The sequence below is a fragment of the Sphaerodactylus townsendi genome, linkage group LG15 (genome assembly GCF_021028975.2).
Source record: "Sphaerodactylus townsendi isolate TG3544 linkage group LG15, MPM_Stown_v2.3, whole genome shotgun sequence".
NCBI classification, from domain to species: domain Eukaryota; kingdom Metazoa; phylum Chordata; class Lepidosauria; order Squamata; family Sphaerodactylidae; genus Sphaerodactylus; species Sphaerodactylus townsendi.
In genome coordinates, this window is record NC_059439.1 from 17,884,322 (window position 1) to 17,945,269 (window position 60,948).

Here is a 60,948-nt window from a genome sequence, read left to right on the forward strand (position 1 = left end):
ATGACAAATGCGAAGTCTTTTACTTTTCACTTTTTAACTGGAATTGTATTTTATATGCCAATAAAAGCTTATTGAAATATTTGTACTGTGTCTCTCAGTTTTCACTCTATTTAACCACTAAAATGACTTTTATTTAGGATGGGGAAAATAAGGTCCTACTCATTAAAGCAGTGTTAAACCATTCACTAATAAAAGCCATATAAGGGTGCCTGAGAAATATTTCACCACATTTGTCACTAACTGTACAGTGCTGTACTAACAAACAAGGGAGCCACCTAGCAAGTTTTCATTCAACCCCAAGCTTCCTGGACTCCAGCCCATTCCAAAGCTTACTAAGAATTCTGGCAAAACCCGCAATCCTCTTTTATTAGCTGTAGTCTAGCAACCCAGTAAATACATTTGGAATGTGTAATGCAGGGGACCCCAACCTTTTCGAGCCTGTGACACCTGTGGTACTCCGACAAAACAGGGTGGGTGCAGCCAGAAAATAGGTGCCCCAAAATACCTGCTACAGAAGGGGGAGCCAGCCAGCCCACAAAATGGCTGCTGTAGTTCACCCTGAGCCACACAGTGAAGATCTTAATGCTGTGGTGACAATTGCTGCCGAAGCAACATTTTAGAAAATCCGCTTAGCCACTCCAGGGGCCATCAGAAGACTTGCTGGGCAAAAGACCCAATTGGTCATACCCACTTTCTGGTGTGTCCCAGGATAGGTGTATAATGGTATTGTGGTGCCCACGGGCTCTGTGCTGGAGATCCCAGTGCAGTGGCGTACCGCCCAAGGGATCGTATGAGGTCAAATGTCCCCAGGCTGTAGCCATTTAGTCACATGGGGGGGAAATCACAAGACCTGGTGCAAAAAAAGTTGTTTGGTTGTGGTGGGGGAGGGCAGCTGCCCTTGTGGGGGATGGGACAGAAATCTCAAATTTTGCACCAGGCTACATTTTCCCTAGATATGCCTCTGCCCCAGTGTAATATATAAGCAGAGGTGGGATCCAGCAGGTTCTCACCAGTTCCCAAGAGTGGGTTACTAATTATTTGTGTGTGCCAAGAGGGGGTTACTCATTGGGTCCGCTTTTCCACCTCCACGTGCTCGCCTCCCCGAGAGGCAAACTGCCTTTGAATGTGAAGGTTCCATATAGCAATTGCATTAATCCCTTTCAGGTACTGCAATTCATTGATTCTCAGCCTTTCGTGCCTTTTATCTCACCAGTCTCTATCAAAGAACCTGTGTGTTTCACCATTGCTGTGTTCAGATTTGTGAATTGGGGCATTTTCTGTAATGTGATGATGATTTAGAAATGACCTGGTGCAAAAAAATTTGGGGGGGTCGTGGTGGGGTGGCTGCCCATGGGGGGGGGGGGGCATCCAACTCAGGTTTTGCCCAGGGCTCAGGTTTGCCTAGGTATGCCTCTGCCCCCTTTGCTGAAGGGGAGCTGGCAAGGGAACCTGTTACTAAAATTTTTGGATCTCACCACTGTATATAAGGACAAATTAGGCGTATCACAATGCAACTCCTCCATATCAGGTATAGCTTTCCTAACCTACCACTACTGCGCCTGGAGCCAATGTATGAAAAGAACTGGACTCTCAGCTATTGTCTTTCTGGCATCAGCTGTAATGCAAAACTTAAACCAGCTAAATTTGCAACCTTAAGAACAGCATCCTGGGAATGCATCCCGTAGAGTAGACCATCATGAGTCAGGATCTCAGCTTCCTAGAAACGGGTACACTCAGAAGTAGATTGTCTAGCTATAACCTAGAAGAGGGTTTTGTTGGTATTTGCGTCTGTCACAACTCAGTTATAAAAGGGTTAACTGTTAGTATGTAAACAAGTTGCTGAAGTTGCTTTATGACCGGTCTGTTGATTAGCTATTGGTCAGTTAAATGGCTATTACTTGCATGTTGGTGAGTGTGTACACAGGTATAAACAGGTATAAAGTTAACCTGTGTGTAAACAGGTATAAAGTTAACCTGTTTTCTTTGTTTCAAGGGAGACCACACGGATAGAGAGAAGTATGAAGGAAGAGCAGTCTTAAGTGTATAGTTAATACTGTAAATATGTAACAGGGCAGTACAGCAGTTATTTGTTTTATTCCATGTAACCTGACCCCTTTTAAATTAGTAAACTTTTATCTAAAGCAACTCAAGTTCTCTCTGGCTCGCTTCTGGATGCTGCTTCCTCATCTCTGCTAATAAGTACAGTGGAACCTCGGTTTTCATTGCCTTCAGTTTTTATTGGTTTTGGTTTTCATCGACTTTTTCAGTGAAAAATTTGTCTCAGTTTTCATCGATTTGCCTCGGTTTTCATCGATTTGCAGTAAGGTGTAGGGGTTTGTGGAGAAAAATCACCCGGACAAAGCTGTTGCAGGCCATGTCTGCAACTTGTTTAATGACAATGTCTTGCCCCATTTCAGACAAATCTTAAAGAGGCGTCAGAAACAGACCTCTTTGGACAGCTTTCTGGTGCGACATTGGTCCACTGGCTCTGAAGCTGGTCCTAGTGTTATTGTTGCTGTTTTCAGCATTAAACACTATGTTTATTCACCAAAAAATGTGTTTTTGGTATGTTTTTTGGAGTACCTCAAACGGATTAATTGGATTTACATTGATTCCTATGGAAAAGTTTGCCTCAGTTTCATCGGTTTCGGTTTTCATTGGCCCTTTCTCCACTTACCCTTTTCCGAGGGTTGCTGCGCACAATCCCCAGCGCGCAGCATCCCTGGTGTGCGCCCGGGCATCCCCACGACCTCGCGCTCTGCGCGGGGTCATCAAAAGGCGCCCTTTGAAAGAGCACCAGGAATGCCTCGCGCTGAGGGGCGCGACAGCAGCAGCGTCGGGGCGGCTGCGCTGTCGCCACCCCTCTCAGTGGGGAGTGCCGAGGGACCCCGCGCTACTCTACTCGAGTAGCGCAGGGCTTAAGGGAAGTGGGGAAAGGGCCATTGATTCTTTTCGGACGGATTACTAACGAAAACCGAGGTTCCACTGTACTGCTCTTTTAATAGGATACCCTTCAGTTTTCTAATTGACCGGACAGCTTGCTCTTTCTCCCTGTAACCTTTCTGTCAAGATCAGTAACAGCAGGACCTCATCCCCTTTTTCCAATTAAGCCATTTGGGATCCTCCAATGAGAAAACACAGACCAGAAATGCAGTTCTTCTGTTTTTAACAGGACAGATGTTGGATGTTAAGGAATGAATATTTATTCTGGAATAAACAATGAAGAACAGTGGGGAAGGGGTGATAAACACAGAGTTCCGCTGGACATCATTTTATATACTCGTGGCAAGACCACAATTTTTGCCTAGTGAAGTATCCATTCTGGCAGCTCACCCACAATGCAGTAAGAGTCCTTAAGAGAATTCTTGCTGCAAGTTGGCTGACAGAGCTAGGGAAGATAGGAAGGAAATCATTTTTCCTCTTTCCACTAGGTGGCAAAGTCAAAGAGAAATCATACATCCTCTCCCCACATCCTTATCAGTTGATTTATGCATGAAGGGGAGACAAAGTGGGGAAAGAGGCCATGCGTGGAGGGTCATGCAGTGGGTAGAAAGTCACACTGTGGCCCAGTGGTGGGATCCAAAAATTTTAGTAACAGGTTCCCTCACCAGCCCCCCCTCAGCAAAGGGGGCAGAGGCGTACTTAGGCAAACCTGAGCCCTGGGCAAACCCTGAGTTGGATGCCCCCCCCCCCATGGGCAGCCACCCCACCACATTTTTTTGCACCAGGTCATTTCTAAATCATCATCACATTACAGAAAAGGCCCCAACTCACAAATCTGAACACAGCAATGGTGAAAAACACAGGTTCTTTGATAGAGACTGGTGAGATAAAAGGTACGAAAGGCTGAGAATCAATGAATTGCAGTACCTGAAAGGGATTAACCCAGTTCAGGGAGTTACATTATTAGTAGCAATTGCTATATGGAACCTTCACGTTCAAAGGCAGTCTGCCTCTCGGGGAGGTGAGGGCGTGGAGATGGAGATGGAAAAGCGGACCCAATTAGTAACCCCCTCTCGGCACACACAAATAATTAGTAACCCACTCTTGGGAACTGGTGAGAACCTGCTGGATCCCACCTCTGCTTTGGCCCCTTCTAGACATGCAGAATAATGTACTTTCAATGCACTTTGCAGCTGGATTTTACTGTGGATTTTACAAAATCCACTTTCAAACAATTGTGAAAATGGATTGAAAGTGCATTATTCTGCATGTGCGGCAGGGGCCTGAATTTTGAGAGCCGAGTTCAAGTTGCCACTCTGCCACAGATGTTTACTCGGTGACTGCAGGCCAGCCACTCTCAGCTAATCTACCTCGTAGAGCACAGATGTCAAACTCGCGGCCCTCCAGATGTTCATGAACTACAATTCCCATCAGCCCTTGCCAGTATAGCCAATGCTCATGTTGGGAGGGACTGATGGGAATTGTAGCTCATTCACATCTGGAGGGCCATGAATTTGACACCCCTGTCGTAGAGTTATTGGGAGGATAAAACAGAGGTCAGGAGAAAGCTACTATAAGGCACTTTGAGGGGGGGGAAAGCAGGTTCTAAATAAATTTAAGTCTCAAGAACCTTGACAGGCTTCGTATTTGGGCAGGGCAATCATTACTGTGGTTACCTGAACAGGAGAGAAGAGCTTTCTTGCAGCCCAGACAACTTTGGGATTAGAATCCCCAGCTCACCCGGAACAGTTTTAGGGAGAGCAAAATTCTCCTGGAATCAAATGCTGAAGAGCCATTGAACACACAAAGCAAAATATGGCCCCCAATTTGTTTGCTCAGGGCAGCATAGCCAAGAACAACAGCTCTGACATCAAATCCTCTGCCATTCAGTGTAAATGGCAAAAGATTTTGGCAGAGCACTCCAGCCTTCATATGCCAGCACGTCCTTACTTTGAACTCACTGCTCTGTCCACCATTGTCATATTCCTGTCCTTCTAACAGTGCAGATGGATGTTGAGGGGTTGCTCAAGATGGACACAGAAAGATCTTTGCACATAGTCACTAGAAGTGCTTGCTGGGGACAGAAGCGGATCTTGCGCACAGAGCCACAAACACTTTCCCACTGTAGATAACACGATAGCAACTTTTCAAGAAAACATGCCACTGATAGAAGAGTTTGGATTTATACCCCACCTTTCTCTCCTGTAAGGAGACTCAAAGTGGCTTACAAGCTCCTTCCCCTTCCTCTCCCCACAACAGACACCTTGTGAGGCAGGTGGGGCTGAGAGAGTTCAGAGAGAACTGTGACTAGCCCAAGGTCACCCAGCAGGGATGCAGGAGTGCGGAAACAAATCTGGTTCACCAGATAAGCCTCTGCCGCTCACGTGGAGGAGTGGAAAATCAAACCCGGTTCTCCAGATTAGAATCCACCTGCTCTTAACCACTACACCATGCTGGCTGATACATTTGCCATTGGCGACAAGGGCTTATGAACTGTATGCCAGTCATGTGGATCGGACAGAAATATTTCTGTATCGGAGTGTAATGACGCCTGCCGCCTGTCGCAATGCCCCCTTCAAAGCTAAGAATGAAATATTTCCACATTTTTCGACCAGTCTCTGAGACATCGCTTGACCTCAGCTTGGGAGCATGTGATCAGTAACATGGGCTACAGATACTGTAAAATTAAGAAGGGGACTTCCCGTGCCAGGTCCAGAGCACGTTTTTTCCTTATTTCTTAGTACCCGTGGTTTTCTGCACACACCTGAGATGGGAAGATGCGAATTCCAAGACAAAAGAATGTCTTTGAGCACATCACGATCGAAAAGAGAGGTTCAAAGGAGATGTTGTCACATGATTTCCATGGCGACCATCCCCAATTTTTATTTTAGAAATCAAGCACTTTATTAAATGATAGCCCAAGTTCCTGACAAGCTTATTGTATAATAAATCCAAAACCGACAGAGCCTGACATACTAAATACAGGTACGCTTGGTTAAACATCATAAACAATCGGCGTACTACATCGTTGTGAGCATACCAAACAAGTGAGCCATTTCTGTGGCACAGTCAAAGATTTAAAATGCCACAAGTTTTACTTGCAATTTATTTCCCTACACCTAAAAAACTCAAAACCACTAGAAGAAGGAGGAGGGTTTGGATTTGTACCCCACCTTTCTCTCCTGTTAAGGAGACTCAAGATGGCTTACGAGCTCCTTTCCCTTTCTCTCCCCATAACAGACACCTTGTAAGGTAGGTGGGGCTGAGAGAGTTCGGAGAGAACTATGACTAGCCCAAGGTCACCCACCAGGAATTTAGGAGTGCCGAAACAAATCTGGTTCACCAGATAAGCCTCCGCCAGTCAGGTGGAGGAGTGGGGAATCAAACCCGGTTCTCCAGATTAGAACCCACCTGCTCTTAACTACTACACCATGCTGGAATCAACCATGCTATCGGGAGTCAGGCCAAACCAGTTCTGCTGTCCAAACTAGAATCACTAGGACCAGGCTGACCACATGCCTTCAAGCCCTTGAGGACACAGACGTACCGTATTCCCGTAAACAAATAGCTGCCATTCACTCCCGCAGGGTAAAGGATTCTGCTTTGGGACACAGGCGGCCAACCTTTCTCTTTTCTCCCCAGCCCAACTTTAACTCTGGCTCTGGGCAGTCCCCTCATCATGGACAAGCATGAAGTTATCTGTGCCTGTAAAATGCTTCTTCCTGCACACAGCAGCTCACGGCTTCTCTTTCCTCACCTCACGGCACAGTACTTCCTGCCTCCATCATGACTGCAGAATTTTGCTAGTCTATTATAAGCGGTCCCTTAGGTGTTCTCTAAAAGCAACACTCCCTGTTTAGAAGAAGAAGAAGAGATGGATTTATATCCCGCCCCCTTTCTCTCCTGTAAGGAGACTCCAAGGGGCTGATAATCTCCTTTCCCTCCCCCCCTCACAACAAGCACCCTGTGAGGTGGGTGGGGCTGAGAGAGCTCAGAAGAACTGTGACTAGCCCAAGGTCGCCCAGCTGGCGTGTGTTCGGAGTGCACAGGCGAATCTGAATTCCCCAGATAAGCCTCCACAGCTCAAGCGGCAGAGCGGGGAATCATACCTGGTTCCTCCAGATAAGAGTGCATCTGCTCTTAACCACTGCTGCTCTCTGCTGTTTAACCATTTGTAGCACTTAACTGGTTCTCCTTCCTTCATCCACTCCTTTTATAGCATCTAAGCTATGCGAATGTGCCAGGCTGGCTGATGCAGCAGCAACCCATATAGCCTTCCCCCCTACAGCAAAAGTGGTACCATCCTGCTCTTTCTGTTTGCTCTACAAAAAGAGAGAAGTGACCAGAAATAGCCTCCGCCAATCTTCCTAAATTCCTTGCCTAGTGAAGCATAATTCCTTTTGGCAAGTTTGACGCGAGGAGTCCTTCATCTAAACCAGGGGGGCCTAACTCTGGCCCTCCAGATGTTCATGGACTATGATTCCTACCAGCTTCTGCCAGCTGGCAGGGGCTGGTGGGAATCGTAGTCCACGAACATTTGGAGGGCCAGAGTTGAACACCCCTGAACGCAGCTTTTACTACCCGCCTGATCCCCCCCCCCTTCCAAATATGCACGCCATATGGTGCTGGAAGGCTGAGAGCCCTATATGTTTTCTTTTCCAGATGTAGAGCTATAGGGGTGATGAACAGTATCCAGACCTCCGGAATGACTCCGCCCTACCCTAGGTTTGGTAACTTCAGTTCTTCTCTCAAACACACTCCCCTTTTCCACAGCGCTGGACTCATCTTCACAAAACAAAGAACTCGTAAACTGACTCTGGAATGAAACCAAACTGCAAGCCCTACAATAAAGAGGGGGGGGGGGGAATCAAGCATGTCGAATTTTAGTTCTTCCTTAGTTCTTAAAAGCAGTTAGTGCAAAGTTCCTTTCCATTACTCCGAGTTTCAGTGAATTTCAATTGGACCATTTATCCTTATTGTTCAAAAAGACAACAGAACAAACCACACCTGTTTCCTTCAAAAAGAGAAATATCTGTGAAATAATGCTTTATTCAATTTTACTTTCTACATCTAGTGACAAAGTAGTTGGATCCCACACAGGGTTGTGAACTGGTTTTTTTTTTTGCTGCAAAGTACCATAAATTACTGTTATATAAAAGTTTCTAAATTGGACTGTTATCCCAGTTTTACGATTTTTTAAAAGCAACTGTGCATTTTCATGCTCTGACACAAAGATTTTAGTACATGCTGATTTAGAAGAGCCGCTTGACGTTATTGCGTCAAAGATGTTTGCAGATAAAAGCACTGTCGAGAAAATACATTTAAGATTAAAAAAAATTTTAACCCTCCCCGTTTCTTCTTGTAAAACTCACTGCCGATGAAGAGCCATCACACACCATGTTCAAAACACCCTCTAGATAAGCATTTATAAAATGCAAAGATTCCACAATACTGCAAAACGATAAAGAGCTCAGCTGCCCTTTTTTCCCCCAGGGTATACAAGCACCTCTGTAAAGAGTCATTCACAGGTACAAAAGATACACTTCTCTAAAAATTCTTCCACCTTGCCAAGGGAATAATTGCAGTGTTAAGTTGACAAGAAGCAAGGGTCTCAAAGTTACACAGCCTACCACCACAGCTACGCAGAGTAGTTAAAATAGCAGAGAAGATGACACTTTTAGAAAAAAAATCACATTACAACCTGGAGAAAGTTGCTGGACGCCCAAGACATTTAAAAGGGAAAGAAACCACACGTGTACGCACTCACCCAGAGTCTGTAGATGCTGTCTGTATGGGGAAAGAAGTACAGCAGAGCTGTGTGTAGAAACCAGATGTACAAAGCCTTCTGGGACAATAGATTACATTCTATAGGAGGAGGAATGCTTGAGGAACCACATACCTGACCCCACACAGATCTTTGTCCTGCATCCTCCACGAAAGCCAAAAGCAGTGCACACGCTGATATTTAACATTTGGGAATCACGTTCTTTTAAACTTCCTTATCAAATAACCACACTTACCAGCGGGCAAATGTCTTTGCCCCAATCATTCCCTATTGCTTATGTACCACTCCATAGATTTATAGGTCCAGATCCCGTTGAGACTTAATGGGAACATCCATCTGCGTGCAGTCACCCCAAAGTATTTAGGATTAGTACTCCACCAACAGATTTCTAATCCGGGTTGCCTCGAGATACTCTGGGCCGAATAGTGTGTGGGAACAATTCTGGTTCATATGTAAGATGGAGGAAGCGCTATGCACACAGCCCGGAGTTCCATTGAGAAAAGGGAAGAGAAGGACCCACTTATTAAACAATGTGGTGCAAAAACTGCAAGTCTCTGAATGCTACTCATGTTACAGTTATCTGTGGCAGGAATAAGGAAAAGCAATAAAATCTAGCTAGTACATTTTTAGGAACCTCTGATGAACCGCAGTGGGTTTTTCTACAACCTGAACCATCCCACATAGTGTGTTTTGAGTTTAATATAAGTCGGTGGTGGAAAGTGCCATCAGGTTGCAGCTGACTGACGCCGACCTTGCAGAGTGTTCCCAGAAAGTGACATTCAGAGGTAGTTTGCCATTGTCTGCCTCTGAGCAGGAACACTGGACTTTGCTGGTAGTCTCTCATCCAAGCATCAGGGCTTAGGTTCCGAGATCTGATGAGATCAGGCTAGCCCAGGCCATAGAATCATGGAGTTGGAGGAGACCCCAAAGGCCATCCAGTCCAACCCCCTGCCGTGCAGGAACTCACAGTCAAAGCACTCCCGACATATGATCATCCAGCCTCTGTTTTAAAACCTCCAAAGGAGGAGACTCCACCACTCTCCGAGGCAGTGAATTCCACTGTAAACATACCCTGTTTCCCCTAAAATAAGACCTACCCCGAAAATAAGCCCTAGCATGATTTTTCGAGGATGCTTGAAATATAAGCCCTACTCCAAAAATAAGCCCAAGTTACAGATTCCCTTGCGCAGCCGATCTGGTCACGTGGGGGGTGCAAAATCATGGGAAAAAAATAAGACATCCCCTGAAAATAATCCCTAACCCATCTTTTGGAACAAAAATTAATATAAGACCCTGTCTTATTTTTGGGGAAACATGGTATATAATACACACACACATTATATATAAATGCACACACACACGCTATTGTAATTCTTTTTTATGCATTGCTGGCACATACTTTTTTAAAAAAAGAAGACTGAAATAGACTGAATCCGAAGTCTACCATAGATTTCTGTAGTCATCCAAGGCGGGGGGCGGGGGGAACGGGACGGGACCCACAGACCAACCCAGCAGCAGCAATTGCAAAGCTTTCTCAACACACACAAACATCTGCATGTTACATAAAACCAGAACGCTGGCTGCAATCCTGAAAACTTTTATTGGAAGTCCCCCTAACACAAAACGGGACTAAAGCAGTTGCCAGGACGGTTGGCAGAGCTGCCGCGAAGGATCTCTCCTGTGCTGCCAACTGCAGGGTAGCTTTGGTGCTGCGGAGATCGCTTTTCGAAGCAGTCCGGTGCATCGGATGAAAATGTTCCCTCGGAACCGGTTACCCATTTCCAGGCGTAACCCTGTGACCGATCCAGGAAAAGCTCCACGGCAACAAGTTCAATAACCTTTCCGTGCAGACATGTCCACAGGAGACTCTTCCAAATATAATTCCGTGGGCAGCTCAATGTTAGGTCAAATGAAGTTCTGAAAGGGCAGCCGTGAAGATCAGGAAATATCATCAGCTCATTTGTAGGCAGCAAACTGGAATTCTACAATTGGCACTAAGAGAGGGGTTTCCCTGCAGCTTTTGGTCTTTCCCTACATGGCTTTCACTTTGATTTGCTTCATCTTCATCTGCTTCTTCTCGAGTTTCTTCTGCTCCCGCCGCAAAGCGGCCTCCTGTTGCAAAGACAACAAACTGCACGTTACCGGTGGATTCTGCGCTTTGTTTGTGGTGCAAAATTAAGACCCCCCCCCCCCCCCCCGGAAATTAGGCCCACCAATGAGCAGATGCAGCTCCCATCCAGACAAGAGCAACATCCTACAGCAGAAAATGCGATAGAGATTTTGTAGGACCATCCGTCCAAAATGGCATTCCCTCCTCCAGCTAGGGCCCTTGTTTTAGGGATGAGCGGAACTGCCGCAAAAGGAATTAGATTTCTTCTGTTCATAAGCAGGAATGGCATTCAGAATCAGCTGAAGCCCTGCATCTGGAGACCAAGAAGGCAGGACTAAGAACACAACTGCTGTGACCGGTAGGACCCCCACTGTATCCCCAGACTGGCCAAAACGCCATGACAAAAATAAACGTTGCCAACGGGAAAAAACGTTAACAGCAGATCAATACAAAAAGGAAAATATACCGATATCCTGCAAAAGAGCTGGCTGCCCGTGGAGAACTGAGCTGCATGAAGTGCTTGTTATTATTTGGAAGTTGTTGGTGTCTTGGGAGAACATTTTGGCTAGCCTTCTCGACAACAGCAACAGAGACATTCCATGGCAGAATTTCCTTCCTTCTACTCATTGAAAGGAAGGCGTTCAATGTGGGGATGCTGAAGAGTTTGAAGGCGGTCCTGCCCCAGAGCCAAATACCTCGGTAATGAGGCAGCAGAGGACTTTGCCAAACGGTATGCCAAAGGCCACCTTTACATCAGCGTTCACCTTAAAACATCTCATGATTGGCCAGAACAAGGCTCCTCTTTCTCTCCGAAGATAGTGGACGCTTAAAGAAGAGTTGGATTTATATCCCCCCTTTCTCTCCTGTAAGGAGACTCAAAGGGGCTCACAAACTCCTTTCCCTTCCCCCCTCACAACAAACACCCTGTGAGTTAGGTGGGGCTGAGAGAGCTCCAAAGAACTGTGACTAGCCCAAGGTCAACCAGCTGGCATGTGTTGGGAGTGCCCAAGCTAATCTGGTTCACCAGATAAGCCTCCACAGCTCAAGTGGCAGAGCAGGGAATCAGACCTGGTTCTCCAGATTAGAGTGCACCTGCTCTTAAGAAAATTAGCTTGTTAGGCAAGGAATAAGCCCCCCCCACCATGCACCCCAATTGTTCTCATGTAGAAGAGCAATAACAGAAGACATATTGGAAGATGTGAAATTTGCAGAGTTTCTACCAGAACTGACCCAAAAGGATTGGCTTTTCATATACCTGTATTGTTGGGTTATACAGACTGGGGATACACCCCAAGTAAGCTGGAAACACCCCAAGTAAGTCCCTTTCAGTTCTGTATTCTCAGTCCCTTGAAACGGTGTGGTTGCACAAGTGCCGTGTGACGTACTAGCTAGTTCCTCTGACATCAAGGAGAATAAGAAACACATTTCCCCCTTATGTCTCTGCCAATTTCAAAACTTTAAAGGGCTATTTTTTAAAAAAGAATCCTTTTGTCATTATTTTAACAGAATGCACGCTCCCTAACACACTCATTATAGTAAGAGCATTCATGTTGCCTTTTTAAATCTGGAAACCAGATTCTGTTCAGTCCTGGTTCTATTACAAAGATATTCAATGGTACTCAAGCTGAATTGGCATTGTTTCAGAGTGAGGAATATATTCTTCCTTTTTAAGATGCAGCGTGGTGTAGTGGTTAAGAGCAGGTGTATTCTAATCTGGAGAACCGGGTTTGATTCCCCACTCCTCCACCTGAATGGCAGAGGCTTATCTGGTGAACCAGATGTGTTTCCGCACTCCTACATTCCTGCTGGGTGACCTTGGGCTAGTCTCAGTTCTCTCAGCCCCACCTGCCTCACAAGGTGCTTGTTGTGGGGAGAGGAAGGGAAAGGAGCTTGTAAGCCACCTTGAGTCTCCTCACAGGAGAGAAAGGTGGGGTATAAATCCAAACTCTTCTCTCTCTTTTTCTAAATGGCACTCGAGATGAATTAGCACTGTTTCAGAGTGAGGAACATATTCAATCCTTCCTTATTAATAATATTGCCTGGATGCCCTTCTGGGCCCACTCACACGACCCAGCCTTAACCGAAATATCATGAAAACAAACAATATGGCTTCATTTGCTGCACAGACCCCGCAGAGCAGCTGGGGACCCTAGAATTTTGTCCCCTAGATCCTCCCCTTTCAGCAGCAACACATCCAATCACTGAACCACTGGATTCTGGAAAGGAGAAACCCAGAATTCAAATCCTCCTCATGACATCATGAAGAAGAAGGAGGAGGAGGAGGAGGAGGAGGAGGAGTTTGGATTTATATCCCCCCTTTCTCTCCTGCAGGAGACTCAAAGGGGCTGACAATCTCCTTGCCCTCCCCCCTCACAACAAACACCCTGTGAGGTGGGTGGGGCTGAGAGAGCTCCGAGAAGCTGTGACTAGCCCAAGGTCACCCAGCTGGCGTGTGTGGGAGTGCACAGGCTAATCTGAATTCCCCAGATAAGCCTCCACAGCTCAGGGGGCAGAGCTGGGAATCAAACCCGGTTCCTCCAGATTAGATACACGAGCTCTTAACCTCCTACGCCACTGCTGCTCCTTAAGTTCCTTAAGCAACCCTGGCTCTTTCAGGAACACCTCAGGCTGTCAAAATCAACATGTGCCGGCTGTGAAATCAACAGACACACTCGTGTTATCAACCGGGCTCTCCAAAACAACAAAACCACGTCCCCAAATGTTTCAATTAATCTAAAGTCGTTCCAATCCTATAACGGCTGTCTCAAGGCACAAAAACTGCTCACGTGAATGACTAACGTGACCACAGTGACACAGAAGCCACGCAATACCATCTTGGCTTCGCTCCGTAAAAGAGAGGCCACAATCTTGCATGGATTTCCAAAGCAGAGTGACAAGCAGATCCAAACAGGGTTGTTTTTTTAAAGGGACATGACATATTTATTCAGCTCCGCAACACGCTCCGAAGTGCCAGAGCAAGGGGAAGAGAAACAAGCGATTACCCCACTGAACCCTAGCACATCATCAACTGTCCGTGCGTCAACCTCTGACTCAATCAAGGCGAGCCCTGGAAAGGGATCAGAGAGCAGCTTTGGCAGCTGTCCACGGAGCCCTACAAAGCGTGGGCTCGCGCTCTGGGAATCCGCGACATCTTCCCACAGATTAATCTCTATTGCTGCACACCTCGCCACCCGTTCTTATATTAAGCACAAGCAAAGGCACCACCGTTTCGCAGCACCACAAAGGTCACACAGCCAGGCTGTACAGCGCTCGATTCACCGCCATACAAACTCCGAAACCGGCACGTTCCCACCCACAAAGATCTTTTGGCAAGAACTCGGCTTCCACTTAACACTTGTAGGGGCTTGTCTCAAGGGCTTATTTTACCTCCAGGCGGCGCTGTTTATCCGGATCCTCCTCATTCATGATCCGTTCTTTCTCGGCCCGCTTCTTCTCCTCCCGGCGGGTCTGAGCAGCCTCTTGCCTCTGCACGTGGGTGAGTTTCAGGAAATTCTCTTCTACACGTGCCCTGTTTTTATCGGCTTTTTGCTTGCCCTTTGCCCCGTGGTGGTGGGGGGGGGGGGGGAGAGACGCACACAGAGAAGACAAGTCACAGTTAGTATGACTGAACAGTTGATACATTGGGAAATGTTGCAATAGGCTAAACACTGGTGATAAGATCTTCCGGAGCCTTTCACATTCGGCAAGCACCAGCTGACGAACTGCTTGCAAGGCAGGGCTGAACGACTTGCAATGCATGGAATACCTCTCATTACGCTCACGCAAGCTACCCCGCAGGACAATTCGAGAATTTCAGTTGGTTGCACTGAAGACTCCTTGCCCTCCTAACAACCACGGGAAACCAGAACATCACAGTCTGTATTCCAACATCTGAATTTATTTATTTATTTGCTCCATTTATGTCCCGCCCTACAATGAAGTCCCAGCACGGCTCACATAATGGGGTTAAAAGCCCCGTTAAAACACTGCAATCCTAAAAACATAAAACATTAAAAACCACCATTAAAACATCCTTTAAAACAGTCAATAAAAAGTAGTAGGTAGGATTGGCAGGAGTAATTTCAGTGAAAGCCCACTGTCCCACCTAGAACCCATTAAAAATCCCCACCCCTCCCTCCCCCCACCCTTCAGCTGGAATCGATCAACACGGGAGACCCCGGGGGTCACACATCGAAGGCCTGTGTGAAGAGGAAGGTTTTAACCAGGCACCAAAATCCATAAAGTATCGGCACCTGGTGAATTTCTGCAGGGACGCTGTTCCACAGCTACACCACTCTGACCTTCCTGGGCGAAGGCAAGATTGTTTATTTCAGGTTCTACAGACTTATGCCACATACAGCTCAATCAAAGTGTGGGGGTGAGGGGGAGTAAAGCGGCGGCTAGGGACGGTGCCACTGTGCTGCCTCCAAAGACGCAACCAGTAGCATGGGCGCTGGAAGAGAAGGAAACATTCCTTTCTCATGCAGGAAAGCCCATAGTGGAAAATGACTTACGCCACCAAAAAAAGTGCCATTAAAGGGGGTATTCCTGGGCCAAAAGTCCTTTGAGAGCTGACTGAACTCAGCTCCACCCCTGGGAATGCCCCCTCCACACCAGTGTGGGCATCTGCAGCAGTGCCACAGGGGCCACATTCCAGGATTGGGCACAATGGTGGCCAGCCGCCGAGGTAAATCCCTCAATGCGAGTGTCCATGCCCGTTTGCATGGTGCTGATGGCACAGGTGCAACCTTCTGCCGCTTCCAAAGCGGCTTCAGCCCCGCCCCCTCTTGGGATTACACAGCTAAACATTGAAAAGACTGCAGTCTCTTTTTTCTACCCATTCCATGTTAGGCCCAATCACAACCAGTAACATCAGCCTCAGGGTAGAAGAAGAGGAGTTTTGGATTTATATCCCCGCCCTTCTCTCAGATAAGGAGACTCAAAGGGGTTTACAAGCTCCTTTCCCTTCCTCTCCCCACAACAGACACCTTGTGAGGTGGGTGGGGCTGAGAGAGTTCAGAAAGAACTGTGACTAGCCCAAGGTCACCCAGCAGGAACGTAGGAGTGTGGAAACACCTCTGGTTCACCAGATAAGCCTCTGCCACTCAGGTGGAGGAGTGGGGAATCAAACCCAGTTCTCCAGATTAGAACGCACCTGCTCTTAACCACTATACCATGCTGGCTTTCAAGATATTCAACCTTCATATCTTACATCCAACAATTTCTCTATTGAAGCACTCATGATGCGAGGGGACAGGGACGGGCGGGGCACTTTTTCTGAGAAGTACATTATATGTTTAGAGGCTTTCTGTTATTACTACTAGCATGCTAAAAGGCTACAAATCAGTAGTAGGTAGGGTAATCAGTAGTAGGATAATCAGTAGTAGGTAGGGTTGGCAGGAGTAATTTCGGTGAAAGCCCACTGTCCCACCTAGAATACACCTGCATTACACAACTAGTGCGTTCACTGCAGATTGAGAACCACTAGCAGAGAGTATGCTGCATAGTACACTACATGAGCCCCACAGTCAATTGAAGACATACACAATCTGTACATAGCAGAAGATGGAGTGACAGAGTCAGGAAAATTGCCAGGATTTTATTAAAGTTTTTTTCCCAAAAAAAAAAAAAAAGAGAGAGGCACATTTGTGAACAACTCACCTCTCTGTTCAGACGAAACTTTTTTGCTTTGTCAATGGAATAAATAACCATGTTCATCAAAGGCAGCAGAGCTTCCATGTCTTTTGGGGATGTGTTGCCTGATCCGGGCACTATAAAGCAAGAGAGACATTTTCTTCAGATCTAATGCCCAGGACGACAGGGGAAAGAGCTTGGTTAATTCCCTGCGCTCCTTCTGCGCTGATCCACTTTGGGGACAAAGGTTTTAACTAGGATCTTAACAAAACACAAGGATAAAAAAGTGAAGAACCCCACTAACATCGGCAGCTAGCAAGGGGCAGATTCAAACATCCCATTTTGTGCTAGTTGATTTTTTTTTTAAAGGAAGAACATAGGTACTGGGGTGGGGGAGCAATACTCCACTTTCTCTGCATTTATTTGAAAGCACAAAGATGCAAATTCCAAGTGGCCAACTGTGTTAGTCTCTAAGGTGCCACTGAAATCCCATTTTCATTTTGAAGCAACAGACTAACAAAATGTATTCCAGCATCATTTTTTGTAGGTGTCAGAGATAACTTGCGATTCTAGGATGCCACACCACTGCAGTACCCCTCCCCTCAATATCACTGTTGTTATGACAACAGGAGAAGGACTCTTCAACAGAAAGAGGTGAAATGATGTTCTACTTGAGGGGTAGGATCCTTTTTAGACTCAGCCATAAAAGCCCTCAGGGCTTTTAGATTCTGGCTGCGAATTAATTTTCTCTCAGACTGTAATTCCCTGGTCCACCGTCTGCTCTCTGACACCCATTCCAACCCCTGGTTTTCCATAATCGAAGAAAAAATGGCTCCTATTGGACTGACAGTGGATTCACTTTGCCCTTTGTCCTATTAAGAAGCTTATAGAAAATTAAAAGGTCAACTATTGGATAGAGAGTTCTCTACCCTAATCACCACAGCCAAGAAAATGTGCTCTCCCCTCTATTTTTCTCTCCCATTTGAACGGGGCCACTTGGCACACTACCTCTATTGCTTAATAAACCGTGCTCAAAGGAGAGCCATATTACGCCAGGTTTAATATTATGCCTTCTGCCTTGTTACATGGCAGATTTAATAAGCAAGAAAAGGCTAAAAGATTGTGCCCGTGTAATGATGGCTCAGTTGAATCTCTGGCCCACCAATTACTACACTGTCTCAGATTCAAGGAAATTAGATCCAAATTATGCCAGATCTTGTGCCGCTACATTTACCCGATCTCCCCGATCCTAATTTAAGGTTACGCTACTTGTTGGACAAATCCTGATCCCTTCTCTCTCTGTATGATATTGGCAGACTTTCTGCTGCAAATTACACTAAAATGCCAGTAGATTTCAACCGACTTAAGCATTTGGCTGTACTGTATATGCTTTTTAATCCGTTTTTTATTATTGTTGTACTGTTGTCTATGCCAATAAAGGCTTGCTGCTGCTGCTGCTTTTTAGACTCCAGTTACAATCAGGCAATGCTTTCTTACCGTTGAAAGTAAACAAGAGTGTCTTCTTAGTTTCAGGCAGTTTCAAAGGCTGACCCTCCCTAGCAGAGAAGAAGAGAGTGGGTTCAAGGGAGATATAAAACATGAAACAAATAACAGGTTAACAGAGCACTAGATATACTACACGTCACCTACAGAAGGGTACATGCATTGGACGCAAATATAAATGTAAATACTTATTATGGGCACAGGTCTTAACAACGTAGCATAAAACCCTATTAATAAAAGGGATACAGTAAAATAAAATATATAATAAGATAAAACACAATAATTAATTCTACAGACAAAAATAGGTCTTTTTTTGAGGGCTGGCAAGCACAAACCTAGAGCCAGCAGTGGTTAAGAGCAGGTGCACTCTAATCTGGGGAACTGGGTTTGATTTCCCACTCCTCCACCTGAGTGGCAGAGGCTTATCTGGTGAACCAGATGTGTTTCCGCACTCCTGCATTCCTGCTGGGTGACCTTGGGCTAGTCACAATTCTCTCAGAACTCTCTCAGCTCCTTCTACCTCACAAAGTGTCTGTTGTGGGGAGATGAAGGGAAAGGAGCTTGTCAGCCACCTTGAGTCTCCTTGCAGGAGAGGAAGGTGGGATATAAATCCAAATTCTTCTTCTTCTTAATTAAATTGCTAAATACATAAAAAGGCAGCCCTGCATGTATTCATTGGGTTCACGTCTGCCAAAAGAAAACACATGCAATCCTCATCAGACTCTAAAGACTTTGGAATAACTGAATACTGTCACATAGTGGGCAACAGAAAAATAATGGGCAAGGTCTTCGACATGATTAGAGGCACATGGGGAGAAATGAAGGTCAGGAGAAATTTTACTGTATCTGCCCTGAATGTAAGCCAAGGGCGCTGTCTGAAAACCAGTGCTAGTAAACGCTCTTCTTAGTGATACATCTGTAGGCTCAGATAAATACCATGATAATTTTTTAGTTGACTTAATGCAAGAATGCCATCTTGAAAACTTTGAATTCAGAGCAACTGAATGCCCTGACATGCTTCCTTATAATTTACCCATTCACGATTTGCATGCCTCCTGTACCAGATGACAGCCCAGAGGTTTTCAGAACCATGGTAGAAACTACCCACAGTGGGAATGGCCTGATCTCGCAACAGTCTTCGCTGCTTCCATAAAACCTGTCCAAGTATCCAGGGGAAGGCCTCTTCAATATGCCCGTATTAAGCACAAAGAGCAGCTCGAGAGTATCCGGGTTCCCTTCTCAACTGCAAAAGACTTTGATATAGTTGTTGGCCATCCATAATGCAACAGACATGCCACGTCGGATTCCTGGCAATGCCAGTCCCCGCTGCACAGTCCTCGCAACGACAATGAAGACAAGGAGGAGGAAGAGGAGTAGTTTGGATTTGTACCCCACCTTTCTCTCCTGTAAGGAGACTCAAGGTGGTTTACAAGCTCCTTTCCCTTCCTCTCCCCACAACAGACACCTTGTGAGGTAGGTGGGGCTGAGAAAGTTCTGAGAGAACTGTGACTAGCCCAAGGTCACCCAGCAGGAATGTAGGAGTGCAGAAACACATCTGGTTCACCACATAAGCCTTTTCCACTCAAGTGGAGGAGCGGGGAATCAAACTCAGCTCTCCAGATTAGAATCCACCTGCTCTTGACCTACACTACGTTGGCTCTCTGTAAACAAGCGCAGTGTGGTTTACAGATCAAAAGGTATCTTGGCAAGCATTAGGCCACATCCCCACTGCTACTGCCGATCCTGCTTTCAGCAGCCAGAACAGGGAACAGCAGAAGGCAGGTAAATTGCTTGGTCCTGCTTCCTGAAACCCAGCCTGAAAGAAATTGCTCACAAGGCAAAGGGGCTGGGCTTCTCCGTCAAGCAGTCTTGTTTTAAGCACATTAATTCTCTCATTCCACAGGAGCTTTGGCTCTCAAAGAAAACACAGAGCTGAGCTGAGCCATTCGTTCAACAAACCCCGCCGCCAGTCACATGGGACCTGCCGGCACACTGGCATCTTGGACGAACCGAAACACGGCATCCCACGTGTTAATTCATAAGCCTGATATTTCTTGTACTCACTCTTGCATAAGTTTTGGACCAGAAAACTGGTCTGAAAAATGGACGGACTCAATCTTGTCGGCGTAATGCGTGAGGAAATGGACCAGCTGCAAGAAAAATTAAGACTTGAGCATATCAGCAGAGGATAATCTTTTAACGGCCATTGTGACGGGTTGCTGGCCAAACTTAATTTTTAACATGCAGTTCTTCCTAAGCAGGATATTGGTCACCTTCAGAGTAGGGCAGAAAAGCCTAAGAACAGGAGAGGTCGCCTGACTGGCTATGGCTTGATCCTCCTTGATCTGAGATTGCAAATGCCTTAGCAGACCAGGTGCTCGGGAGCAGAAGCAGCAGGCCATTGCTTTCACATCCTGCATGTGAGCTCCCAAAGACATCTGGTGGGTCACTGCGAGTAGCAGAGTGTTGGACTAGATCAGGGGTAGGGAACCTGTGGCTCAAGAGCCGCATGCGGCTCTTCTGCCCTTGCACTGTGGCTCCACGAGCCGAGCCACCGGCCCCATCCTTGCCCGGGCCTCTGCAAGGTGGCAGTGCAGGGCGGGCGACCCAACTTTCACCCACGGTCCGAAGCTGGGCCACGCTCTGAAGACTTCCCCTCCTCGCCTCTGCCCCGTTGGAGCGCCAAGGGTGTTTTCCCGAAGTACGGCCGGCAAAAGCAATGCCGAGCCAGCTTGGCTTCATCCTTGCCCGCCCTGCAGGCAGCAGGGTGGACGCATCCATGCGCTTCTCAGAATGAGCAGAGTAAAGGTTAAAAAAACCCTATATATATAGTGTTATCTTTATTTTAAATGTCAAAAATTATTTGCGGCTCCAAGTGTTTTCTTTTCCCATGGAAAACGGGTCCAAATGGCTCTTTGAGTGTTAAAGGTTCCCTACCCCTGGACTAGATGGACTCTGGTCTGATCCAGCAGGCTCTTTCTTATGTTCTTATGGCCTCCTGAACTGATTGGGTAAGTAACTGCATGGTGCATAGGGGGGAGGAGGATATCTCCCCTCGTTACAACATTTTGAGAGGCTTTTGGAATTCTGAATTCCTAACATGAACATCTATCTGCCCTTGCTATGACAAAACCTTACCTCTATATACCATATAGAGCTATATAGCACTGGCTTGATCTAGAATGGCATGGTCATATGTTTTATTCAATGAGTTTTAGAATCATAGAGTTGGAAGAGGCCACAAGGGCCATCAAGTCCAACCCCCTGCAATGCAGGAACACACCATCAAAGCACTTCTGACAGATGGCCAGGCTCTCTTTAAAAACCTCCAAAGAAGGAGACTCCACCACTCTCCGAGGTAGTGCATTCAAGACTGTTGAACGTCCCTTTCAGGAAGTTTTTCCTGATGTTTAGGTGGAATCTCTTTTCCTACACCTTGAACCCATGACTCCTGGTCCTAGTCTCTGGAGCAGCAAGTAGTTTGAGACCAAGGATTCCCCAATCAAAACCCACCATACTAAACATCAAATTATGATTTCCAGACATTTCAATGAAAGGAAGGAAACGGTTCACAATTCTTTCATCCCCATCATAGCAATCTTGGGATGCATACAAAATAATAAGTTTCATGCTTGTTCAAAGCTACCCTCATAGGTACCTGTCCAAAGCGAATTTGAAGCCAACTACCTTATGTCTGTGTTCAGCATTTTACCCGCTACAACATGCCAGCTCCCAAATTCTCAACAGTTGCAAAACTTAACTCATTTTCCCTAGAAACTTCAGCCATGAGTTTCAAAGCTGAAAGGCCAATTTTCCCCTCCAGCTGTTTGAGACAGAAGGATCCAAGACAAACAAGGCTGTCCTTGGCCAAACTCTGCAGATGAGGGCCTCGGAACACAAAGTTATATTTTGACATTTGGTTGCCCTGTCACAAATCCTGTCGGTTTCCACACCAAGTACAATCTGAATGGTTTTTTTAATTAACAGTCGCTGGACTTTACCTTAGTATCCATCATTCCTTCTGTGACCTCACCCATCTCCGACAGGATAGCCAATGATTCTGGGAGTCCGTACTTCCCCCCAGTCTTGGGTTTATCGCTGCAGAACTCGCTCTGTTGGGAAGAAACTGCTGCATTACAAGCAGGTTCTGTACCTGCCAACGCTTGGGTGCGAGCAAGAGCCCACTCAATAAAAAAAGAATGGATATGCACATCAGGAAGAATTGAGCTCTGTTAGGATAAGCCTGCCATGCATTTTCTGGCAAGCTGCTGTGTGGATGAAAGCCAACGATCCCTCTGCGTTTGCACTCTGATTTAAAAGAAATAGCGCAATTTCTTACAGTGATCTTATCGTTTTCCCCATCTTACCACAGAAGCATCAGAGAGGCAAGTGACTCATAACAACATCTCCCTGCTGAATTTCTCACAGCTACAAGGCTCAGCTTCAGAGTGCATGCCAATTTTACAATTGGGTTTAAATTATATTTTATTTAAAACAGAATAGGCTATGGTATTTTAAGACAGGGAATAAGTACACACATAGAGAGAGAAAGCTTCGAGTTACGCTGTGGGTATCTCAGTGTTTTCAGCTCCTGGTAAACACCAATCTGCCTCTCATGGGAGAGGGAACAGCAGTTATGCAATCCCTGAGCAACAAAAGATTCACAAAGTTACTTGGATAAGTTATTAAAGACTGTGGTCTATACTGCTGCGCATACAATTGCTATAAATTGTATCCTGCTACGTAATTCTGCATCATTTAATGGGTTGGATATCACACTTTGCTTTCTGTTTTTGAAAATTTCTGGTTGATTCTACAACCCGAATCTTATTGTTGATAGAAAGTCTCATTCTGTTGATTGTACTGACTCACTGTTTGTAACCCATCTCGAGTCCCAGGGAGAAAGGCAGACTACAAACAATGTAAATGAACAAAAAGCTGCTCTTCTCCCTTCTTCACTTCTCACCCAAAGGGACTGTGTTTGAACAAACCGATTTACCTTGCTCTGACTTCTCCTCATGCACATAGCAGGGTGTCCTTCCCGCAACACTCTGGACTTTTCCATCTTCACAGCAAAATGGGAGAGAACTTAAGCCACTGATCCCATTCCCAATAAACCGTAAGCGAATTTAGTACATGTTTATCTTGTCCTCCCTCCACAGAGCGCAGTGTGGCATAGAGAAAGAAATGGAAGGTGAACTAGCCTCACGTGGCCCCTTCTCCATTTTATCCTAACTATGACTTGTCAAGTAAGGCCAGGAACGCAACTGGTGCAAAGACACTAAAGGTGAACTCACTCTGCGACTGAGAAAAATGTGAACCCAGATTTCGCTCATCTAGCTATACCACCTCACATTTGTTAAAGAAGAATGCCAGGTATGCACAGCATGCAGAAACTACTTCAAAAGTCTTCAACTAATTTTGTACATTGATACAGTGAATCAGTGAGACCATGGCCCCTTCCGCACATGCAGAATAATGCATTTTCAATCCATCTTCACAATTGCCTGCAAGTGGATTTTGCTATTCCGCACAGTAAAATCCAGCTTTAAAGTGCACTGAAAGTGGATTGAAAGTGCATTGTTCTGCATGTGCGGAAGGGGCCAATGGCTACAACCACGTCTATAAGCAGCCTGGGAGCTTTGAAAAGGGAACATTAAGACAACACTTGTTGCACAACACAAGATAAGCGTACATGGGTTTTGCCAACCCATGTAGTACCCTTGCTTTAAGGTTCTGTGGCCACTTGCAGTGTCATACATACCAAGTCCTGCATCTCTTTCTGAAGCCGCACCAAAGCTTTCCTTGTCCCCACAGCGAACACGTAGGTGTCCATGTCTTCGTCATTCATTGTCACTTTTATTTGCTGAACAACAAATAGAATTTAGCATGGGTTGGCAAAACAGTCTAATTCATCCATGGGCTACATGTCACATCCAAGAGATAAACAGGTTCCATCACGACGGGAAGCCACTCTTCAGACTCAGGATGGGGTTAGAGGGAACCACAGGCTAAAAATTATTTGGAGGTCCCCTTAAAATCTAATCTAAAATTATAAAGCAATGCCTGGACAGCAGTCAGTAAGGCCCCCTTCAGACGCAATTCATACTACCATTGGAGCAGTTTTATATACAGTCACCCTAGAATGGACTACCAGACCACGGCCACACAAGATCTACCAGACCATGGCCACACAGCCCAGAATACCCACCACAACCAGTATAATAGAGTTAACTGAACCATACTATAGCCCCCATCAAGCAGGTGAAGTACCATTTCATTTAACTCTGTGGTACAGAATAGTCTCATTAAAGCAACAGCAATCCTTAAGAAATCCCTAAAACGCCAGGGAAGAAATTGACTGGCCATCTTCCCTCAAATATCTACAGCTATTTGGTCAGTGAACTAGAAGATGCATCTCAAGCGTCTCTGTAGAATTTCCGGCTAGTAGTGAACGGCAAAGAATGACACACGTCATTATGGGCCAGCGGCTGATGACTGCTCTAATTTCCTGATAAGAAAGTCTTGATCATGTTACATGAAAAAAGCAGGATTCCTGCAAGCTGCGTAAGTTTAGGCAAGCATGCATTTTAGGGTACTTTAATTCCAGTTCTAACTCATTATTCCTGTTACGGGCTCTTTCTGGCTTCTGCAATTTCACTAGGCAGTCTTCCCAGACATCTGAACGAATGGTGAGTTCAACCATGGATACCAACTTTTGCCAATAACATACCCAACTGCTGTCACTTAAAGTCACAGCTTGCCGGGCTTAGGCGTCTTGAGCTTAACCCTTGCCGGGCTTAGGCGTCTTGAGCTTAACCCTTGCCGGGCTTAGGCGTCTTGAGCTTAACCCTTGCCGGGCTTAGGCGTCTTGAGCTTAACCCTTGCCGGGCTTAGGCATCTTGAGCTTAACCCTTGCCGGGCTTAGGCGTCTTGAGCTTAACCCTTGCCGGGCTTAGGCGTCTTGAGCTTAACCCTTGCCGGGCTTAGGCGTCTTGAGCTTAACCCTTGCCGGGCTAAAGCATCATGAGCTTAATACTCTTAGGCTGTGTAATGTAACACTTACCACTTGGTCACAGGTTGGTCTCATCATGCGAGCGAGCACGTTCAGCAGGTCTTGTCTCTTGAGAAACTGAAAGAGAGCATTTGGGGGCCACGGTTAGATCTGTACGTGACTTGCCTTGCTTCCAAAGGCCCCATGACCCACCACCGCCTCTTCACCAGAACTCGTTAAAAAGGACAATGTGAAACCCTCTGTTACAAAAGGTCAAATACATGTCAAAGACACGCCCTAGAAATGTCAAGACAGTTTGGGGATCCGGGTGGGGGGGGGACCTCAAAGGAAATGCAAGCAGGACCAGAGCTTTTTTGGCTCTGGCCTGGTGGAACATTGTTGAATGGGATCCTATAGGATCTAGAACAGTTCCGTAGGCCTGCAGAATGGAGCTGTTCCACCAGGTCTATGATTGACAGCAGTAACAGTGGCCAAAATGGCTGGCCTCCCTTTCCCCACCCCCTTTCCCCTTTCCTTCCTTCCTTCCATTTCCCATTAATCCATTCCCTTCGTTAGCCAGTGGCTATTGTGGCGCCATAGCATTGATTGGAATTAGTTTAGTTCAATTATCTATCTATTGTCGTAAGATGCCCTGAGCCCGTCATGGAGGAAGGGTGGCTTATAAAGCGAATTAGAAACAAAATAATTAATTAAATCAAGCCTGGAGTAGAATCTACCCTCCAAAGCTGCCATTCCTTCTCTGTAGTCTAGAGATCTGTTGCAATTCCAGGACATCTCCATGGCCCATCTGGAGATTTGTAACCCAAGATAAACCCTGAAATGGACAGCAAGACCCTGACCGCAAATTTTTGGTGCAGTCGTTTTATATTGTGATGTTATTTTTTCCTCCCATGGGAGATAAGAGGGTGTGGAGAGTTCAGCGTGCACTTTGCCAGGACCTAGGTCCTGTCAAAATGAATGGTGGGGGAGATTTATTTTTTATTTTGCTTTATATTTCTACCCTGACAATCCCTGAATGGTGGGGGAGATTTATTTTTTATTTTGCTTTATATTTCTACCCTGACAATCCCTGAAGGGCTTAGGGCGGCATACAACACGAATAAAACATAGAAGTTAAAAGCAACAATAAATAGCGGCTCTAAAACACAATAAAACCCAAAACAGAGAAAAGAGGGTGACGTCAACCCCAGGTCCCCTCCCATGGGAGGTCAATGATACCAGCTGTTAGGCCGGCTGGCCTCCTGGAAAAGCCCGGTGGAAGAGCTCTGTCTTACAGGCCCTGCGAAATTGATTCAAATCCTGCAGGACCTTGATCTCACAGATGATTGTGCAGAAAAACTAAGAGGCTAGGGGCCCTCTCTTCTCTTTCTCCTCCCACTGAAATGCCAACAGACCTGGCTGTTCCCCAGACTGCTTCTGAACCTCGGCCATTTAGTTTTCTCTCCTTGCTCTATTTGCCATTATGCCTTGGAACAGAGGCGTAGCTGGGCCAGATTGCGCCCGGTGCGCACACTGTGTTTTCCGTGCCACCCCCCTCATAGATGCCCTGCCCCTCTGCACCTAAGTGCAGGCTGGAGAAGTGGCCTGTTCCCTTCAGGTTGAAAACAGCCTGGTGGGAACTACACTGCCCATGAGACCCTGGGGCTCACAAGATCTCCTGGGAAGTGTAGTTCCCACCAGGGCATTTTCAGCCCGAAGGGAACAGGCCGCTTCTCCAGCCTGCATTGTTTCACGAAAATAAGTGGGGGGGGGGGGTGCCGTGGGGGTGCAGGAGGGGGGGCTCCTGCTTCCTGCACAATGAGGGGGAAACCCTGTCGCTGCATGCAGGGTAGAACGAATAAAAAATGTTTCTCCTCCTTGCCTGTAACACACAGGCGTATAAATCTTGTTATCTGAGATTAGCGAGTATTACAGAAACTACGTGAAGACTCTTCTGCACTAAGATTTTGCCATTTTAGAAAAAGGAGGCTGCCTGGAGAGACTTTCGGTTATTTAAAAGCCCCACGTTGTTTCCAAGATGCCCTTTCTTCTTACCTTCAGCTGGATGAGCATGCCCTCACAGCACACCCGGCCAGAGCACCACAGGTTGTAAATATGCTCGTTCTCTTGGTTCAGCTTGCCGGTGCTCGTGGCATCTTTATTCGTGCCGTCGTCCCCTTGAATGAAAGAGTGTGCTCATTAATGAATGGGGAGCCCGCTATAGAGCAACAGCCCCGGTTCTGTACGTGTGGCTGAGGTTGCACTGCTGACTGGCCTTGTACGCTCCGTCCGACACAGATCCGGGGGGGAGCTTGAGCTGGAACGTTCAGAGCCAGCTGGGGGGTTTGGGGGAGGATACTATGCCAGTGGGGTCTGGAGAACTGGGTTTGATTCCCCACTCCTCCTGCTGGTATGTTCCCAAGTACAAAAAACCACTTCGCTCACAGGCCTCACTATAGAATGCTGGGAGGACAAAATCCGAGAACATGCTATCGTGGCCAAACTAACTAATCTTGTGAATCAACATCCAAAAGATGAATCTGAGGAGAAAGGGAGCCCTGATTTTTCATAACAACCTGACCATGTAAAAACAAAACATCCTGAAGACTGGAATTGAACAATGTTTATGATATAATAAATGGACTAGTAAAAATGCTTAGAGGTATATAAATGATAATGATTTTAAAACCTTATAAACTCCCTGTATTAAATGTTATATTGCAATCCATTATGTAACATGTACTTAACATAATGAGGAGTAGATTTCTTTTTCTTTGATGTAATCATGTCTGCTCTCTGTTATTTCTTTTCCTTTTCCTTGTGTGTTTAACAAATGTTGAAAAACAATTAAAAAACTGTATTGTCACAGGCTTTCACGGCTGGATTCAACCAGTTGTGGTGGGTTTTCCAGGCTATGTGGCCGTGGTCTGGTAGATCTTGTTCCTAACGTTTCTCCTGCATCTGTGGCTGGCATCTTCAGAGGTGTATCACAGAGGGAAGTCTTCTCACTAGACACAGTGTGTAACAAACTTCTCTCTGTGATACACCTCTGAAGATGCCAGCCACAGATGCAGGTGAAACGTTAGGAACAAGATCCACCAGACCACGGCCACACAGCTCGGAAAACCCATCACAACCAATAAAAAAAATAACCTGCCTAGCTTGCTAGGTGCACAAAGGTTCCCCCAACTCCTTCATCCGGTTCCCCGCAGTTCTCAACATTATCAGAGGAAGTTTCTCTTCCCTAAGGACGTTGCAACGCTAGCTTGTGAACCAGCTGGTGAGAAAACCGCTTACCGACAAGGGCGAAGTTACTCTCCAGCAGCTCCCGGTGAGTGTTGAACCAAGCTTGTGCCAGACGGTTGTTCTTGTTCTTCCCAATAATGTAGTTCATGATGTAGGCAAGGAGACCAGTCACCATCAAGATCTCCATGTAGTAACTCTCCCAGCTGTTTTGGAGGTGAGCAGGGACCTGTGGTTGGGGTTCAACTTGGCTTTAGTTTTGGGGGAAAATTCAGGTAGTTGATGCAAGCTGTGCCTCCCAATTGCAATGCAGTGACCATCTTTTATTCATTTAGAGCATAGGTGTCAAACTCACGGCCCTCCAGATGTTATGGACTACAGTTCCCATCATCCCCTGCCAGAAATGTGAAGGGGATGATGGGAACTGTAGTCCATAACACCTGGAGGGTCGCAAGTTTGACACCTATGATTTAGAATGTAAATGCCAGGCACAAAGACCGCAGCAAATCAATGGCTGATGGCTTTCATCTCATTTCATTTTGATCAGTAATTAAGGTTAGTTTATTCTGACTTGTCCCGGGCCACCTAACAAATGTTATAACCAGGACGAGAGTCAAATCCAGCTCTGCCCCATAGCTGAACACGGTGCCACTCGACCCAAACTATGCTTTGTGGACAAAAGTGCACAGTGTTATTTAATTAATTTATGCTCTGCCTTTCTCCTTAATAAGGACCCAAAGCTGGTCTCATGGCTCTCCTCTTCTCTGATTTATCCTTGCAACAACCCGGTAAGGTAGGCAAGGATGAAAGAGAGAATGACAGGCCCGAAGTCTGCCAGCAAGCTTCCACAGCAAAGTGGGGATCTGAACCCGGGTATTTCAGATCCTGGTCTGACTCTCTAATCACTACTCTAGCTCACTGATAAAAGAGATGAAGAGATGAGCAAGATAAATAAGACAGGCAGACGAGGTAGAAAAGTCATTTAGAAGTTCTTTCCTGGCACAGGAATACCAGGGGCACAGTAAGTCATACTTTGAAGCAACACTACAACAATCCACTACAATTTCATCTGTCCCCTCAACTCATTTGAAGGATGCTTCATCAGACCTCTTATATCCTTCAGATAAGGATGTAGCCAGACCACGGATTTCGGAAACAAATACATGGGGAGTACAGGGAAGGGGGAGAGATCTTGCAGAGAACACAACAGAGAATAGACTTGATCACAGATGCTACAGAGCAGCTCTGTTGAAGAAATGAGTTTCAGGAAGGACAGGTCACATTCTTTCCTCTTTTCTTTTAAGAAAAGGAGTTAGGATTTACATTCCATTTTTCTCTCCCGAAAGGAGTTTCAAAGCGGCTTCCAAACTCCTTCCCCTCCCCTACAGATGCCTTGTGAGGTAGGTGGGGCTGAGAGAACTGTGACTAGCCCAAGGTCACCCAACAGGTTTCATGTGTAGGAGCAGGGAAACAAATCCAATTCACCAGATAAGAGTCTGCCGCTCATGCTGCGGTGTGGGGAATCAAACCCAGTTCTCCAGATTAGAGTCCACCGCTCTTAACCACTACACCACATTGTTTGCTGCAACATTCTGAGTTGTGTGGGGATGGCCTTGGCTTAAGGCAAAGTATGCCAAATGATTTAGGTTGACATCGATTTAGATTAGCATCATTTTGATCTCAATGGATATTGGAAGCTAAGCAGAATAAGACCCAGTCAGTACTTGGATGCGAGACTGCCAAGAAGTTCAGGATTGTTATGCAAAAGCATGCAATGGCAAGCTACCTCCATTCATCAATTGCCTTGGAAACCCTACAAGGTCGCTGCACATCAGCTGTGTCTAAATGGCACTTTACACACAGTCCCTATTATATCTAAGAGTTGGAAGAAATCATAAAGTTGGAAGAGACCACAAGGGCCATCAAGTCCAACCCCCTGCTATGCAGGAACACACAATCAAAGCACTCTTGACATATGTTCATCCAGCCTCTGTTTAAAAATCTCCAAAGAAGGAGACTCCACCACTCTCCAAGACAGTGCATTCCACTGTAGAACAGCCCTGACAGTCAGAAAGTTCTTCCTAATGTTTAGGCGGAATCTCTTTTCCTGCATCTTGAATCCATTACTCCGTGTCCTAGTCTCTGAGGCAGCAGTAAACATATGGCGACCCTTCAAATATTTAAACATAGCTATCATGTCCCCACTTAACCTTTGCTTCTCCAGACTAAACATCCCCAGCTCCCTAAGTCTCTGTTCATAGGGCATGGATTCCAGACCTTTTACCATTTTGGTTGCCCTCCTCTGGACCAATTCCAGCTTGTCAAAATGTTAAAAGGAAACCCTTCGCCATGTGCACTTACATTAACAATTTTTATATGGTCATCGCTTTTGCCAGGAGAGGCATCAGGCTTCTCTTCATAACCTTCAAACTCTTCATCGTCATACGGCTCACTCTCTGTATCACCTTCCTGCAAAGAAAAAGAACAGGAGGTAGAATCATCAGATGCTTCATTAATAGAGAAACCTAAGAGCATGAAATTGATCTACACTGGCACTTTGCTGACTGAGTTAATAATAACCCTTAGAATTTACAGGGTTCAAATCCTTACATTTTAAGAAGAGTTGGATTTATATCCCCCCTTTCTCTCCTGTAAGGAGACTCAAAGGGGTTTACAATCTCCTTTCCCTTCCTCCCCCCCACAACAAACACCCTGTGAGGTGGGTGGAGCTGAGAGAGCTGCAAAGAACTGTGACTAGCCCAAGGTCACCGAGCTGGCATGTGTTGAAGTGCACAAAATAATCTAGTTCACCAGATAATCTAGTTCATTAGTCCAACAGCTCAAGTGGCAGAGCGGGGAATCAAACCCAGTTTTCCAGATTAGAGTATACCTGCTCTTAATCACTACACCATGGGGACATGTTGATGTCACACATGTACAGAAACATTGGTAATTTTATACCACATTTGTGTGAGAAAGTTTCCACATTTCACAGTTTGTATTAATAGTTAACATCAGGCTACAAAAGGTATGAGGCATAGCACTTCTGCTAGCATCTTTCCCTTACTCTGGAAGTGACCAAAACAGGTAAATTCCTTCATCCAACATCACCTGTGCGTCCGCATCCTCAAAGTCAAGGCCTTCATCTTGACCTTCAAGCTCAATGGTCGCTTCCTCCTCATCGTCTTCCGTCGTGACAATCCGCTGGGGAGATTCTGTTGCAGTGTCTTCAATCACATCTTCAAATTCAGCAAAGTCGTTGTCATCGTATTCCACAATATCATCACCATCATCAAATTCGTCAAACTTTGCCAGAGAAAGATTCCATGGGATGAAGAGAGCAGCCAATAAGAAGCTGACAGTTCTCATTCTTGCTGGAGGAGGGAAGGGGGAAGAATACCAACAGCTTCAGACCTCCGAAAATGTTATTTGCTCCCTAAGACAATATTGTGGCGATAGGCAACTTGCTCTGCTATTGCAAGGATACATAATACACAATACATACCATCTTCAGGCTGGCATTGCATGCCCTCCGCATATTATTTGCAGAAAAAAATAAGCTTACAATCAGCTGTTTGTACACTATATGTGCAGTTGCAACAGACACACACTTGTGAAATCTCAAAGTCACAAGCTAGGTTCCATTTAGGCACGACAGGAAAGCTGTAGCATCTCAGATACCATTTATTTAGGCCAACTGCTTTTCAGACACTAAACAGTGCATGAATATTAAGGAGAGGCCTGCCGAGTTAAGCCAATAATCTGTCCAGTTCAATTCCCTGTTTCCAATGATGAGGAATCAAACCCGGTTCTTTTATTATTGTTATTATTTACTATATTTCATAGACTGCCCAATCCCCGAAGGGCTCTGGACGGTGTACATCAATAAAACAATACGATATACAAGAAATACAAATTATTAAACATTTAAAACCCTAAAATCGTTACCGCAGCAGCATCAGAAAAAGTGATGCCATCCAATAAGGCCGGGAGGGGACCAGCAATGCCAGAGATTGTATAAAATATAATAGCAACGGCAAGCGGGAGATGGTAAGTATAATACGGGGGGAGCTTCAGGAGGGGGCAGGCAATCCGCGGCCAGCCTCTCCAAAAGCCTGGAGGAACAGCTCAGCTTTACAGGCCCTGCAGAACTCACCAAGGCCCTGCAGGGCCCTAACAGCTGATGGGAGAGTGTTCCACCAGTCAGGGGCCTGGGCCATAAAAGCCCTGGCCCGAGTAGAGGCTAGCCGCATCATTGAGGGGCAAGGAACTTCCAGTAGATTTGCCTCTGCACATTGCAGAGGCCTGTCTGGGACATATGAGGTATGACTCCAGATTAGAGTCCACCATTCTTAAACATGACACAACGCCGGCTCTTCATCCCTTCTCTCTACTGCTGCGATATCAGACAATAGTTTTGATACCCTACACAGTGACTAGGTAAGAATTCCGGCCACAAACCCTGAAATCAGTATAGTACCTGCAGCTCCTTTTAACCCTAAAGTTATGTCATGGGTTGACTTTGTTGACAATACCTGCTGCTTACAAAATCAAACATTTTCCTGGCTCCCAGTCGCGAGGAGCAGTTCCTAAAAAGGCATGCCGTTTAGGTTAGCCTAGGCTAAAATTAGAAGCGGCAACCAGAGCACTTGTCTCTGTCCCACACACCAGCTGGTTTTTACCAACAAGAACAGACAAACTTGGAAAATACACAAGGAAACCTGAAAGAGAAGCAGGGCAGCAACCTCGCTTTCTGCGTAACTCTCTAAAGTGCTGTACTTACTGCGAGATTGAAAATAGCGACCTTCCGGCCATAAATAATACAGCCAAATCCCAGTTTCTGTATTTGCCTCCTAGCCACCCAGTGAAGCTTAGCCAGATAAAGAAGTAATGTGCCCGCCAAGGCCATTCCCAGGCTGATCTGGGGTCCAAATCAGAAGGGTGTAACATTGTTCAAGATAATACTGAAAGTGACCTTGAATACACAACCTCAGATAAAACTGGAGTGGCAGGAAACGTCTTGAAGCCAGTACGAAACTTCCAAGCACATGAAAGATCCAGTGGGCTGGTATTTCGTAACATAAGCCAAGGCTACAAGAATCCCACAATGCCTGGCTATTGCAAAAGACTGCTAGAAGCCTGATTTCAGAACACAGGAATCTGAGAGTTTTTTTCTTCAGTTCTGACATCAAACATTGTCTCCCTCCACCCCACTGATTAACACCTTCCTCTTTACCTTTAATGTGTGACCCCCAGGGTCCCCTGCATCGATGCCAGGTGAAGGGTGGGGGGAGAGTGGGGATTTTTAACGATGTTTTTATTGACTGTTTTGAAAGGATAGTTTTTAATGGTGGTTTTTAACGTTTATTTTTTAGGATTGTATGTTTTAACGGGGCTTTTGACCCCCATTATGTAAGCTGCCCTAGGACTTTGGTGTGGGGCGGGGTATAAATGGAATAAATAAATATTTTTTTAAAAAAATGACGGGACAGGAGGGCCACAACATATCCACATTTCACTCCAGGAAAACAAACAAAATAAAACAAACACAGGAAGGAGGGACTATTTTGGCCCTAAACAGAACTGCACACCTTAACCCTATTGACTACAATGGACCAGGAAGGGGGTCAAACTAAGATTGCTCTGCAAAAATGCACAAGAATTACTACACCTTTACACCATTTACATCTTTTGTACATACGACCCCTGCCCACCCAAAAACACGGCAGAGAGAAGGAACAGGGACTTGGGCTCCCTGTTAGTGCCCCCTTCCCAATAAGTTTGGGGAGCACCTGGAGAATTGGGGTGGGGGGGTGCTGCTTCGGTTGTGCACAGGCTGCAGTTGGAAAAGAGACCGGAGAAGTCGGTTTCTTTCCTTCAACGTGGCCTCCTCTCAGGTAGACCCCTTGAGCCCTCCCCAAAACCCCTTACCTGGGCGCAGCGACACAGTCACGTCGTCCCGTCCGAGGCCCACAGCACTTCCTTGCACAATTTGCGTTCCCATTCGCTTTCCGTCAAGGCCTCCTTCTTCGTAAAGTACGCGGGTTGCGTAAATCCGCGCAGGCGCCCTGAGGCTGAAGGAGGAGTGAAGCGTTAAAGGGGGAGGACTTAAGGCCAACCTGTTCCTTTCCTCCTGCCACTTTTAGTGGGTTCATTTTAAAAAAGAGCGTTTTCTTTTCCCAGGAGCTAGTGGGAGGGGGGTTTTGATTACCAAGCCGACCTTCTTCCAACCCAATATATTGCAGTGCAATCCCTCAACACAATATATTGCCATGCAGTCCCTAAACACAGATTGCAAAGAAGATGCAAAAAATCCTGCAAAGTTGAGGCCAAGCCAAAGACAGCAAAACACTGCAGATTTCAAGTTCTGTAGAGCCCTTCGTGAGGCAAATATTATAACAATGGGGGGGAAATGCATTTCTCTTCCGTTTTTAAATTTTTGTAACGTTCACTTGTTGAAGGATTCTATAGAATTTGTCTTCTTTGGGTTGGCCTCAGCGAAAGGTATTCTGTGGTGCATAGCTTGGTTTCTTTTTCATTTTTCTGAATTTGCCATTGGATACAACTTTTTTTCTGAGTTGACATCAGTGCACTGCGAAGGGTCTGTTTAGGATTGCGCTGCCAGTTTCTTTGTTTTGCTTCTGTGTTAGCTGAAAACAAAAGGTCTTTCTTTCAAAGCTGTCCCATGGAGAATGGTTTATAACAATCAAATCAAGTGATGGTATGTGACAGAATCAAGGTTGTAGTATCCCCGGAGCCATGCAGAGAGTTTATAACAGCCTTGCAGTGTAGTCTCCCGCTTAGAATTTGGGGAATAATGGGAAAATAGCCTATTAATGATAACTCTTTAACATAGTCCACTATTGGTATTTATTTGTATCCCGTCCATCTTACTGAGACTCAACACAGGTTACACAGCGTAAACCAGCATTACCCAACAGGGAGCCCTCCATCCATAACATGAACAGGGGCAATGTGAAGGGAGGACCTGCGATTGGCTACCTTCACACAAATAGATGGGTGCATCCTGTTCTCCTTGTCGTCTTCTAGGTTGTGTTATTCTTCTTGTTTGTTTGTTTGTGCGTGTATGTGCAACTGCATTGCAAATGCCCTCCCACCACTTCAATTATAATGTCTTCTTTCCATTTCTCCCAACAAGGCTCGCTTGCGAATCGGCAAATTGCCACTACACTCCTTTATTTAAGTGAAGGAGTTCCATTCCCTTGAGGACCAGCGCTGGTCCTTTAATTTTTTATTTAATTTAAAATTAAATTAAACATTAATTAAACATTAAATTAAACATTTAATTAAATATTTAAAAATAAATAAATTTCAATTAAACAACGGGGACAACCCCATCTTCGAGCGCCTGCCATCAAACAGAAGGCCAGAAGAGTGCGTGGACCTTCTGTCACTCCCGTCTCTATGATGCGACTCTCGGGATCCATTTTGTCGCCCCCGAAGTGCGCGCTGACGTCACGACGTCGGCCGTAACGCCATTCCTCCAACGTCGTCTCCCGTTTTTTCTCCGTAGTAACCGTCTCTGTGTGTGGACGGCGGGGGAGAAACCCCTCACGACCACCTTCGGGAACCGAAGAGACGGTGAGTAAGGGGAGAAGGGAGCGAAGGCCGGAGGCGGGAGGCCGGGTCGCTGTTCCTCCGGGCGGCTGAGGGGGAAGGGGGCGGGGCTGCGGCCTGGAGAGGCCTTGGCGCCTCCTTCGATTAGTTCTGCCTTCCCGGGGGGTGGGGGCGGTCCTCTCCGCGGGGAGGGGGGTCCCCTGTGCAGGGCTGGTGGAAAAGGGGCGACTTGTTAGCAGAGGTGCGTCCCCGCCTTTTGCAGCCCAGACAGAAAGGGCGATCACCTACGCAGCCCCGTCCTTCTGCCCAAGGGTTTGCAAGGCAATTGATGAACGGAGGTAGTTTGCCATTGCGTGCTTCTGCATAGACTTCTCGGCGGTCTCGGGTCCAAGTACGGACTGGGTCTGATCCTGCTTAGCTTCCAAGATCCGATGAGATCAAAGTGATGCTCACCTAAGTCGATAGCAAATCTGGGCAGGGGCGGGGAAACTTACAAGGAAAGCCTCCCCCTGTGACTTCAGTGTCTGGGCAGGTACATGCTGGTGCAGGCTTTCCTTTAGGTAGGCTGGGGCCAAGCCGTTTAGGGCTTTGTAAGTGAACGCCAACACCTTGAATTGGGCCCAGAAGCAAATTGGAAGATTCGGAGGATATTGATTTGCAGAGTCGTCAGAAGCAACTTGACAGAATTTAGCACACACGGTGAAGCCCTGAGTTGGGTAGCCTGATTTCATCAGATTCTCAGAAACTATGGTTAGTATTTGGATGGGAGGGAGACCACCAAGGAAGTCTAGGGGTGCCAGGCTAAGGCAGACCATGCCATTCACCTGTGTTTGTCTCCATACTTATAGGGTCACCATAAACCAGCTGTGATTTGACAGCACTTTATACATACCCATGCCCAGTAAAGATAAGCTTGAGGCATCCAACCAAGTGGACATTGATTCTAAAAAAGAGCTTTCCGAACTTAAAAAAAAATATTTAAAGGGCCACTGGATTTCTGTTTAATTTTCTGCAAAACAGTTGCCTCGCTCTTGGGGGCGAGGGCAAGCCTACAGTTACTCCAGTTAAAATTCACAGTGTTCAGTGAGTTTAGATTGGAATGGTTGTGCATAAGCTAGAAAATCTGTTTGTCTTGGAAGGTGCTGCAGGACACCTGTTTGTAGATGGCATCGTCTAAAGCCCAGTTGACTAGGAGAAGGGGCAGTGGCTTCCAACCTGGCACCTGCACTTCCATCTCCTTTGTTCTGGCGCACTAGTGATTCTGTTGTGACCTTAATTCATCAAGGTGGATGACTCAGTACTGGTGAACAGCTGAGGACAATGGTGAGAACAAATTAGCCTGAGTGGGGGTGCATTGAATTCATTGGTGGAGGTGGGAATGGAAAACAGAACTTTCAGAAGTAAGTGTGGGATTTTTTTGCCTGTTGATCTACACTGGCTATATTTGTAAAATGGAGATAGTTTAACAAGCAGATAATGATATTCATAGGATTCCAGACTCTGGAAGGCACCAAGAAACCATTTATCTATGTATGTTTCTGCCCAACCACTGGCTTGAGACCAGTCTATGGAGTCCAGGCAACAAAATAGAGGTGCACTATGTAACAGTTTTGAGTGACTCAAACAAGGAAGCCCAGCTAGAGACCAGTGAACTCTACAAATATAAAAAGCAAGTTCTCTAGCCATTGGACCTGGGTGAGAAAGATCCTCACTGATGTCTCTGTTCAGCTAAAGAGTTCCACAGGTGGCCTTCAGAAAGCTGTCTTGTGTTCTTGGTTGATTTCTGCAGCAAGGGAGGTGGGATACAAATTAATGTGCTTCTTGATCTCAAATAATGATCACATCTTTATGTTTAAAGGAAGATGAATGATGGTAACACTTGTAAATAACTGGTAGTATGTGGGAGGTAAAATGTGATCATCTCATGTTTATTTACGCATCAAGGTATCTTGTTGCTTGTCTTCATTCCTCTTCTGCCTTCAGGTAGAGCTGCTGTTCCTTGTGTTCCTACCATGCAAGAGACAGGGTAATGTCTTTTGTCTTTCAGACTGTTTGCTGTTCATCTTGGGAGAACTTTGTAATCACAATCTCAACACACAAATTATTGTCATAGTCAACACTATCAAACCCTCCACTGAAAATATGGTATGCCAGAAATTTGGAGTGTGCACTTTGTAGAGCTCTGAATGTTTTAGATGTGAGAGTAGAAGCAAAGGTTAACTGTGAACAGAAGTAAAGGACTAAGACAGCAAGCCCTTAAGTTGTAGAAATTTCAAATTTGATTAGCTTCATATTCTCTTTATTATACAGTTAACTGAATTTTCAGAATAATGCCATGCAAATTATCATCTCCCCCACTTTTTAGAAGATTTTTGCATACTGTGGTTCTTTCATCTAGCTCTGAAATGGGTAAGAGGTTTTACAGCTAGCATACCTTTTCATCTTTGCCAGGCTGACGCCATGAACTGGAACAAAGGTGGCCCCGGCACCAAAAGGGGTTTTGGTTTCGGTGGCTTCGCAATATCGTCTGGAAAGAAGGAAGAGCCCAAACTCCCTCAACAGTCCCATAGTGCTTTTGGAGCCACTGGTTCTGCAGCTGGATTTGGGAAGAACACACCACCTCAGCTACCTTCTTTTTACAAAATTGGATCCAAGCGAGCAAACTTTGATGAGGAGAATGCGTAAGCTGCCCGCTTTTTTCTTTCATGGCTTTATTAGGTGTGCTTGCTCGTTTCCGCAAATTAAGCTGGTGTTCGTTGTTCCTTGCTCACTTTCTCGTGCGGTTTTCATTGTTTGTCACTTCTCAGCTCCTCAGTGCTTCTGACTGCTGAAGGAAGCAAGCCCTTTGACATCAACACAAAAGTCCTTCTGGCTACCACACGTAGGCCCTTTCCACACATGCAGGATAATGCACTTTCAATCCACTTTCAATGCACTTTGAAGCTGGATTTTACTGTGCGGAATAGCAAAATCCACTTTCAAACAATTGTGAAAGTGGATTGAATGTGCATTGTTCTGTATGTGCGGAAGGGGCCTTACTGACTATCCATTCCTGGAGTGTCTTGTTGGAATTCTTAGGTTTACCTTGTATCTCCCCAGCATGAGTTAAAGTTTGTACATGTGTGAGTGTGTGTGTGTGAGAGAGAGAGACTGTGCATGGCCCCAGAGCCCCCTAAACAATTCCTTTTAAAAAAATTCTTATGATTGGGCCTGTCACAATTTAAAATGTTATGTGTGTTTCTTTAAAATTAGAACAATGTTGTAGGAGAAAAGGGGTGGAGGGGCTGAGAAAGTGAGGTGAGAGGTTATCACTAAACAGTAACTGTGAAGAGTCTGGGTTAGAGAGAGAGAGACGTGTGTACTAAACTTACAGTGAGAAGGGGACTTGGGCCTCTTCCACACATGCAGAATAATGCACTTTCCCAGTGGTTTGCAAGCAGATTTTGCTATTCCACACAGCTGCAAAGTGCATTGAAAGTGGCTTGAAAGCACATCATTCTGCAGGTGCAGAAGAGGACTTGATTCTGTTAACAGCCTAGTGTTCTACTAAGTGTAGAACTGCCCAGAGAAATAGGTAGAGAATCAAATCCTAATATGGTCTCAGAGATGTAAAGGAGTGAGAGAGCGGATTGATGCAAAGTGAAAGTCATCTCAACAGAAATTGTTGCATCAGATAGTTTTATTTATTATAAATTATTTCTTGAAACCCTTAAGTTAAGGAGCATATATAAAGAAAAATTTAATTTGTTAAATTTAACCTGGAATCCCACAGGACCACATAGCCCTTCAAAACCACTTTAAAGGTCAAACACACTACTTTAGGAGGAAGTAAAAATTTAATTCCTGGTGGCAACGATATATAGATGTGGAAAGAAAGGAATAAACAAATATTATTTTGCCCCTATTATATTTATTTACAAACAAATAAGAGATTGGTCTTTGCAGTGCCTGTAATTAACAAATGTATTAGTAGAAGCTCAGGAAGTGGTGATTGTATTTACATGGCATGCTTCCCCCTCCACTTAGTTTGGCACATGCTAACTTGGTCCTTTGTATGTCTCAATTCACAGGTACTTTGAGGACGAAGAAGAAGATTCCAATAATGTTGATTTGCCATACATTCCTGCAGAGAACTCTCCCACTCGGCAGCAATTCCATTCCAAAACACCTGACTCAGACAGTGAGGATGACCCTTTGGAAGCGTTCATGGCTGAAGTCGAGGTGAGTTGCCATTTCTTTATAAGTTGCAGTCTGTTTCACTAGAAGCCTTAGGGCATTTTTTTTACTCTATTTTAAACTGTTTAAAGATCTGCCTTTAATCTTAGAACATCCAGATTACAGCATTCCAGTGAAGCTATAAAATCTAAATATTGCCATTAAGCAAAATTAAAGTCCAGGGCGAATATGTCTGAAACATATTGTGCAGGCTAGTTGGGCTACAAAAGTCTTTATAATACTTGCATTTCTTTGTTAGGGAATTGAACTATTGAGACCTCACCACAGAAAAGGCTTTGTGCATGTAATTAAACCTGGGTGGGAGGGAGGCAGGAAGCAGACTCTTAAAAACTATTTTCAGTAAATAGGAAGAGGGCTCAGTCTAGAACTACCACTGAACTGGGTTAAATTATGCACTGCAGAATGCTTCAAGTGATTGGGCAGGAATAAGTTACAAACGCAAGGAGCCAATAGTCTTGTTAACCAAACAAGTCATTTCCTGGCAACTGGACTCTGAATTTGTATTGTCGAAGCCTTTCACGGCCGGATTCAACTGGTGGTTGTGGATTTTCCGGGCTGTGTGGCCATGGTCTGGTAGATCTTTTTCCTGATGTTTCGCCTGCATCTGTGGCTGGCATCTTCAGAGGTGTCTCACAGAGAGAAGTCTGTTACACACTGTAATAGACTCACTGGACACAGTGTGTAACAGACTTCTCTCTGTGAGACACCTCTGAAGATGCCAGCCACAGATGCAGGCGAAACATCAGGAAAAAGATCTACCAGACCACGGCCATGCAGCCCGGAAAGCCTACAACAACCCGACTCTGAATTCTTTGTGCTGCTGCATTCTTTTGTGTGTAGCCATGAATTCCCGCGTAAGAAGACATGTTGGATCCTGTGACGCTTTTCTTTTGTTCCCCTTCAGGATCAGGCTGCTAGAGACATGAAGAGGCTAGAAGACAAAGACAAAGAAAGGAAAAATACAAAGTAAGTTTTTTTTCATATATCACATCCATGTTGAAATCCGAGAGTTGGAGAAGTGCATGGAATGATTCTACGTTATTTCCTCAGGGATCACATTTGAAGGTTTTTGCCATGCCAGCAACCCTGGGCCTTTTTGAACCTCCTTAAAGGCTGTGATCCGAATTCTGAGGGTTGATTTATGGGAGGGTGGTATATGAATGACTGTGCCTTGCAGCTGGAGGGCCCTGATTTGCTTAAGCTTCTGCAAACAGTTCATCCGTCATGCATGGGAGATGCAAAACAAATTTGTTCAATGTGGCCCTTGATAACTCAGCATGTCCTGGTGGGTTGGAATTCATGTGGACACCTCTTTGTCGCTACTGAATGTTGTTGATGTGGAGTCACATTGATGCCGGTCAGGTTGAATGTACGGAGTTGGGTATGTGGAACATTTGCAGGGAAGTTTTGTTTCTCTGCTTATTTTTCCAGGGGTATACGCGATGATATTGAAGAGGAAGATGACCAAGTGAGTTTCCTACGCAATCTTTTTATCTATTATGAAAAAAAAATTGCCAAATGCCTGCAATCACAAGTTTCTTAATAGTCGTTTGCAATCAATTGGAGATACTTGAAAGGATGCCTAATTGCATTGTTTGCTGGGAGGATTTTGTATCCGTGTGTCTGTCCTGTCTTAAGTGCAATGGATTATATAAATGGATTGCGGAAAATCCTTTGAGCTTGTGCTTCATCTCCATGTCAAAGGGATTATTGTTTTTTAACACCAGTGACACAAGCTTTATTTATGTTTAAATTTTTAAAAAATCGTGATTCAAATTCCAGAAACTCTAGCCCATTGATTCTCATTCTGTGTGAGCCACTTCTGTGACCGTAGCTCTTTCCGATTGACACCTACTGGTCACAGAAGAATGATTTTGTCTAAAAAATACATAAATCATACATATCCTTTTATTGGCATGAACATTGATCATAGAGCTACAGCACTAAATACAGTAAACCGAACAGTCAATAAACTAATTTAAAATCATCAGTGATCTCAGATAGAAATTTTGCAACTAACTCAGAATAATCCGCATCTGAATTGTCCAGGAGAAATTTTAACTTATGTTCACCTGCTAAACCATCACGTTGCTCAAGGAGTTGTGCCCAGTATTTTGTCCTTGTGTGCTACTTTTTTGCGCAGTAGAACAAAGTGTGTGCTAACGTTTCTACTTGCCCAGTATCACAAGGACAAAATCTTTCAGATTTGGGAATTTTATGATGTCTGCCAACTAATAAGGTGTTAAACTTTGCCATGATAAGGGCGTGTTTCAATCTAGGGACAATCATATATCGAAGATATTGAGACATTCATCCTTTACCTCCAACTATAAGATGATTTACTGGAGAGCAGGTCTTGTTTGCAGCCATTGTAGATTTTTTGATAATCCCCTTCCAGAATGATTTTGTCGATCCTTTGTATAAGTATGATTGGAGCATTCATTTCACTTCTGGGTCAAAGACACAGCAGATGACCCACATACTTCTATGGAAGTTAACTGTTGTATCTTTGTAGGAGCCCCTGTTCTAACCTCCAGTCAGCATTTGGCATTCTGAGAAAAGTGACAGAAGCACTGGGGGAAGGCCTCTGAGGGTGGATCATTGTTACTCATGCCAATTCCAAAAATAAACTCTTGCGGGCATAAGTATGAAGTGCATGCCCAGTTTTAATTCAGACAAAGGGTGCCTCAGCTATCGGAATCTTCTGCAACACTGTTCTAGCTCAACTAAAGTGATATGGTTAAAGTGGAATAATTTTTGAGTCTGAGCACAAGGCTGCTGTTTGGGATCCTTGATAATAAGGAGCCAGAACACATCACTTCTCTCTTGGTAGAAATTAATACTAACTTGGAGAGGGGCACGTTTACTTAATCTGGTGAGTGTCCATCACGCCAGGCTGAGGAAGAGGACTGAAGAGGAAGCTCGCTTAAATTTACAGCACAGCAACATCTTCCCACCAATTGAAGTCCTGAATTAATTGGTGGGTGGAATTGATTGTGCCTTCCTGCCCTCCTTTGTCTTCGCCCTTGACTTCTTTTCCCTGCCACCACTGCAGAAAATTGAACGCATCATGAAAAACGTGTTGTTTGCCGACTTAATACACACAAACCTGCATCTCACGCTGTCTTTTTAAAAACCCTTGCTGGATTGTCAGACAGCCCTTGCATAAAGAAGAATGTCAGTTTCTAAAAACTGCTTCAGTTATCTATCATTTAATCAGCTATGTTGGAAAAACCCCAACAAAGATGCCTGATTTTGAGAATCGACTGGGAGAGAGGCAGTTCCTTCACATAGAATCATAGAGTTGGAAGAGACCCGAAGGGCCATCAAGTCCAACCCCCTGCCATGCGGGAACACATAATCGAAGCACTCCTGACAGATGGCCATTCAGCCTCTCTTTAAAACCTCCAGAGAAGGAGACTCCGCACTCAGAGGTAGTGCATTCCACAGCAGTAACATCCCTTACTGTCATGTAGGGTTTCCTGATGTTTAGGTGGAATTTTTTCTTTCCCCTTGAATCCATTACTCCTGGTCTCTGGAGCAGCAGAAAACACAGTGACAGTCTAAAATGGAATTCTAACGAAGAGGGAAAGTATTCAGTATTTCTTCTCTTCAAGTTTAAGAATATGTTCTATTCCTTTTGTCGGTAATACATTAACATTATTTCCAAAAACCTTTTAAGAAGCACACAATTAAGAGAGTTGTGTTTGAATGTTCCTGTTACCTGACGTAGATACTTCCACCTCATGGAACGGAAGCTTCCAGGATTTCAGAGGAAAACTCCAATCTTGTTCAAAGATCCACAGTTTTCCATCAGTGTTTCTTGATGTAATTGTTTATGGAAAGCTCATGACCTTCTGTTTCAAAAGATTTTGTTCATGAATGACACTTCCTTGGACCTGAAGCAAAGCAACTAGAGTAGGGGTGGCCAACCTATGGTGCTCCAGATGTTCATGGACGACAATTCCCATCAGCCCCTGCCACCATGGCTAATTGGCCATACTGGTAGGGGCTGATGGAAATTGTAGTCCATGAACATCTGTAGCACCATAGGTTGGCCATTCCTGAACTAGAGCGATACGTTTTGTTGGCTCAGTATAAGATGGCATAGGAATATACAAGACTTTTGAGTTTCACAGAATTTTTTCCCAGGCCACATCATAGTAGAACTGAGAGATGCGATTAGAGCACTAAAGGTTAGCACTTTTTACCATTGGTTCTCTGGTGTTGCATAAACAGGTACTTTACCTTGTCCCTTAATCGGATTCCCGTTTAGATTTAGAAGAGGAGTGGGGAAAGCTCTTTCTGTAACGTGCTTTGTAGTCTAAGGATACAGGAATGATGATTGGGAACAAATAGGAGTTAAAAGATGGGGAGCGAACGAGGTCACAGAAGTTATCGCTCTGCATACTGTATGGGCCACAAACAACTAACAATATCAGTGTTAGTTGTTTTGTGGCCCATAGAAAGAACCCCCAGCTCCCTTCCAGTTTCAGAAATTATTTCTGGCCTTGAAGTGATTTTTAGTTGCCAGGTGCCCAAACAAAAAGTTGAAAGCCAGACAAAGCTTATTGTAAAGCAAAGGGAATACATCTGGGTACGGGCAGAGTATTTTTTTTTCTCTGCTGATCATTTCACTGATATTGGGGGTTAGTAGAAAGAGTTTCCAGGGCAGTGGTAGTAATGTACTAGCAGGCTTCAGCTTCAACAAGATAGCCTCATCGCAGCGCTGGTGAATTTTTTTTTTTGAGATGCTACCTCAATATTTTGGATGTCCTGAAATTTCCAGTTTACCATTTGACCCAAGCTATAGCAAGCGACAGGTCTTTAATACAGGTCATCTAAAGCATTACGCCAGCATTGCTGAACAGGAAATGTTAAAAGTTGAAATATTTGTCCTTTGTAGGTAAGTCTTCAAACGAGCAGTGCTCTAAATGTGTCTAGCAGTTCAGAAAAAAAACTCCTTGTATGCAGTTATACTGCTGTGTTTTGCTGCAGGAGGCTTACTTCCGTTATATGGCAGAAAACCCCAATGCTGGTGTGGTTCCAGAAGAGGAGGAGGATAACCTGGAGTATGACAGCGATGGAAATCCAATTGCTCCATCCAAAAAAATAATTGACCCCCTTCCTCCAATTGATCATTCAGAGGTGAGAGAGTGTTATCCAACACACTGGGGTGCTAAAGTTGGAAAGCAACACACGTAAACACATATATGTGAACGGGGCTTTATGGCATGACTGCTCACAGCTTTTCACAGCCAAACTGATCACTCAGCTCTCCCATAGAAGCTGCGCACCTGTCGACAAATATTGCCTGAACAGGAACGTTCACAAACATTCCATGACATTAAAACCGCTCAAGTAGAGGTAGCAGACAATTTTTCACCTGCAAGGTAATGCATTTGACTAACTCCTTTTGGCCGGCAGATTGAATACCCACCGTTTGAGAAGAACTTCTATGAGGAGCATGAAGAAATCACCAGCCTTACTCCACAGCAAGTGGTGGAGCTTCGCCATAAGCTAAACCTCCGGGTAAGGCAAAGCACTGCTCTGGGGCGACCTCGTTCAGACTTGTGAGTGGTGACTGTGTGCGTGATACACGAGGTGCAGAAATGCACCATTCCTGTCCAGTGTGCTTGTTTTGGGGTGTGTATGGGGGGGCGTTTCCTTGTTAGCTGCCTTGAGAGCAGGGCAAGTTACAATATTGTTTAAATAACAAAACGCAATCATCCGTAACTGGACTTCATTAAAACTCATCCCAGCATACAGGCCCAGACACTTCTCTTACATGAGAACAGTCCAGACAGTCAACAGAATGTAATATCTTTTAAAGTAGTAATGTTTTATAAGCATTCCTTAAGCCCATCATTAGCGCACTGCCTCTAACCGACCGTTTCAGAAGGGTGGTGCAGCTATAGAAAATAACTAGCTGCAAATAAGAGGACGGTAAGAAAAGAGTGTTGAGCTGACCTTGGAGCAAGAATCCCACATTGCTGAGGCCGTGGATGTGAAAGGGTGATGGTCACCACTGCAAAACAGCTGCAGGGGGTGGGGCAAGGCCCATTTAATAGCAGCTGCAGTTAGAGGCAGGGCCAGCCGCAACATGCTGGGAGGCCTGGTGACACTTGGGAGATCATAAGCATTTTACTGTCGCTTAGTGTTCCTTGCCGACACAAAGACTCCTGCATTCAGGAGGCAGAAGAAGGTTGGAATTGGCTCTATGGCAGGGGTGGCCAACCTATGGCACTCCAGATGTTCATGGACTGCAATTCCCATCAGCCACTGTCAAAATGGCCAATTGGCCATGCTGGCAGGGGCTGATGGGAATTGCAGTCCATGAACATCTGGAGTGCCATAGGTTGGCCACCCCTGCTCTATGGCCCCTCCCGCACATGCAGAATAACGCACTTTCAATGAATTTTGCAGCTGGATTTTACTGTGCTGAGTGGCAAAATCCACTTGCAAACAATCGTGAAAGTGGATTCAAAGTGCATTATTTTGCAAGTGCGGAAGGGGCCTTTGTTTTGCAAAAGAGAAGCTTTTTGGTTTCAGTTTCTAAAGGGAAGGAATTGGGGGCAGTGGAGTGAGGGTGTCTGTTCAGGAAGAAAACACGAGGGAAAGAATGGTTGCCATGAGCAGATTTGACTCCCCTTTCCCCCCTCACGGGTTCTATAATATCTTGTAGGTGTGGTAAATAATCATCTCTCCCCAAAGGAGCAAAGTATTCAAGCCTTTGTGCTTAACTCTTTATGACTTTTCATAGGTCTCTGGAGCAGCTCCGCCAAGACCAGGAAGCAGTTTTGCCCATTTTGGTTTCGATGAACAACTCATGCACCAGATCAGGAAATCGGAGTACACGCAGCCTACTCCTATTCAGTGCCAAGTGAGTCCTGTGCAGATCTGTAGGGCACTAAAACAGAAATCCCAGAGTGTAAACTGTTGTCTTCCATTCCTTTGAGAAGTCTATGGCATACAGTACAATACCTCCCAACATAACCATACAGTCCGTTAACTTGGCTAACAGGTGTGTGTATTAAGTGCTGTCAAGTCGTTCCTTGCTCATGGATGAGCGACCTCCAGAATGTTCTTTCATTAATACTGGGGGCCGTGGCTTCCTTTATTGTCAGGGCATCTCATGTTTGGTCCTTTTCTATTCCTTCTGCCTTCAATTTTCATGATAATTGTCTCTTGTTGTGATGTGACCAAAGTATGATAGCTTCAGTTCAGTCATTTGAACTTCTAGGAAGATTTTTGACCTATCACTTTGACCTATCACTTGTCTCTTTGGTGGTCCATGGTATCTGTAAAACTCCCGTGCAATAGAATCAGTGCTGATGATCAAGGGCAATGTTGGTCACTCTGGAGCTCATAGATGGCCACTTTTGCAGTTACTGTCAACCACATTTACTTCCAACCTTGGCATGATGCCTGCACCTCCCAGCTTACCTGTTGCTCTTGTGGCTGATGTTTCAAGGTGGGAAACACCTGCAAACCACAAACTCCACCAGCAAAAGCTTTGCCCGCTGTCCTGAGACCAGGGCCAGTCCCTCATTTTGGAACAGTGCACAGAAGACCTACAGGTGGTATATCAGAAATCCATATGTCACTCCCAAGCCACTATCACTGACTGAAGTAAGTGCCTTCCTGCCCTGCTGTTAGTGGCGTCCAGTTGGCCACTGTGGGGAACTTGATAGACTATCGATCTATTCCAGCATTATTTCTGTTGGGTTCTTTGTTTAGCAGTATAACACGTCATACAGAGGACCTCCAAATATCTGTCTTTTTTTAACCACTTCCCCTTCTGCACAATTTCATCCCAGTTGAATCTCTCCCAATGAAACCTTGAGACGCAGGCTTCGTGCAATATCTGACTTGGGACAGCCATTTTGTCCTAACAGTAGTAGACACCTTTGACCCAGCCACTTATAAATTTAGTTACCTTGACATTTGCAAGCGGTGTAACTCCTCCTGTGACTGTTACAAAAGAGGTGTCGACAAATGTCTTCTATTTAAATACAGGACTTCCCTAGGGAGATACGATGCAGATGTCATTGATCGTCTCCCAAGTTCAGTGTCACCTCTTGCATTTTGGAAAGGTGCTGGGTTTAAAATAGGTTCCAGGTGGTTATTTTTCTTGTCCCCCTTTAGGGTGTTCCAGTAGCACTGAGTGGCAGAGACATGATAGGCATAGCGAAGACCGGCAGCGGGAAGACGGCAGCTTTCATTTGGCCCATGTTGGTTCATATCATGGATCAGAAGGAGCTGGAACCAGGAGATGGCCCCATCGCAGTGATTGTCTGTCCGACGAGAGAACTGTGCCAGCAGGTAGATGTGTCTCTGGAGCTTGTTGAAAGGCTGATGGATTAGTAAACACTGTCCTGGAACGGGGATAGACATCACCAAGGGTTCTGCTATGGTTTGCCGTTGGAGAAATTTTTTCTTGCTGCTAGGGAAGGCTCCCTGTGTGGGAGAAAAGCGTCTCTGTTATTGTAAGGGTGGATCATTGTTGTGAGTTTTCTGGGCTGTTCGGCCGTGACCTCATAGTTTTTAGCTCCTAACATTTCACCCACATCTGCAGCTGGCATCTGAGGCACGTCACGAGAAGAGAGAAACACATCTCGCCATGCCATGCCTCTGAGGATGCCAGCCACAGATGTGGGCAGAACGTTAAGAGCCCCACAGCCTGCCAAAACCCCAGCAGCCAGTTCATTCTTGCCATGAAAGCCTGTGACAATATTCCTCCTAGATAAATGGCTGGGGAAGATGTATACATTTTGCAGTTCCGTCCGTTGCTTTCTTACTTTCTTCATTACTATCCTCTCAATGTTTCGTGTGCACTTGTCTTCTGCTAGATCCATGCCGAATGCAAGCGCTTTGGGAAAGCCTACAACCTGCGCTCTGTAGCAGTCTATGGCGGAGGAAGCATGTGGGAGCAAGCGAAGGCGTTGCAAGAAGGAGCAGAGATAGTGGTCTGCACCCCAGTGAGTGCTTGTCTGGGCGGCTTGCTGCCACGGGGGGTTTGGAAGGCTCAGCTTTGGGTCTGCAAAGGGAGCAGAGCTTTCTTGAATTAGTTGAACTGGTGTAAAGTCTCCAGTGGGAGAGAAATGGGGCCTTAGATCAGTGGTTCTCAACCTGGGGGTCGGGACCCCTTTGGGGGTCGAACGACCCTTTCACAGGGGTTGCCTAAGACTCTCTGCATCAGTGTTCCCATCTGTAAAATGGATAAATGTTAGGGTTGGGGGTCACCACAACATGAGGAACTGTATTAAAGGGTTGAGAACCACTGCCTTAGAACCATTAGGAAAGTTGAGAACCACTGCCTTAGATCTTCGGGAATCAGTTGCTCCTGAGGGGCTTGCCAAGATGTTTAAACAATTAAACAATCTTCCCTCAAGTGCTGCCTTCAAAAATTTTTGTTTCCTTGGCTGGCTGGTATTCGACTTTCTCCTTATAAAACTGTCAGGCAAGGATCATACTAGTCATGCTCAGAAAGGAGCTCCAATAGGAAGCATCAGAAGGGGAAATGGAATAATTATTACTCTTGTTTCCTGTTTCAGCTGCGAAGTAGAAATTTCTGTGATATGGTTTAATACTTTTGATACTAACAAGCTTGCTGTGTTTCAGGGACGGCTGATTGATCACGTGAAGAAGAAAGCTACCAACCTCCAGAGGGTCACTTACCTTGTGTTTGATGAAGCCGACAGAATGTTTGACATGGGTTTCGGTAGGTTTTGGCTGGTCTGTGTTCGCATCTTCGCCAAGACTGCAGTGCAGTTTGGCAGACCCATGAGGATGTCTTCCTCAGCTGTGTGCTCAGCAAAGATTTATTTCAGTGGTGGGGAAAAAAATGAAAGTCCTTGGATATGGAATATAACAACTAGGAAGGGGGGAAAAGTGATTTGACCAATTGAAGAGTAATGAAAGTTTGGGAAGTCAGGTGGAGAAATGTTGAGAAGTCAAGAATAATGGTGTACAAATATGCACACCCTGTGGCGATCTCTGTGGTTAGCTGTGAGTGGTTCTCCTGGTCTCTGGGTGGGCCCATGAAAGGTTGGCCTCTGGTGGCCAGTTCAGAACTCAAAGTTTCAAGCCCAACTCCCTTCCAAAGGAGTTGGGCTCCTATTCATGCTCAAGGAAGCATTTGTGGCCAAGGGGAGGGTTATTTGAGTGACTAGCGCTTTCTAATTTGCTTAACATTCTTCAGATAAAGGTGGAGCATAGTAGTTGCAGCAGAGTTGGCATGGAGCCCTGACTCTGCAGCTACATCTTGTCTGTCCATAGCTGGCGCGACAGACAGAGAGAACTGATGCCATCTTGTACAGTTGTCCGTCTCTTGGTTATGATAGAAATTGGCCAAGGGCGAAGCTTGTGTGTGAAAGCTCACAACTCCAGATTGATTCCTGATTTGTTTTTAGTGGATTAATCATGGGAGGGTGTTAATTGACCTCTTTCGATGTGCTTCCATACTGCTAAAACTCAATATTAGGTGGCTTCCAAGGAAGAGCGCGGTGTGTTGCTCACCAGAAAGAAAGGTTTTTTTTTCTGGCGTATGACATTAAAATATTCCTTGTAATAGTCACCTGCTGGAACTCGTCTCTTCTAAATACAGTCTTTTCAAAATCCAAATTCTCTGGATACAGCTTAGTTGCCCCCTTCCATGAGCTGCAGTTCCTGGTGTTCCGAAATAGCATAGCGGCTCATGCTGACAGCTAGCTTTGTCTACCAAATTTCACATGGTGAACATAAAGCTAGAGTATCTAAGTAGTAGTTTGTAGGTGTGGCTTGCCCTTAATGTCAAGCCACTAGTGAAACAGGGAGCAAATATTTATCTGTCGTGAAAGGTTCTAGCTTTGTAATCTCCCGATTAACACCCTTTTTATAATGTATACAAAAGATGTTTGCAGGAGTTAGAATCTTACCTTTTTAAACACCTTGAGCCCAAATAGCTCTGAATTCAAAAATTCCTGAAGTTGAGTTTGGAGATGGTTCTGCATTTTATGTGCATTATCTCAGAATATATCAAGTTTTGCATCAGCTACATGCCATGCTCAATTTAGCTGGTCGGTTGCTTAGAAATCTCAACGAGGCTGCATTTTGTGTACATCAGAGCAAACAGGACCTTCACTGGAACTCTCTTCTTTTCATTTAGAATACCAAGTCCGCTCAGTCGCCAGCCACGTGCGTCCCGAAAGGCAGAGTGAGTGCGGGGTCCTTATTGTGGAATAATTTGAAATACGCCATTCATGAGACATCTGTCGAGATGTCTGTTACTGGGAGGAGATGCTTGCTTTTCCTCCTCAGGTCCGAGGTCTTCCCCAAACCCAGAACTTTTTTCTGTGCCTAGAAGTTAAGTTGGATATGAAACACATTTGCTCTGCTTTGCCTAATTCTCCTCTCCTCCAGGACTGACCGTTTCCCAGGCCTTGCCATGTCAGTTCATGTAGAGGCAGCTGGTAGTCCCACCAGCCGTTGGCTCTTCATTTCCCCTTCCTCTCGCATTCCTTTGGGCTTTCCCCCCATTCCTAGCCCTTCTCCATCCTCATATTATTGACCTTTTTTGCAGCCAAGTCACATCTGACTTATGGCAACCCTTGGTGGGGTTTTCAAGGCAAGAGATGTTCAGAGGTGGTTTGCCACTGCCTGCCTCTGTGTCACACCCCTTGGTATTCCTTGGGGGTCCCCCATCCAAATACTTGGCAGGGGCAAGGCTGAGAGTGTATGACTGGCCCCAGGTTGCTCAACAAGGTTCCATGGCAGAGCGAAAACTTGTACCTGGGTTTCCCAGAGCCTAGTCCAACACCTTAACCACTTAACAAAGAGCAGCAGTGGCCTAGTGGTTAAGAGCAGGTGTACTCTAATCTGGAGGAACTGGGTTTGATTCCCTGCTCTGCCACTTGAGCTGTGGAAGTCTATCTGGTGAACTAGATTAGCTTGTGCACTCCAACACATACCAGCTGGGTGATCTTGGGCAAGTCACAGTTCTTCTGAGCTCTCTCAGCCCCACCTACCTCACAGGGTGTTTGTTGTGAGTGGGGAAGGAAAAGGAGTTTGTAAGCTCCTTTGAGTCTCCTTGCAGGAGAGAAAGGGGGGATATAAATCTAACTTTCTTCTTCACTATACCATATTGATACCTGAATAGTAAAACGAGTCCTGTGGTAGCTACAGTGCCTAGTAGCTCCATGATTCCTGGCAGATCAGCAGCAGCATCATTAATTTATTACAGTCAACAACCAGTTCAAATAAACAATAATCTATATTGCAGTCATTTATCTGTATCAACAGAAGTACAACATATACAAGAAATTAAGACAGTAGCATCGGGAAGAATGCTTCCTAAAAAATCCTATTAAAAATTCCGTCTTTCCTGGCAGATCACATTCCTTCGGCCAGCAGGTCAGGCTAACCTCTCCCCACAGCTTCCTGCAATGCTTGGGCTGGAAGGAAACTAGTTTTCTGTCCCCGCTTGAGCAAACCTAATCATCTTATAGTGGGATCACACACTGCCAACTTTGCAGCTTGTTTTGTTGGTGAGCTGCAATGGAGATTGTTTGAGAAGTCACATTTTGACCTTAGATGCTGCACTTTATGCTAGCTGGAAGCATTTTTTTTCCTGGCAGTGAGACACATAGTTGAGAGCAGGCTCTTATCCCTGACTATGTGTAGAATGTCACATGTCTCATTTCTGGGGGTTTTGCTTCGGGATCATCCTGTGACTTCCAGCATCACCCCCTTCCTGTGTAAACTAAGCACGGCTTTCCCGGTCCCGCAGCTTTGTTGTTCAGTGCAACTTTTCGGAAGAAGATTGAGAGACTCGCCCGAGACATTCTGATTGATCCGATTCGTGTGGTACAAGGAGACATTGGAGAGGTAATATTTCTTCACGCAACGCGTGATTGGTGTTTGGAATATGGTGCCGCAGGTGGTGGCGATAGCCACTAACCCGGATAGCTTTAAAAGGGGCTTGGACAGATTTATGGAGGAGAAGTCGATCTATGGCTACCAATCTTGATCCTCCTTGATCTGAGACTGCAAATGCCTTAGCAGACCAGGTGCTCGGGAGCAGCAGCCGCAGAAGGCCGTTGCTTTCACATCCTGCATGTGAGCTCCCAAAGGCATCTGGTGGGCCACTGCGAGTAGCAGAGTGCTGGACTAGATGGACACTGGTCTGATCCAGCAGGCTTTTATGTTCTTAACATTTCCAGTTCCCTTCCTGGAAATCATGTTTTGAAAGAACTGAATATAGAATCATAGAGTTGGAAGAGTCCCCAAGGGTGATCAAGTCCAACCCCCTGCAATGCAGGGACACACAACCAAAGCACCCTGTCAGATGGCCATTGAGCCTCTCTTTAAATATAGAGGGCTTTCTGGGGGTGCATTTCTGCCAGGCTCTTTTGGGTAAAGGCATTTGCACTGTATTGCTGATTTCTGACTTGCTTTCCTCGTTTCCCATTCGTCTTCACACCCCGCCCCCCCCCCCCCCCCATCTAAACAGGCAAATGAAGATATCACTCAAATTGTGGAGATCCTCTCCTCAGGCCCCAACAAGTGGAACTGGCTGACCAGCCGCCTTGTAGAATTCACCTCTTCGGGGAGCGTCCTGCTGTTTGTGACCAAGAAGGCAAATGCTGAGGAACTGGCTAATAACCTCAGGCAAGAAGGGCACAGCTTGGGGCTGCTGCACGGTGATATGGACCAGAGCGAAAGGAACAAGGTCATCTCAGATTTCAAGAAGAGTGCCTTCCCAGTTCTGGTTGCGACGGATGTGGCAGGTAAGGGCACAGGAGCAGGTTAGTTTTAAAGGCCCAGGAGCCTTGTTGAATCTAGACACCCCTGCCTTTCCTCATTTTCTGGCTTTCACCAGTCTTCCAACCTGTCTTTCTTCCCTTAAGTGTCCATGCGTGACAGAAAATGAGCTGGCATCTGTTTAGGGCAGGGATCCCCAATATGAGAAGAAGAATTTGGATTTATATCTCCCCTTTCTCTCCTGTAAGGAGTCTCCAGGTGGCTTACAAGCTCCTTTCCCTTCCTCTTCCCACAACAGACACCTTGTGAGGTAGGAGGGGCTGAGAGAATTCAGGGAGAACTGTGACTAGCCCAAGGTTACCCAGCAGGAATGTAGGAGTGTGGAAATGCATCTGGTTGACCAGATAAGCCTCTGCCTCTCAGGTGGAAGAGTAGGGAATCAAACCCAGTTCTCCAGATTAGAGTCCCCCTGCTCTTAACCACTACACCACACTGGCTCTCATACCCATTATGCCCATCAAGTGTTTTTAGGGAGTCAGTAGGACTTGGTCGGACTTTGCTCAGGAAGGCATCTGATTGACTTGATGTTTCTGTGATTTCTAATCAAAAGTGCAGATCACTAGCTGGTTTGGATTGAAAGTTTCTTGGGGATGAAATGATTTTCTGTCAGCTGCTAACTGAAGTTTTCCTAAATGGGAGGTGACCAGAGAAGAGGCCCAAGTAGACTTGGCTCAGCCTAGGGGGTGGAGAGGCAACGCAAGCAGGGCGGAGACTTGCAATGGTTGATTTTAGACTTTCCCCCCCTCTGTTCCATGCTCCAGCTCGCGGTCTTGATATTCCCTCCATTAAGACTGTGATCAACTACGACGTGGCCCGTGATATTGACACCCACACCCACCGAATTGGTCGCACGGGAAGAGCAGGGGAGAAGGGCGTGGCTTATACTTTGCTGACTCCCAAGGACAGCAACTTTGCCGGAGACCTCGTTCGGAACTTGGAAGGCGCCAACCAAAACGTTTCCAAAGAACTCTTGGACTTAGCCATGCAGGTAAAGCAGGCGTGCATTCAGAAGCACCTTTGTCTTTTCCTTGCCTGAAACATGCCTTGTGGATTTGAAAGTGAGCTACCTGAAATGGGTGGGTAGATACTCCTTTTTCAGAGTTGTGCTTGGTGTTTTCACAGCATGTTTTTTTCTATGCTTGAGCCATGGAGCAGTCTACTGAAGAGTACCTGGAGTCCAGTTTTTCATTCTGCCGTAGCCAATCAGTAGATTGGGTCTAACCAGGTCTTCCCCTGGTTAAAAAAAGGAGAAGGGAGTCCCTTGTGACTATCCAAAAAGGTTGTCATGGGACTATCATCATCATCATCAATTTAATTTGTACCCCACCCTATCCCCAAAGGGCTCAGGCAGGCTAACAACATAAATAAAATACATTATAACATTATGACTCGTGAATACATAAGACTAAAATAAAGTCACATTTCAGATGGCGACTTAACACTACAAACCTAACAATATACTAATAGTCATAACAGCAGCACTATATTAATATACAACAACATACATTAAACTAGATCTAGACTATCAAATACATTAACAAATACAAGGACAAAAGCCATGTGGAATGGGTGCTGCAGAAAAGATGGGTAAGATTGAGTGAAAAAGCTGGCTGGATCCAGCCCACGGTTTTTTGAGGATAGTCTAAAGTGGATTCCGCATAGGCCAGAAACAGCAGTGTGAAAGCAGTGTAAACAGTGTAAACTGTTTTTGACCCATTCGGAATCTGCTTAAGGGATATTGAATTTGAATCGGAGTGGTCTGTGTTCTCTTGTGGATTCATCTCTACCACAGGCTCATTTTGTCGTAGTCAAGTTGCACTCAGCCTGACTTTTCTCCAGTTTGAGTTAGTGCTTCTAGTCTGATCCTCACAGTTAGGTTCTGAGGCATATTCTCAAAAGGCGCTTCAAGTCCAGAGTTTCCTCCTTGCAAATATGTGAGAGGCTTTCCCTCCCCTCCTACATGTTCAAAACAAATTAACCTTGGTTAGATTTTTTGTCTATTGCTTCTGCGGGGAACCTACAATGTAGAATTGTGATGAATTTTCCAGACTCTCATATTGTTCACTTTTGAGAGACAGGGCATGGGCATTGCTTCTGCATTACTATCCTGAATTCAGTAGCCTCGAGGGGCCATAATGATGTACCGCTTGCATCTAACAAACATCTCCCAGATATCACAGTACTAAAATCAGGGGGCATGCATTGAAAATGCTGGGAGGAAGAATTAGGACTAATAAAAGGAAGCATTTCTTCATGCAATGCGTGATTGGTGTTTGGAATATGCTGCCACAGGAGGTGGTGATGGCCACTAACCTGGATAGCTTTCAAAGGGGCTTGGACAGATTTATGGAGGAGAAGTCGATCTATGGCTACCAATCTTGATCCTCCTTGATCTGAGACTGCAAATGCCTTAGACCAGGTGCTCGGGAGCAGCAGCAGCAGGCCATTGCTTTCACATGCTGCATGTGAGCTCCCAAAGGCATCTGGTGGGCCACTGTGAGTAGCAGTGTGGTGGACTAGATGGACTCTGGTCTGATCCAGCAGGCTCTTTCTTATGTTCTTATCTCTTTTTCACTCATGTTGCTGTCCTTTTTCTTCTGAAAGAATGCTTGGTTCCGAAAATCCCGTTTCAAAGGAGGGAAGGGCAAGAAGCTCAACATTGGCGGCGGCGGCCTGGGGTACCGTGAACGCCCTGGCCTGGGTTCTGATGGTTCTGTAAGTACAACCGAGTAACCGTCCCTGATTCAGCCACTTGGGTTGTAGACAGACAAGGCTAACTTACAGCATCTTTGCATTGCAGGACCGCGGGAGTAACAGCGTGATGAGTAATTACGAGGCATATAAACCTTCAACAGGAGCAATGGGAGACAGGCTTTCTGCAATGAAGGCAGCATTTCAGGTAGGACTGACTAGCTGCCCTAGTACCAATCGCTGCCATGTAATGGTAAGATTTATTTCTTACTGTGATATGCCAGCCATAGATGTGGGCAGACGGTTGGGAGCAAAAACTACCAAACCATGGCCACACAGCCTGGGAAACCCACCACAGCCAATAGCCAGTGTTGTGAGTTGACCAGTTTGACCTTGGAGAAGTTTGACCCACAGGAAATGTGGCAATTAGAGAGGAACTCCTTGAGCTGTGGGGCACACCCCCAGCTAGCATGGTGTAGTGTTTAAGAGCCGGTGGACCCTAATCTGGAGAACCAGTTTTGACTCCTCCATGTGAGCAGTAGACTCTTATCTGGTGGACTGGGTTTGTTTCTCTGCTCCTTCTCATGAAGCCTGAGGGGTGACCTTGGGCTAGTCACAGTTCTGTAGAACTCTCTCAGCCCCACCTGCCTCACAAGATGTCTGCGGTGGGGAGAGGAAGGGAAAAGGAGTTTGTAAGTTGCTGTGAGACTCCTTACGGGAGAGAAGGACGTGGTACAAATCCAAGCTCTTCTACTGATAGCATCTAATGCCCCTGAAGCAGAGAAAACAGAAAAAGTGGCACGTACTGTGTGGGTTTTTTTTAATAGTGTTTTTTTTTCTTTTTCCTTCCTGTAGTCCCAATATAAGAGTCACTTTGTTGCTGCCAGCTTCAGTAACCAGAAGTCCGGCACCTCTTCTGCAGGTGCCAGCGGCTGGACCAGCGCCGGCAGCTTGAACTCCGTGCCAACAAATTCCGCCCAGAATTTCCTGGCAAAATCCGACAACCCCATGAGCGCACCAAAAGGGCTCCCAGGCTTCGTGAGCTCCGGAACCCTGAACAGCATCCCTCCGTTCCCAGGCCCTGGCATTCAAGGGTTCAACAGTGCGAATCCCAGCAACAGCGCCCGGGAAGGTAGCACTGGAAGCCGCGAACGATACAGTGACAACCGGGGCAGTGGTCGCCACAGTGACGGCCAGCGCCACGGCGATGGCAGCGGTCGCCACGGCGACGGCCAGCGCCATGGAGATGGCTATCGCCATGGAGAGAACCGCCACGGGGACAGCTATCGTCATAGCGAAAGCCGACATTCTGGTGGTGGAAGCAGCAGCCGCCATGGGGACAGCCGGAATAATGGGGACAGCCGGAACAGCAGCGAAAACAGGAACAGCGAGAACAGGAACAACGAGAGCAGGAAGGATGGCAACAGTGAGAGCAGGAAGGACGGCAACAGCGAGAGCAGGAAGGACGGCAACAACGAGAACAGGAAGGACGACAACAATGAGAACAGGAAAGACGGCAGCAGCAGGGACAACAGCAAGATAGATGGTTTTGCTGTTCCTGAACCCCCAAAGCGCAAGAAGAGTCGATGGGATAGCTAAGGCCACGTAGCAACAGCGCCTCCAGGAGGAGGCTCGGTCACCCACAAGCAGTCACTGAGAAGGATAATAGTGGACAAGAACGTTCCCTAGCCAAGCCTTGGCTGGTGCATCCGTAGACAGCTTCACTTTAATGGCACGTAGGTGTTGTGCTTTGGTCAAAAAGGAAAAGCGTCCCCTCTCACGGGACTTCTCCATTCTCTGCCTTTCAACGTCCGTCCAGCTGAGGGGCTCGGCTAGCGAGAACGATAAGTTTTGGTTGGGATGTTTTTGTTTTGCGTTTGTGCTTGGTGTCCAGAAAGAGGCTCAGGCTGGGTAGAATCCCCCTCTCCCCCCCCCCCAAAATCAGTGTGGACTTCAACTAACCCAGCCTGCCTAGTCTTTACAACCATCACCATTGTGCTCCTAACCAGGGGTGTCCAACTCTGGCCCTCCAGATGTTCGTTCCAGATGTCCACGGAGCACGGCTCCCTTCAGCCCCTACCTGGCAGGGGCCAGTGTGAATCGTAGCCCATGAACATCTGGAGGGCCAGAGTTGGAGACCCTGCCAAATCGTTTTCAGCTGGTCATACTAGCCGGCAGTGTCCAGATCCGCTTGCCCTGTTCATATTAACGTAGCCTGTGTGCAGCTGCACTGCATGCACAGCATCACAAGAGAATGGGTTGACTAGGAATGGGCTGTAACCCTTTCAACAACAAAAAACTTAAGTAGAATTGTAATTTCGTCTGCTGTGTACTGGACCGTCTTTGTTTTAGAATGCTCCATTGGGGTCCTAGTGCCAGCCTAGGACGGTACCAGGACCTAAGCAGAGCGTTGTTAAACACAGACGGTGTAGCACATGGCGGACCAAGTTGCAATTCTACTTAGTTCTTTCTGTTGAAAAGGGTAAATCCCACACAGCAAACGTGTAGGTGAAACGATGATCCCTGGGTGGGCAGTTGATAATCAAGCGGTCCCTTCTACACAGAACCTACGGTCCTGTGTCAGAAACAACATGACTTTTTGTGGCTCAAGTCACACCTTCAGAGAATCTTTTGACCCTTTCCATTTGATGTGTCATCCCCCCACTTACTGGCTCCCGTCTTTTATTAAGATTTGTGAGCAGGGGCTGTGGCTTGAATCCCACACGTGTCTGTAGTCCACACCTAAGACAGAGAAGCATCGCAGCATATCAAATCACCCCCTCTGTCCCCTGCTGCTCGGTATGCTTGACATTTTATTCCAAGGAGCGGAGGAGAGAGATGCAGGGAACATTTTAAGCAGCATACCCTGCAGCGCTCATTTCTTCCTCCGTACTCACTCCAGCTGAGATAAGGAACTTGGAAGCAGCTATCGTCGAGTTGGTAACATGGCATATACCAGTAGCAGGCGGGATATAAAACTAATAAAATAAATAATAAAACAAATAAATTTGCCCTCCCCTTCTGTCATAGTCCCTTGCCTGCTGTTTTTCATAGGAGATATTTTTAGGGGCAGAATGGCAACATTCCCGCGTATCCAATCTGAATTGTCATACAATATATCCTCTCCCATCATCCTATATTTCTATGTGGCTATAGAACATCTTGAATTCCGTGCAGCAAAAGCTGCTCACCATACAGGGGTCTGCAACCTGTGTCTCTCCAGATGTTAATGGACTACAATTCCCGTCAGCCATCACAGGATTTGTAGTCCATGAACATCTGGAGAGCCGCAGGTTGCAGACCCTGCTAGCGGAATCTGGTCGCTTCTGCCTCCCGGGGATGGTCTAGTTTCAAGGCTTAACGCTGCCCTGAATAAACATTTTGGGAACAGAAGCTCTGTTAAAACTGGGAAACTGATGAAGATAAGGCAGGCGAGGCAAGTCGGGGAAAGGCTCTCCAGTAGACGAGTGATACAAAAATGGATTTTTACACAGCAGGCTTTCCATTTGTGTAGATTGGTTTGTAAATGATCTAGATTTTTAAAATGGTCTCCCCACCCCAACCCCGGTTAACACAAACTTGGGGAGAGAGTCCTTTCGTATACCGTATCAAGTTGTAACGATTTGGCAGGCAGATCCCGGGAGTTTTTCAAGCTTTGTAAGTTTGGGAAGATTTCAGAAGAATAGTGTACCTGGAGAAGCTAAAAATGGGACCTGTTTGAAACAGAACGTGGTGCTTGTTCTGAAACGGCTCTCACAAGCACCTGGGAAGAAGCAGCAAATGTGAAAATATCTCACCTTTTTTTTTTAAACTGTGTTCCTGGGCTCTCTAATTCCGTTCCTTTCCTTTCTTTTTTTTGTTTTTGCCAGCGTGGTAGGATAATCTTGTTTGCTGAAAATAGTTCTGTTGTAGCCTCTCATTTATACGAACTTTTCTGAAGCCGTGTCAGGATCTTGTGACATGCTGTTCCCTTTAGTTTCTGCTTGCTCTTCTAGTAAATGTTTTTATTACTAGGACAGTTTTGCTGACGTGTGCCTGTTATTTTGTCTTGTATCACTTACTCACGAGCAAGGTCAGGCTGCAGTAATTCTAAGGCACAGGTGTCAAACTCGCAGCCCTCCAGATGTTATGGACTACAGTTCCCATCATCCCTTGCCAGCATGAGCTGGCAGGGAATGATGGGGACTGTAGTCCATAACATTTGGAGGGGCGTGAGTTTGACACCTATGTTCTAAGGAGTGGTTTGCAGGTTGGCTAAAGATTGTGAGCTCAGTAGCGCCGCGCCAAGGGGGGGGGCGGGCACACGCCATTGTGGAGGTGTGATGAGGGCATTCTGGGGGCGTGGTGGGGATAGACAGGGGAGTGGCAGGGGCACAATTCCCCTCGCTCCGCCCCTGTGTGAGCATCTTTGCCTTTCCTTACAATACA

The 60,948-nt window shown here is 45.8% G+C and overlaps 2 protein-coding genes across 6 annotated transcripts; one reads left to right on the forward strand and one right to left on the reverse strand.

Annotated features, from left to right (window-relative positions):
- Positions 1 to 10,309: 10,309 nt before the first annotated feature.
- Positions 10,310 to 34,266, reverse strand: CCDC47 (coiled-coil domain containing 47). Its single transcript, XM_048518107.1, has 13 exons — positions 34,144 to 34,266; positions 31,324 to 31,586; positions 30,574 to 30,681; positions 28,267 to 28,441; positions 27,025 to 27,146; positions 25,042 to 25,107; positions 23,740 to 23,841; positions 21,977 to 22,087; positions 20,040 to 20,125; positions 17,970 to 18,028; positions 16,500 to 16,609; positions 14,226 to 14,393; positions 10,310 to 10,840 (listed from the first exon to the last, which is right to left on the reverse strand). Exons 1-13 carry the CDS (start codon positions 34,214 to 34,216, stop codon positions 10,760 to 10,762), a joined length of 1,524 nt encoding a protein of 507 aa, XP_048374064.1. The 5' UTR covers positions 34,217 to 34,266; the 3' UTR covers positions 10,310 to 10,759.
- A 1,420-nt stretch (positions 34,267 to 35,686) lies between these two features.
- Positions 35,687 to 60,536, forward strand: DDX42 (DEAD-box helicase 42). 5 transcript variants are annotated; one of them, XM_048517124.1, is made up of 21 exons: positions 35,687 to 35,814; positions 36,930 to 37,113; positions 37,838 to 37,935; positions 38,242 to 38,471; positions 39,861 to 40,011; positions 40,931 to 40,992; positions 41,458 to 41,494; positions 45,025 to 45,174; positions 45,454 to 45,558; positions 46,790 to 46,909; positions 48,175 to 48,351; positions 48,879 to 49,007; positions 49,651 to 49,750; positions 51,176 to 51,223; positions 52,796 to 52,893; positions 53,519 to 53,795; positions 54,591 to 54,817; positions 56,434 to 56,544; positions 56,630 to 56,728; positions 57,376 to 58,531; positions 58,652 to 60,536. In XM_048517124.1, the coding sequence occupies exons 3-20, from the start codon at positions 37,933 to 37,935 to the stop codon at positions 58,117 to 58,119; spliced, it is 2,868 nt and encodes a 955-aa protein (XP_048373081.1). In that variant the 5' UTR covers positions 35,687 to 35,814; positions 36,930 to 37,113; positions 37,838 to 37,932; the 3' UTR covers positions 58,120 to 58,531; positions 58,652 to 60,536. The 5 variants fall into 5 exon arrangements, with proteins under 5 accessions (XP_048373081.1, XP_048373083.1, XP_048373084.1 ...); XM_048517126.1 differs by having other exon boundaries at positions 57,376 to 60,536; XM_048517127.1 differs by lacking the exon at positions 37,838 to 37,935.
- The last annotated feature ends 412 nt before the right edge of the window (positions 60,537 to 60,948 follow it).

What these genes read in the sequence shown, in the direction of transcription:
- CCDC47 (XM_048518107.1), bottom strand. Translation starts at nt 34,216, where the DNA reads ATGGGAACGCAAATTGTGCAAGGAAGTGCTGTGGGCCTCGGACGGGAC. An exon ending in GCATGCTCATCCAGCTGAAG is followed by an intron (nt 25,108 to 27,024) that starts GTAAGAAGAAAG and finishes GCTCTCTTTCAG; the next exon opens with TTTCTCAAGAGACAAGACCT. An exon ending in ACTCTTGTTTACTTTCAACG is followed by an intron (nt 16,610 to 17,969) that starts GTAAGAAAGCAT and finishes CTTGCTTTATAG; the next exon opens with TGCCCGGATCAGGCAACACA.
- DDX42 (XM_048517126.1), top strand. An exon ending in GGTTGCGACGGATGTGGCAG is followed by an intron (nt 53,796 to 54,590) that starts GTAAGGGCACAG and finishes TCCATGCTCCAG; the next exon opens with CTCGCGGTCTTGATATTCCC. An exon ending in TCTTGGACTTAGCCATGCAG is followed by an intron (nt 54,818 to 56,433) that starts GTAAAGCAGGCG and finishes TTCTTCTGAAAG; the next exon opens with AATGCTTGGTTCCGAAAATC.